This window comes from Hyla sarda, chromosome 4 (assembly GCF_029499605.1).
Source record: "Hyla sarda isolate aHylSar1 chromosome 4, aHylSar1.hap1, whole genome shotgun sequence".
Taxonomy (NCBI): Eukaryota; Metazoa; Chordata; class Amphibia; order Anura; family Hylidae; genus Hyla; species Hyla sarda.
In genome coordinates, this window is record NC_079192.1 from 17,380,480 (window position 1) to 17,452,568 (window position 72,089).

General features: G+C 45.5%; 3 protein-coding genes across 3 annotated transcripts in view; all 3 read right to left on the reverse strand.

Annotated features, from left to right (window-relative positions):
• Positions 1-3,698: 3,698 nt before the first annotated feature.
• On the reverse strand, positions 3,699-17,322 carry LOC130367297 (extracellular calcium-sensing receptor-like). Its single transcript, XM_056569704.1, has 5 exons — positions 17,093-17,322; positions 13,075-13,366; positions 11,706-12,536; positions 8,900-9,127; positions 3,699-4,667 (listed from the first exon to the last, which is right to left on the reverse strand). The coding sequence occupies exons 1-5, from the start codon at positions 17,320-17,322 to the stop codon at positions 3,699-3,701; spliced, it is 2,550 nt and encodes an 849-aa protein (XP_056425679.1).
• Positions 17,323-33,303: 15,981 nt separating this feature from the next.
• LOC130367298 (extracellular calcium-sensing receptor-like) lies at positions 33,304-50,457 on the reverse strand. Its single transcript, XM_056569705.1, has 7 exons — positions 50,350-50,457; positions 47,897-48,144; positions 45,224-45,515; positions 41,809-42,639; positions 37,317-37,544; positions 35,040-35,163; positions 33,304-34,208 (listed from the first exon to the last, which is right to left on the reverse strand). The coding sequence occupies exons 1-7, from the start codon at positions 50,455-50,457 to the stop codon at positions 33,304-33,306; spliced, it is 2,736 nt and encodes a 911-aa protein (XP_056425680.1).
• An 18,731-nt stretch (positions 50,458-69,188) lies between these two features.
• The window catches only part of LOC130367299 (extracellular calcium-sensing receptor-like), an 11,873-nt gene continuing 8,972 nt past the window's right edge, over positions 69,189-72,089 (reverse strand). The window contains exons 5-6 of the mRNA XM_056569707.1: positions 71,026-71,143; positions 69,189-70,093 (exon numbers count right to left, since the gene is read on the reverse strand). Coding sequence (XP_056425682.1) covers positions 69,189-70,093; positions 71,026-71,143 — 1,023 coding nt within the window. The remainder of the gene's footprint in view (positions 70,094-71,025; positions 71,144-72,089) is intronic.

Consider the following 72,089-nt stretch of genomic DNA (forward strand, 5'->3'; position numbering starts at 1 on the left):
GATTCGCACAGCGGGACGCGCCCGCTTGCGAGTCGCATCCCAGGTCACTTACCCGTTCCCGTCTCCTGCGGTCATGTGCTGGCGCGCGCGGCTCCGCTCTCTAGGGCGCGCGCGCGCCAGCTCCCTGAGACTTAAAGGGCCAGTGCACCAATGATTGGTGCCTGGCCCAATTAGCTTAATTGGTTCCCACCTGTTCCCTGCTTATATCTAGTCTCCTCCCTTGCACTCCCTTGCCGGATCTTGTTGCCTTAGTGCCAGTGAAAGCGTTTTGTGTGTTTATACCAGTGTACCAGATCTCCTGCTATCTCCCCTGACTACGAATCTTGCCGCCTGCCCCCGACCTTCTGCTACGTCCGACTTTGCTTCTGCCTACTCCCTTGTACCTCGCCTATCTTCAGTATCTTCAGCAGCCAGAGAGGTGAGCCGTTGCTAGTGGATACGACCTGGTCACTACCGCCGCAGCAAGACCATCCCGCTTTGCGGCGGGCTCTGGTGAAAACCTGTAGTGGCTTAGAACCGGTCCACTAGCGCGGTCCTCGCCATCCCTCTCTGGCACAGAGGATCCACTACCTGCCAGCCGGCATCGTGACAACAATCTGACTTATGTAAAACGACATACACATCACAGCAGCTGTCCATAGGTAGGTTATCTTTATTAATCAACAGACGTAAATGCTAAAACAATGGCCTGCATTTATCATTGTGTTTACCCTTTTTTTCCATCTATATTTGGCGCAAGTGTCCTTTTTTTTGCACCTTTTGGTGTACACATTTCTGCTGATTTTGAGTTGTAATCCACTGATTTTGGCAATACGCATGATATGGATGGGTTTTATGAACGCAAAACCACCAAAAAGTCTCTAAAACTACACCAGCCCAGACTTAGCTTAGCTTTTTGGTGTAGGTGAAGAGTGATGTGAAGACCATTTAATAAATCTGGTTCTCCTACACATTACCAGCACACATAAAAAGTGTAGAAAAATGCTTCACGTACACATACAATGAGGAATGCCCCCCAATGACACCGTCATTTACTTGGTCTTTTTTGTAAGGTCATTTTCAGATAAATTTGTATCCACTTTTTGCATAAAAAAATAAGATATTCAAATTCAGAAACTCAGTCTCCTAAAGGGAATCCATCAGCTGCAATTCACATTCCAAACTGCTGACACTGTTAGATGCTGTAAGGACAGGGAGACACATGGTGCCTTTCATATATCTGTCTGTGCTTATGTAATGTCGAAAAATGTATTTATTCTCTGGTGCAAAATAATTCCTAGGCCCCTGAATATTGAGGGCTAAAACTCCTCCTCGTTCCTCCTCCAATAATGGATTGAAAGTCAGCTGGAAGCCAAGCCCTGTTTTTGAATCTTGCACCCGCAAATTTACAGCACAGGAAGTAAATATGGAAACAGAGCTCGGCTTCTACCTGGCTGTACTTCTGTAATGTAGAAAAATGGTTTTATTCTCTGGTGCAAGAGGTATTCCTAAGCCCCTGAATTGCTGAGGGCTGAAACGCCATTTCATTCCTCCTCCAATCACTGATGAACAGTAAGCTGGAAGCCGAGCCCTGTTTCCAAATCTTGCACCTGCACAAACTTTGTATGTACAGCACAGGAAGTAGATATAGAAACAGGGCTTGGCTTCCAGCTGGCTGTCAATCAGAAATAGGAAGAGGAACGAGGAGGCGTTTCAGACCTCAGAAATTCAGGGGCCTATGAGACTCTTTGCAGCAGAGAATAAAAGCATTATACAGATATATGAAAGGCACCATGCGTGTCCTTGTCCTAGCAGCATCTAAGGCTAGGGTCACATGGCCATTTGCATCCAATCCGTTAAGGGTCCGATCTGCTTTTTCTTTTTTTTCTCTTTTTTTTGGAGCCGATTGGACCCTGAAACGGGTCGGATTCAAATGGATACTGACGGGTCCTGATGACCCCCATTAACTTGCATGGGGTCAGTTGGTGAATTGGTAATTTTACAGGATTTTAGCGGAGAAAAAAATAAAGCTTGTACTATTTTTTTCTCTGCTAAACTTTCATCCTTCTGGACGGATTGCGACGGAGTCTGACGGCAATGTGAACGAGGCCTATCAGTGTCAGCAGTTTGGACCATGAAGTGCATGCTAATCTGCCCATACACCTTCATGCTTGTTTTCCGACAGCTTTTCTTCTCATCGCCACCATGCACATGCATGCTTGACCTGTCTGAGCATGTATACGGACTGCAATAGATTTCTCCATTATATGAAGTGTTGGAACTGTATTTCATTTATTATTGGACTACCCCTCATATAGAAACATGGAGGCAAACGAAAGAGGCAAAAGCAGGGTCTTGGTAGAACGCTACTGTTCATGCAAGAATACTCGAAAGGTCACAAGTGCACAGGACAATTTATTCACAAACAGTTACTGGACAACGCGTTTTGGTGCTAACTCATGTCTTCCTCAGGTCCACAAGGGGTTAAGGCTTGGGCGTCCTAATATGGTTCCCTGTGCAGCAGCGGCATGCCGCTGCCGCACAGGGAACCATATCAGGACACCCAAGCCTTAAAGGAGTAATCCAGTATTGGAAAAATTATCCCCTATCCCAAGGATAGGGGATACATTTCCGATAACGGGGTCCGACTGCTGGGACTCCCCGCGATCCCCCATGCGGGGCCCCGGCTCTCTGGCCAGATAGCACATGTAAACCACCGCATGAAGCGACGGCCAACACGCCCCCTCATTACAGTGCCATGACAGAGCAAGAGATTGCTGAAGGCAGCACTCCGGCTCTCCCATAGAGTTGTATTGAGGGGGCGTGTCAGCCACACCTTCGTGTGGTGGTTAACACGCCCCCTTCCTGCGAACTGCCGGGGCACCGTTTGGGAGATCGAGGGGGGTCCCATCAGTCGGACCCCCCGCAATCTGAAACGTATCCCCTATCCTTAGGATAGGGGATACGTTTTCAAATACTGGAGTACTCCTTTAATCGAAACGAGTCCTGTGCACCTGTGATGTTTTGAGTATTCTTGCATAAACAGGGGATAAGGTATAGCTCACTGGGGTCTGAGAGCTGGGACCCCCCCTCGTTCTCCCAAACAGGGCCCCGGTACTCTGTCGGAAGCGGCCGTTCCGACCCCTGCAGGAAGCCACGGCCAACACACCCTCTCCATGTATCTCTATGGGATACATAGAGGGGGTGTGTTGGCCAGCGCTCCATGTGGGGTCAGCATGCCCCCCTCCAGCAGACTGCAAGGGCCCTGTTCAGGAGATCGTGGGGGGCCCCAGCGCTCAGACCCCCCCCCCCCCCCGTGATCTATAACTTATCCCCTATGATTTGGATAGGGGATAGTTTATTATTCACTACAGAACTCATTTAATGTTCGAAAACACTCTCTGCGGAACAATTTACCCCTCTATTCTTTTAAGCTAGTCACCTCCAATCCTGTAGACAGGAGATAAAATTGATCTTGGAAAAGCCTCTTTAAATCTTTCCTCATAAGCTTTATGCTTGAGATCTTTATGCCAGTTTGGATAGTTCTTCTGATTAGAGGTACGAGAGTGATTGATTTTATTCCCCTCTTGTGTGATAGTACACATTGTGGTATCACAGAACATCATACCAAAAGGAAAACAAAGTCAACTCTTGGCACCTGTGGTGCCTGTATCATCATAGATTTTGCATACTGTATACAATGGAAAACAAAGCCAAAATTACACAGCTTTTAGAACAAATTTTGACTTCATTAGATATTCTCTGGTATTCTTCTGAGGCTTGAACAATAATATGAAACATTTAGGAACAAACATGCAGATGACCAAAGCCCAACTGGAGGCCAGGATAGCAAATATTTCCGTAGCCACTGTATATTTCCCTTGGGCACTCAGAGAGGCCGGGATATAAGATATCCAGACAGTGAGGAAGGCCGTCATGCTAAACGTAATATACTGGGCTTCATTGAAGGCATCAGGAAGTTTCCGAGCCAAGAAGGCCATAATGAAACTTATAGTGGCCAGAAGAAATAGATAACCCAACATGGTCCAGAAGGCGATGGGTGACCCCTCGTTGCACTCAACAATGAGAACGGATTGAACTTGAAAATTGTATTGTGGGAATGGCGGAGCGAGAGAGAGCCAAGCAATGCAAAAGATCAGCTGAATTACAAAACACATAAAAATAATCAGGTAGGATGCTTGAGGACTTGTCCATTTTTTCAGACCGGTGCCTGGTCTGGTAGCCATGAATGCAAAGACAACCAAAATGGTTTTAGCCAAAATGCAGGAGATGCAAAGGGTAAACACTAAGCCAAATGTAACTTGGCGGAAGAGACACTGGGCGAGCTGAGGGTAGCCAATAAAAACTAAGGAACAGAGGAAACACAAGGACACAGATGTGAGAAGAAGACAACTCAAAGATAAATTGTTGGCTTTGACTATGGGGCTGTTTTTATATTGGAGGAATAGTCTCAAAATGAAACTCGGGATCAAAGATGACACAATGCTGGTGGTCGTCAAGGTGATACCCAATGGCTCTTCATAGGACAGATAATCGATAGGCTTCTGAACGCACTTGGATTTCTGAGGATTTGGCCACTGATCACTTGGGCACTTGAAGCAATCGAGGGCATCTGAAAGATACAACCAACATTGTGGAAGTAAAGGATAAATCATCAGAAGGATCATCTGAAAGAAGTAGATTAAAGTGTTAAAATTAAAAAGTCTATTAAACTATATTATTATTATTATTATTATGGTCCATATTCAATGTCTAGAAATCATCACATGCCAAATTTTTTTTTTTTACTTTTTATTTTTCATTTTATATAATTACAATACATTAGTACATTGGTCTGTAGTCGCATTTAGGAGAAATTTACCATTCCTCCTTTAAAGGTGTATAACATTTATTCACTCAATCAAAGGAAAAGAAGATAAATGAAAGAAAGAGCAAAAGAAAGTACTCATAAAAGAGAAGAGAGAAAAAAAAGAAAAAAAAACAATTTTAAGGAAAAGCGGCCCAAAAGGGAGAAGAGTAACAAAAAAAGAAAGGGAAAAAAAGCGCAAAAAAAAAAAAAAGAAATAAGAATTATTTGGGCATAGCTTATTTTATGCCCACTGGGGCTCAGCAGGGAACTATCCCTGCATGTTACAGTGGCTAAACCGGTGACTGTCTTGCGAAAGGGGAATGGTAATGAGGGGGAGGAGAGAGGGGGAAGGAGAAAGGGAGAAAGAAAAAAAAGAAAAAAAAAAGGAAAAAAAAAGAGGGAAGTCATAATCAAACTAATCCAGAGTATACAGAACTTATATTAAACATTTATGACCGCTTCTGTATATAATTGTCCTGTATATTTTATCTACTATGATTTTTAAGCAATGACTTACCTACAATACCATAAGTAGTTTATGAAGGCATTTTGGAGATGAATAGGGAAATGAAATGAATTTTGGAAATGAATAGGAAATTCCTAGCAAATAACTCAAATGAGGGTTTAAAGGGGTACTCCAGTGGAATTTTATTTTTTTTTTTAATAAACTGGTGCAAGAAAGTTAAACAAATATGTAAATTACTTATATTAAAAAATCTTAATCCTTTCAGTACTTTTCAGCTGCTGTGTGCACCACAGGAAGTTCTTTTCTTTTTCAATTTCTTTTTTTATCTGACCACAGTGCTCTCTGCTGACATCTCTGTCCATGTCAGGAACTTTCCAGAGCAGGAGCAAATCCCCATAGCAAACCTATCCTGCTCTGGACAGTTCCTGACATGGACAGAGGTGTCAGCAGAAAGCACTGTGGTCAGACAGAAAAGAACTACACAACTTCCTGTGGAGCATAAAGCAGCTGATAAGTACTGTAAGTATTAAGATTTTTATAAAGAAGTCATTCACAAATATGTTTAACTTTCTGGCACCAGTTGATTTGAAGTAAAAAAAATTTTTTTTTCCACCGGAGTACCCCTTTAATGCAAATTCAACCAATAGTGAGAGCATCAAGGTTCAAATGCTAAATATATAATGTATAAAAGTTAATCCTAGGCCATTCATCCTCTAAACACATACAATGTCCTATTCTACAAGACCCCAGGGGACTTATACCCAGTACTTCAAATTAACAAGTATTTGTTCACTTTAGTGATCCTGTCACGCCCCCTCCCATAGACTTGCATTGAGGGGGCTTGGCTGTCACGTCACGAGCGGGTCTTAGCCAAGATAGTGGGGGTCTCCAGTGGTGGGACCCCCCACAATTAGACATCTTATTCCCTATCCTTTGGATAGGGGATAAGATGTCTAAGGGCGGAGTACCCCTTTAACTATGTGAGCCCATGCATGACTTGCCATTATTTTGACGCACTATTTGTCACCCATAATTAAAAAAATTGTTGTCACTTTATGCAGCAATTTGTTCCCAGGTATGTGATAAAGAGAGGGTATTAGCATTATTTTGATAATGGACACACATCACAGCGCCTCTCAAAGTCTCAACGCTATCCTTACAAACAACACTGTATATGCCAGCTAAAAGGCAAATACTGGGATTTCTTTTGGTGTGAATATGTTATTGTGGTAGCCCTTGGGGGGTACAGTGTAGTCAGGGTGCTGCTGTGTTGGAATATGAGGGGTTAATTTAACCCTTGTCACTCATGACGCCAGGGTGAGGGTTAATACGCTGAGGTAGTTGCTAGGCCTATCGCCACCCTTTCCAGAAACGATAGGTGCGTGCAGAAATAAACGATTGTCCACGGCAGTGCTGAACTTGAACTTGCAGGAACTTTACTAATGAATTGGGGTACATTCAGTAACGGTAACAGTCTTAGTAACAGTCTATTATCAGCATGGCAGTGACTGACAGTTGCTTAGGACCGATAGGTTATCCTGAGATTAGTAGAATTAGGTTTTGCAGAGATCCGCTGGATTTAGGGGTCTGTTTAGGTCCAGTGATCTTGCAGAGTATTATGGTATTGAAGTAACTCACAGTTTTGGAATAATGGCCGATGCCTCAAGTCTTTGGCCCAGTGGTTGCCGATGACAGCTGCGCAGATCCGTCCTCATCAGCAACCCACGAGGAAAGAGCAAGATTAATGGCCGCCGCTCCCTTATATGGGCAGGGGCAGGGCCGTTTTGGATTGGTCCATGTCAGCTGTCACTCACCGTTACGAAGCATGGTGGGTGATCACCTAACTACCTCCAAAGGTCCTTGAGTAAAAACCATAGAGTTCTGGAATGCATCCTGCGACACTACAACAAGGTAAGTACACTTTATATACATATAGACAATTAGAATTTGAATAATTTTAATTATTAAAGGGGTGACTAGGGGCTAACTATAGATGAGGATCCCACTGGTACCTAAGGACTCTGACTTTGGTCACGCTGCTTGGACCCCCTTCAATCTCTACTGCGGCACTGAAGTCATCAGGTGCACCATGCCCCCTTCAATAGACTTGCATTAAGAGGGCACGGTTGTGACGTCTAGAGGGGCATGGTCGTGAAGTCTTGCACCTACGATGCAGCAGCCGACGTTGAGGGCCGCCACGCCACCTCCCATAGACTTGCATTAAGGGGGTGGGGCATCACATCACGAGGAGATGGGGCTGTGACATCACGATCCTCCGGCCCCTGCATTGCCAGTCATCAGGCACAGAGCAAAGCTCGCTCCGTGCACCAGATGACAGGGGTGCAGCGGCACCAAGCACACTTAGCAGAAAGCAGGAAAAACATAGAAGATCAGTGGACCGGAGAGACCTTAGGTAGGTAAGCATGTTTTTTTATTTCGTTTTTTTATTTTTATAGGGCACAAGCAACAAATTATTTTTATAAACTCTGGAATACCCCTTTAAGCTTTCTTTTACTCAAAGAATGGTTCAGTTCACTGTTCTAGCTCTGTATCTTAATTAATAGGTCAAAGTAAAGTGGCTTGTTGGCACCCACTCTTGGGGGACGCCGTCTTTGCTCTAAAAAGGGTACTCCATCCCTAGACATCTTATCCCCTATCCAAAGGATAGGGGATAAGATGTCTGATCGCGGGGGTCCAGCTGATGGGGATCCTGGCAATCTTGGCTGCGGCACCCCAGACATCCAGTGCACAGAGTGAACTTTGCTCCTTGCCGGATGACTGGCGATGCATGGTGGAGGCTCATGACATCATGGTCACGGCCTCGTGAAGTCACGGGCACATCATTCAATGCTAGTCTATGGGAGAGGGTGTGACACCCCCTCCCATAGATTTGCATTGAGGGGGTTGGTTGTGACGTCAGGAACAGGCATGACCGTGATGTCACGAGCCTCTACCCTGCATCGCCAGTCATCTGGCACAGAGCAAAGTTCAGACATCTTACCTGACGCTTAAACAAACGCTGTGTGCAGCAGGGAGCCCCAGGGATCAGACATCTTATCCTCTATGATTTGGATAAGATGTCTAGGGGCAGAGTACCACTTTAAGCAGCCAGCTATTCTATGCCCAGAATGTTGGTATATAAACCAGCCTAAAAAGGAGAATACATTTTTTAAATATTTTCATTATGAGGCTTTTCAAAACTATTTGTGACAGTACATGGGTTAACAAAGCTAGGTGACAATAATACCCATGTACATATGTTACAATATTGACTGCAATGAAGGTATTGTTCTCCTATAAGAGGAAAGCATCCGCTTGTTTAAAGGGATACTCCACTGCTGTTCTAAACAAACACTGGGTCCTGTGGTAGTGGTTGTGATGTTACGGCCACACCCCATCATGACATCACGCCAAGTCCCCTCCATTCATGTCTATAGACATGAATGGAGGTGGCGTGGCGTGACATAATGAGGGGCGTGGTCATGACGGCCTCCGCAGAATGCTGAAGCACCGGAGTACCCCTTTTAACTACCAGTAATTTTCCAGTATTGCTTCAGAAGTAAACAAAACCTTTAAGTCCATACCTGGTGGTCTCCCGTGACCCATAATAGGGCACTTGAGTTGATGGTAAACACAAGACCCTCTGGGGTCGACATGTCATAACTCCCAAATTTGACCTGCTGTAAGGTTCCTTCAGGGCTCAGTTGCCAGTTCACAATGTCATAGACGGCTGGAGGGTCCCCATTCTCATCGAAGTAGAATTCTCTCCCACCGTTCAGCGTCAATCTCACCCTCTTCATATAATACAGAAGCTGCATGGAGGTGGGGGGGATTTCATATTAGAATATTTACTTTCTTTTGCTATTTATTTGCTATAACCAACATAATGGGGGTCATATTCAAAACTCTTCATATTAAAAAACTTCGCGTTTCAGCACAAAAAAGTTTGGGCGCAAAAAGTTCACATCAGATATTCAAAGTGTTTAAACTAGTCACACCAGTTTTGCAAAAGTGGGCGTGGCTATGTAAATGTCATGTTTTCTATGATATTTTCAATGGGGTGAAAGTCCATTTTACCAATTTCACTCCAGCTTTTTGCTAGTTTAGAAATTACAGAAATGGTGGTAGTTTTTTTTTTTTTTTCTTAATTTTTGGGGGTAAAATATGCTATTTAATGAATTATTCAAAAATAAATAATTATTATTGGAAAATGTTATTAAAAAAATATTTTTTTTTCATGGTCTCTGCCCCTGAACTCACATTTAAGCCCTAGAAATGTTTTATTTATACAATTATCGCTTGTCTGGGCACTAGCCATCAGGGAATATTATTTCCGCCAGAATGTTCCACGTTGTAAAATGTGGCGACAAAATTGCCGATTTTGGCCCCAACCTCGGCAATTTTGGTGCAATTTTCAAAGGAGCACAAGAGACTTTTGAAAATGTGAGGAGAAAAAAAAAGTGTCATTAATATCGCTGGAACAGAAATTACAGTAATTTTTGAATATCTGTAGTTCTAGCATTCATGATGGTCATCATAAAAAAAAACTCAATTACATGAAATCCAATTATGGTTGGATTAATTCTTCTTTTTCCTCTACTTTAGTTCTACCTTGTGTGTATATCAGGTCTCCCATGCAGGAGTTCATAGATCAGTATTCAAAAACGTTTAAAGGGGTCACCGTTACGTGATTTTAGTATGTACCTGGCAGACAGTAATGGACATGCTTAGGAAGGATCTGCGCTTGTCTTGGGGCTAAATGGCTATGTTGTGAGATTACCATAATGCTGTGGCTATGAACTTGGCATTTCCTGTTGGATTTTGTTCGCTCAAACTACACATCCCATAGTTCCGTGCTTGTAAGTGTGAGGTCACTTTCCTCCCTCCCACACATCAGCCACCCCACCCATTGAATTACAAATGAGTTGCATTCCATTCAAAAGACCAGTGTTTTCTAATCAGGGTGCCTATAGGTGTTGCAAAATTATCTCTATCCCACTCAGCGGTCGCTCCACCCATTGAAGCCGACAGGCTCCCTGCCACCACTTGACTAGTGATGTAATGTCTCGACGGACTGTAACCTGGGAAAGCCTGAGACAACAGTCATTTTGTATGCTGTTAAAAATAAATATTGGGGCGAAAATCACAGAAGAATTGCAAGAAAATCGTCACACACAGGTACAGACACTATATTATGAATTACACTAACTTTACAGCCCCTGTAACATAGTCAATTAAAATAAATCCTGGAATACCCTTTTTAAGTTATGTCCACTGCAGAATACTGAACATTACGCTACCTATTAGACATTAGAGCTTGTATGTAGAAAAGGTATATGGACCGCTAAGGCTTTGTGCACGAATACAATGTCAAAGCATAGGTGGAAGTTCAAACAAAGGACAATTGTTGACTTGACTCTGTGCCATGTATAGCAGCTCTTGACAAATCGGAATTGTGCCTTGTAGATATAGAATACACTGTTTAATCTTTCAACATCTAAGCCCAACTCTATTGTAGACAACATCTGTGTTATCTATAGTGTCTTTGGAGCCACATGTGGCACTTGGGCCCGCTGCTGGTGGCTCTATAGATGTTGGCAGCTGCAGAAACAATTGTACACTAGTGATTGACGTCAGGCCAAAATCATTTTACTCGCTGACACACTGGGGTAGGAGTTATCAATAAGTCAGACAGATTGGGGACCATTGTGCTATACAAACCTAACACAAAAAAAAATCATAAAAATTGAACAAACATTGCACTTAAAGGGGTACTCAACCCCTAGACATCTTATCCCCTATCTAAAGGATAGGGGATAAGATGTCTGATCACGGGGTCCCCAGCATCGATCTCCCTGCTGCACCTGATGTTCGTTAAGAGTGCCGGGTGCAGCGCCGGAGGCTTGTGAGGTCACGGCCACGTCCCCTCAATGCAAGTCTATGGGAAGGGGCGTGATGGCCATCACACCCCCTCCCGTATACTTGCATTGAGGGGGCGTGGCTGCGACATCACGAGCCCCCACCCCACATCGCCAGTCATCTGGCACAGAGCAAAGTTCGCTCCATGCACCAGATGTCTGGGGTGCCACAGATTTATTTATTGATGGTCTTTAAAGGAGTATTCCGCCCCTAGACATCTAATCCCCTATCCAAAGGATAGAGGATAAGATGTCTGATCGTGGGGGTCCCGCCGATGGGGCTCCCCCATGATCAGACATCGTATCCCCTATCCTTTGGATAGGGTATAAGATGTCTAGGGGCAGAGTGCCCCTTTAAAGACGGAGACGATGGTCTTTATTGAACCAAGAGAAATTAAAAAATATCAAACTAGATTTTTTTTTGCGTTTTTGAATTTTGTTTATATTATTTGCTCATTGTGTGTAACATTACCTGCCATGGTGTGAAATTCCAAATGTCTGTACAAAAGCCTTGGTGCAATAGATATTTATTGTCTCTGCACATTCTAAGATCTTCCAGAGCTTTGGCTAAAGCAGATACTGCAATGTAAACTTTGTTGGTGGTCCTTAGGTTGGAGACATCAGTGTAGCTGTTCTGGACACTACGTAGAGTTTCTTTCCCATTGCATTGTTTTTCTACAGTCTCCAAATAACTTATTTTTGTTCTATTGTCTATGACTGTGCAGCCGAATGTGTCTCTCCAAAATAGTCTTGCCCAGTTTTGACCTAAAGACATGAATGGTGTGACGTTATATATAAAATCTTCAAATCCCGGAACAATGCCACTGAAGAAAGTCAGACCGATGGTACCAGGCAGAAGCTGTGAAAATTTCTCATCGGAATATATGGTTGATGTAGACCACCCTTCACTAGCCAAAAATGTTTTTCCTGTTATGTTCTGCTTTATCATCTCTTCCAAAATGGGAACCAGATCAAGATCAGTCGAAAATAGGATCACCACCTTTGCTGTCGATTGCTTGATGGTCTTCACTACACGTGGAGCATTGCGGTCTGCTTGACTTATTAAAATATTTTCGGTGAAGGCCACACAAGCTCCAGATTTGGTGATCTCATGTTTGACCATCTGTATTCCCTGCTGCCCATAGTCATTGTCGACAGCCACAAGGCCCACCCAGGTCCATCCAAAATACAGCACAAGTTCGGACAGTCCTTGGGACTGAAAGACGTCATTGGGAACCGTCCTGAAGAAGGATGGAAATTTTTTTCTGTCACTCAGAAGACGACTCGTAGAGAAATGACTGATCTGAAAAAGAAGAGTTAAAGGGGTTTTACAATAAAAAAATTTTTTTTGGTTTTTCTTCATATCAACTGTTTCAAGAAAGTTAAACAGATTTGTAAATTACTTCTATAAACAAAAATCTTAATCCTTCCAGTACTTATCAGCTGTTGTATGCTCCACAGGAAGTTCTTTTCTGTTTGAATTTATTTTCTGTCTGACCACAGTGCTGACCACACTTTTGTCCATGTCAGGAACTGTCCAGAGCAGGAGAGGTTGCTATGGGGATTTGCTCCTACTCTGGACAGTTCCTAAAATGGACATAGGTGTCAGCAGAGAGCACCGTGGTCAGACAGAAAGGAAATTCAACTTCCTGTGGAGCATATAGCAGCTGATAATATTTGGAAGGATTAAGATTTTTTAATAGAAGTAATTTACAAATCTGTTTAACATTCAGAAGCCAGATGATATGAAATTTTTTTTTTCACTGGAGTATCCCTGTAAATTGATGTCAAATCACCCTTTTCAAAATACAGTTTAAGCAAAAATACAATTTTGGTCTTACCTGAGGATATTTATAGAGTCCCAAGATGTGAGCTTGAACAATGGAGTGAGTGGAAAAGGCTGGTCCAATGAAACCAGAGAGGAGGTGATCCTGGGCACATCGGTAGTTGGGGATAGCTGTGCTGGATCCAGTCAGTACTTGTAAGGCACCCCTCAAGTCAAAATGAAGAACATTACAAGAGTCATAAACCTGGAACCCCAGAGTTATATTGGGCAGGATATTGATGTTACTGTTTATCTCTTGTGTCGCAAATGTCAGAACTTGGATCTGTTGATAAGTTTCAAGGTGAAACCTTCCAAAAAAGTGGAAACATAAATCATACAGATGTAGCAGACCAGAGTGCGTCATGTTATCTACATCATGTTAGTTGTTCATGTGAAACCTATTTGTACCATAGTTGGAGAAAGAACCCAAACTAGAATGAAGGAATTTAAAAAGTTCAACCGAGAGCCAATCCGGAGATCACGGAGGGATAGGGGACAAGTTAGTTTTAGCTGGACAACCAACTATATCTCAGCAAACCAAAGTCTAATTTTTATATCTCAACTATGCTTGGTTGCATGGGATATAGGAGGAATTTCTGGAACAAAATATTTCCTTGGTATTTTCCTGACCTCATCTCAATACCCTGGTGGACCGCAACTTATTGGGATGTCACATACAGTGCTTTATATTAGGCCTGGTTCTGTCTTTAGACACAACCCATTGTGAGATCATGGCATATTCACTGTGGCTTTTCATATTTAAATAGAGTTATTTAGGTGGACAAGCATTGTAAGTAAATTTGGATGGTACCATGAAACGCTTCCATGCTAGCTACAATAGTGGCAACAAAGTGGTAGAGCCAGAGTAAAGGAGATCTAAGAGTAAATAATGACATTGTATCTACCAATAGCAACACAAAACTTAAATTCCGAAAACATAATTTACATTTTAAATAGAGAATGGAAAGAACGCACTCACCCGTAAATAACTTGCTTGAAAAACTTTATTCCTTAAAAGCCAAACATGGTACAGCATGTTTGGCTTTCAAGGAATACAGTTCTTCAAGCAAGTTATTCATGGGAGAGTGCGTTCTTTTTATTCTCTATACGCTATTGGACATTCACACTGTTACATGGAACTGCACCCCCGTGCTAGTCCACTTATCAGGTTAAGCCGCATTCTTCCACTGATACGTGTTCACACAGGAGCGGTGCCGGACATACTCTATGCAGCCTGTTCCAAATTATTATGCAAATGAGATTTAAGTGTCACAAAAATTAAAGATTTAGTTTCTCTGTGTAACTCATGGATGGCATTGTGTCTCAGGGCTCTCGCACACCTGTGATAATTAGATTGCCAGGTGAGCCCAATTTAAGGAAAAACTACTAAAGGTGGGTGTTCCACATTATTAGGCAGACACCATTTTCAAGCAAAATGGGGGGAAAAGGATGGGGAATAAATATGGGGACGAAAAGAGGGAAATAGTTCAATGCCTTGGAAGAGGTATGAAAACATTAGATATTTTAACCCCTTAAGGACCAAGGACGTACCGGTACGTCCTTGGTTCTGCTCTTCTGATATAACGCGGGGTTACACAGTAACCCCGCGTCATATCATGGCGGGCCCGGCGTCATAGTGAAGCCGGGACCCGCCTCTAATAGCGCGCAGCGCCGATCGCGGCTAAAAGTGAAAGTGAAAGTTCCAGGCTAGCTCAGTCGGGCTGTTCGGGATAGCCGCGGCTAATCGCGGCATCCCGAACAGCTGACAGGACAGCGGGAGGGCCCCTTCCTGCCTCCTCGCTGTCCGATCGCCGAATGACTGCTCAGTGCCTGAGATCCAGGCATGAGCAGTCATGCGGCAGAATCGTTGATCACTGGTTTTTTATGAGAAACCAGTGATCAGCATAGGAGATCAGTGTGTGCAGTGTTATAGGTCCCTATGGGACCTATAACACTGCAAAAAAAAAGTGGAAAAAAAAGTGAATAAAGAACATTTAACTCCTCCCCTATTAAAAGTTTGAATCACCCCCCTTTTCCAATAAAAAAAAAACACAGTGTAAATAAAAATAAATATAAACATATATTGTATCACCGCGTGCGGAAATGTCCGAATTATAAAAATATAACATTAATTAAACCAATCGGTCAATGGCGTGCGCGCAAAAAACTTCCAAAGTTCAAAATAGTGCATTTTTGGTCACTTTTTATATCATTTAAAAATGAATAAAAAGCGATCAATAAGTCCTATCAATGCAAAAATGGTACCCTTAAAAACTTCAGATCACGGCGCAAAAAATTAGCCCTCATACCGCCCCATACACGGAAAAATAAAAAAGTTATAGGGGTCAGAAGATGACAATTTTAAACGTATTAATTTTCCTGCATGTAGTTATGATTTTTTCCAGAAGTCCGACAAAATCAAACCTATATAAGTAGGGTATAATTTTAATTGTATGGACCTACAGAATAAATATCAGGTGTCATTTTTACCGAAAAATGTACTACGTAGAAACAGAAGCCCCCAAAAGTTACAAAACAGCGTTTTTTTTTTTCAATTTTGTCGCACAATGATTTTTTTTCCCGTTTCACCGTAGATTTTTGGGCAAAATGACTGACGTCATTACAAAGTAGAATTGGTGGCACAAAAAATAAGCCATCATATGGATTTTTAGGTGCAAAATTGAAAGAGTTATGATTTTTTAAAGGCAAGGAGCAAAAAACGAAAATGCAAAAACGGAAAAAACCCCAGCCCTTAAGGGGTTAAGCGTGATCATCGCACTATTAAGGGATTTTTGGCTGATTCAGAGCACAGACGGGTTCATGCAGATAAAGGCACATTGAGGAAGATTTCTGCCAGATACATTCATCTGATCAAGAGAGCAGCTGCTAAAATACCATTACATAGTAGCAAACAGATATTTGAAGCTACTGGTGCCTCTGGAGTCCCACGGACATCAAGGTGTAGAGTCCTCCAGAGTCTTGCAACTGCACAGAAACCTTCTATTTGGCCACCACTAACCAATGCTCACAAGCAGAAATGGCTGGAATGGGCAGAAAAAATACATGAAAACTAATTTTCAAACAGTCCTGTTCACTGATGAGTGCTGTGCAACCCTGGATGGTCCAGATGGATTGAATAGTGAATGGTTGGTACGGGACGGCCACCCTGTTCCAACAAGGCTGCGATGTCAGCCAGGCGGTGGCGGAGTCAGGTTTTAGGCCGGAATCATGGGAAGAGAGCTGGTTGGCCCCTTTAGGGTCCCCAAGGGTGTAAAGATGACCTCTGCACGGTATGTGGAGTTTCTGACTGACCACTCTTTTCCCTGGTACAGAAGGAAGAACTATGCTTTCTGTAATAAAATCATCTTCATGCATGACAATTCACCATCTCATGCTGAAAAGAATACATCTGTATCAATGGCTGCTATGGGGATAAAAGGAGAGAAAGTCAAGGTGTGGCCTCCATCCTCCCCTGACCTCAATCCTATTGAGAACCTTTGGAGCATCCTCAAGCAAAAGATCTATGAGGGCGGGAGGCCGTTTACATCCAAACAGCAGCTCTGGGAGGCTATTCTGACATCTTGCAAACAAATTCAAGCAGAAACTTTCCAAAAACTCACAAGTTCAATGGATACAAGACTTGTGGAGCTGCTATGAAATAAGGGGTCCTATGATAAAATTTTACGTGACCTGTTAAAATGTTTAAAAAGTTAAAATGTTGTTAAAAGTTTGTTTGAAATAGCTTTTGATTTCAGTAAATGCTGCAAACATAACAAATTACAATTTTCTGTTCTTTACAACCTATAAAGTGTTTTGAAACTTAACTGTGCGTAATAATTTGGAACAGGGCTGTAAGTTTTTTATGTTTAAAAAAAAATCCTGATATCATTAGGAGGCTTGTTCAATAAAATTTGAATTGTACTCTTAATAGATGATAACATGAGAATTATGGGGACTGTTATTTACATCAATTATTTAGGTAAATGAGAAAAATAATAATTTGGAACAGGGTGTATATTGATTGGATAATTTACATTTTACAGGTAGTCATAGGTGGTCTCTCTCGAAAAGAAATTTGTTGGTAAACTTTATCTAAATGAAGAGGCAACATGGCTCCGAATAGAATATCTCCGGCTTGTGATAAACCTTCCATCTTCTCAACTTCCAGAACCTCCAAACTGCAACGATAGTTATCAGAATGGAAAACAGGAATGAGCTGGAAAATGACAAGGGTCCATATGGTTCTTGGTAATGTGATCGTCATCCTTTCAAGGCCCATGAAGATTCCTGTGAACATAATCATTCAGTGAAAGATTGGTAAGGTCGATGGATGGAAGAGTGATATCTGTGGGGCATGTCTGGTACTTACAATGTCAGGGATCTTTATCATATTACTGGTGCCTGTTACGTCCAATGAATATTTCAGTATTACCTACACAATCTCTACAGACTTCTTTATATATCTTCTCTTTAATTGCTTAGTTCTAGCCATTCAATTGGAATAATCTTAGGGGAATTTTCCAAAGCTTCCCAGGAGAAAACTTTGAGCAGATGGGTCCTCCATTATAACTATTTTTATGCTTTTATTATGTGTGTTTATGGCAGCAGTAGACCCATCTAGTACATCCATTACATTGTGAATATGTATGTGCATTTGCTCACTAGTCAAAAATGTGTATATACACTTATATTTTATGTTGTTTATTCATGCTGTATTGTAAAGAGTCTTGTTTCACCATGATGCTTACACCCACATGAGCTGGTGAATTTGGTGAAATTGGTTGTGTTAGCTTCTGTATTGATTTATGACAGCAAAGGCTATACTCCTGTTGTCCTCCACATACGAGAGAGTCTCATTGGGAAGAGATGGAATGCTTGTACTTGCATCATGTTGGACACTGCATCGTAGCATCCACTTGATGGAGTTAGGTTGACATTTTAGGTTATGTTCACATGTCGGAATGGCCGCACAAAAAATCTCAGTGCAGACATTCCTCAGACTACGGGCTCCAGCATAACATGCCGGTGCTAGGGCCGCACAGGACGGCTATGCATTTTGTGCGGAGTCCGCAGAAAAAATAGACGGGTTCATTCTTTCAGTGGACACCGAAATTGGAATTTACGAGCTAGAAACATCTGGCACGAAAATTCTGCTGTGTGAACAGTGCAGCAGAATCCCATTAAATACAATGGATTCCAAAACCACACCACACTCCACAAAGGATCAAAGGGCGCTGCCAATGAGGTAGTCCAATGAATATATAAAAACGGTTTATTAAAACTTTCTACGCATATTTTTATATATTTTATATATCCATTGGACTACCTCATTGGCAGCGCCCTGTGATCTCCGGGGAGTGTGGTGTAGTTTTGGAACCTTTTGTTCACGCTTGGATCGTGTGGAGGAAGGTGCAGCAAACTTACTTGACTTAGTTTTCAGACGTGTTGTGCCGGTACAACCATTATAGGTGAGTTGGTCCTCGGCCCACTTGTTTTAGTTCCCTACCTTGAAGGTGTCTGTTACGCCGAGCGCTCCGGGTCCCCGCTCCTCCCCGGAGCGCTCGCAGCGTTCTCTCATTCGCAGCGCCCCGGTCAGACCTGCTGACCAGGTGCGCTGCGATACTACTCCCAGCCGGGATGCGATTCGCGATGCGGGACGCGCCCGCTCGCGATGCGCATCTCGGCTCCCGTACCTGACCCGTTCCCCGTCTGTGTTGTCCCGGCGCGCGCGGCCCCGCTCCTTAGGGCGCGCGCGCGCCGGGTCTCTGCCATTTAAAGGGCCGCTGCGCCACTGATTGGCGCAGCAGGCCTAATCAGTATTCTCACCTGTGCACTCCCTACTTATACCTCACTTCCCCTGCACTCCCTCGCCGGATCTTGTTGCCATTGTGCCAGTGAAAGCGTTCCCTTGTGTGTTCCTAGCCTGTGTTCCAGACCTCCTGCCGTTGCCCCTGACTACGATCCTTGCTGCCTGCCCTGACCTTCTGCTACGTCCGACCTTGCTCTTGTCTACTCCCTTGTACCGCGCCTATCTTCAGCAGTCAGAGAGGTTGAGCCGTTGCTGGTGGATACGACCTGGTTGTTACCGCCGCTGCAAGACCATCCCGCTTTGCGGCGGGCTCTGGTGAATACCAGTAGCAACTTAGAACCGGTCCACCAGCACGGTCCACGCCAATCCCTCTCTGGCACAGAGGATCCACCTCCAGCCAGCCGAATCGTGACAGTAGATCCGGCCATGGATCCCGCTGAAGTCCCACTGCCAGTTGTCGCCGACCTCACCACGGTGGTCGCCCAGCAGTCGCAACAGATAGCGCAACAAGGTCACCAGCTGTCTCAACTGACCGTGATGCTACAGCAGCTATTACCACAGCTCCAGCAACAATCTCCTCCGCCAGCTCATGCACCTCCTCCGCAGCGAGTGGCCGCTTCCGGCTTACGATTATCCTTGCCGGATAAATTTGATGGGGACTCTAAGTTTTGCCGTGGCTTTCTTTCGCAATGTTCCCTGCACTTGGAGATGATGTCGGACCAGTTTACAACTGAAAGGTCTAAGGTGGCTTTCGTAGTCAGCCTTCTGTCTGGGAAAGCTCTGTCATGGGCCACACCGTTCTGGGACCGCAATGACCCCGTCACTGACTCTGTACACTCCTTCTTCACGGAGATCCGAAGTGTCTTTGAGGAACCTGCCCGAGCCTCTTCTGCTGAGACTGCCCTGCTGAACCTGGTCCAGGGTAATTCTTCTGTTGGCGAGTACGCCATCCAATTCCGTACTCTTGCCTCCGAATTATCCTGGAATAATGAGGCCCTCTGCGCGACCTTTAAAAAAGGCCTATCCAGCAACATTAAAGATGTGCTGGCCGCACGAGAAATTCCTGCTAACCTGCATGAACTTATTCATCTTGCCACTCGCATTGACATGCGTTTTTCCGAAAGGCGTCAGGAGCTCCGCCAGGATATGGACTTTGTTCGCACGAGGCGGTTTCTCTCCCCGACTCCTCTCTCCTCTGGTCCTCTGCAATCCGTTTCTGTGCCTCCCGCCGTGGAGGCTATGCAACTTGACCGGTCTCGCTTGACACCTCAAGAGAGGACACGACGCCGCATGGAGAACCTATGCCTGTACTGTGCCGGTACCGAACACTTCTTGAAAGATTGTCCTATCCGTCCTCCCCGCCTGGAAAGACGTATGCTGACTCCGCACAAAGATGAGACAGTTCTTGATGTCTACTCTGCTTCTCCACGCCTTACTGTGCCTGTGCGGATATCTTCCTCCACCTTCTCCTTCTCTGCTACGGCCTTCTTGGATTCCGGATCTGCAGGAAATTTTATTTTGGCCTCTCTCATCAACAGGTTCAACATCCCGGTGACCAGTCTCGCCAGACCCCTCTACATCAATTCTGTTAACAATGAAAGATTGGACTGTATCGTGCGTTACCGCACGGAACCTATCCTAATGTGCATCGGACCTCATCACGAAAAAATTGAATTTTTGGTCCTCTCCAACTGCACTTCTGAAATTCTTCTTGGATTACCGTGGCTTCAACGCCATTCCCCAACCCTTGATTGGTCCACAGGAGAAATCAAGAACTGGGGTACTTCTTGTCACAAGGACTGTCTTAAATCGGTGCCCAGTACTCCTTGCCGTGACCCTGTGGTTCCCCCTGTATCCGGTCTTCCCAAGGCTTATATGGACTATTCTGACGTTTTTTGCAAAAAGAAAGCTGAGACTTTGCCTCCTCACAGGCATTATGACTGTCCTATTGACCTCCTCCCGGATACTACCCCACCCCGGGGCAGAATCTATCCTCTGTCTGCTCCAGAGACTCTTGCCATGTCGAAGTACATCCAGGAGAATTAAAAAAAGGGGTTTATCCGCAAGTCCTCCTCTCCTGCCGGAGCTGGATTTTTTTTTGTGTCCAAAAAAGATGGCTCCCTACGTCCTTGTATTGATTACCGCGGACTTAATAAAATCACGGTAAAAAACCGCTACCCCTTACCTCTTATCTCGGAACTCTTTGATCGCTTACAAGGTGCCCACATCTTTACCAAACTGGACTTAAGAGGTGCTTATAATCTCATCCGCATCAGGGAGGGGGACGAATGGAAGACCGCATTTAACACCAAAGATGGACACTTTGAGTATCTGGTCATGCCCTTTGGCCTATGCAACGCCCCTGCCGTCTTCCAAGACTTTGTTAATGAAATTTTTCGTGATCTCCTATATTCCTGTGTTGTGGTTTATCTGGACGATATTCTGATTTGTTCTGCCAACTTAGAAGAACACCGCCAGCATGTCCGCATGGTTCTTCAGAGACTTCGTGACAATCAACTTTATGCCAAAATGGAGAAATGTCTCTTTGAATGTCAATCTCTTCCTTTCTTAGGATACTTGGTCTCTGGCCAGGGACTACAAATGGACCCAGATAAACTCGCTGCCGTCTTAGATTGGCCACGCCCCTCCGGACTCCGTGCTATCCAACGTTTTTTGGGGTTCGCCAATTATTACAGACAGTTTATTCCACACTTTTCCACTATTGTGGCTCCTATCGTGGCTTTAACCAAGAAAAATGCCAATCCCAAGTCCTGGACCCCCCAAGCGGAAGACGCATTTAAACATCTCAAGTCTGCCTTTTCTTCTGCTCCCGTGCTCTCCAGACCTGACCCATCTAAACCCTTCCTATTGGAGGTAGATGCCTCCTCAGTGGGAGCTGGAGCTGTCCTTCTACAAAAAAATTCTTCCGGGCATGCTGTGACTTGTGTTTTTTTTTCTAGGACCTTCTCCCCGGCGGAGAGAAACTATTCCATCGGGGATCAAGAACTACTGGCCATTAAATTGGCGCTTGAGGAATGGAGGCACCTGCTGGAGGGATCAAAATTTCCAGTTATCATATACACTGATCACAAGAATCTCTCCTACCTCCAGTCTGCCCAACGACTGAACCCTCGCCAGGCTAGGTGGTCGTTTTTCTTTGCCCGTTTTAACTTTGAAATCCATTTTCGCCCTGCTGACAAGAACATTAGGGCCGATGCCCTCTCTCGTTCCTCGGATGCCTCGGAAGTAGAGGTCTCTCCGCAACACATCATTCCTCCGGACTGTCTGATCTCCACTTCTCCAGCTTCCATCAGGCAAACTCCTCCAGGGAAGACCTTCGTTTCTCCACGCCAGCGTCTCGGGATTCTCAAATGGGGACACTCCTCCCACCTCGCAGGCCATGTGGGCATCAAAAAATCCTTGCAACTCATCTCTCGATTTTATTGGTGGCCGACTCTGGAGACTGATGTTATTGATTTCGTGCGGGCCTGTACTGTCTGTGCCCGGGATAAGACTCCTCGCCAGAAGCCTGCTGATCTCCTTCATCCTCTGCCTGTTCCTGAACAGCCTTGGTCACAGATTGGTATGGACTTTATTACGGACTTGCCCTCATCCCGTGGCAACACAGTTGTTTGGGTGGTCGTTGATCGATTTTCCAAGATGGCACATTTTATTCCTCTTCCTGGTCTTCCTTCAGCGCCTCAGTTGGCAAAGCAATTTTTTATACACATTTTTCGCCTACACGGTTTGCCCACGCATATCGTCTCAGATAGAGGCGTCCAATTCGTGTCTAAATTCTGGAGGGCCCTCTGTAAACAGCTTAAGATCAAATTAAACTTCTCTTCTTCTTATCATCCCCAATCCAATGGGCAAGTAGAAAGAGTTAATCAGGTCCTTGGTGACTATTTACGGCATTTTGTTTCCTCCCGCCAGGATGACTGGGCAGATCTTCTACCATGGGCCGAATTCTCATACAACTTCAGAGTCTCCGAATCTTCTGCTAAATTCCCATTTTTCGTGGTGTACGGCCGTCACCCTCTTCCTCCCCTCCCTACTCCCTTGCCCTCTGGTTTGCCCGCTGTGGATGAAGTGACTCGTGATCTTTCCACCATATGGAAAGAGACCCAAAATTCTCTTTTACAGGCTTCATCCCGGATGAAAAGATTTGCTGATAAAAAAAGAAGAACTCCCCCCATTTTTGCTCCCGGAGACAAGGTATGTGTTACGCCGAGCGCTCCGGGTCCCCGCTCCTCCCCGGAGCGCTCGCAGCGTTCTCTCATTCGCAGCGCCCCGGTCAGACCTGCTGACCGGGTGCGCTGCGATATTACTCCCAGCCGGGATGCGATTCGCGATGCGGGACGCGCCCGCTCGCGATTGCGCATCTCGGCTCCCGTACCTGACCCGTTCCCCGTCTGTGTTGTCCCGGCACGCGCGGCCCCGCTCCTTAGGGCGCGCGCGCGCCGGGTCTCTGCCATTTAAAGGGCCGCTGTGCCACTGATTGGCGCAGCAGGCCGAATCAGTATTCTCACCTGTGCACTCCCTACTTATACCTCACTTCCCCTGCACTCCCTCGCCGGATCTTGTTGCCATTGTGCCACTGAAAGCGTTCCCTTGTGTGTTCCTAGCCTGTGTTCCAGACCTCCTGCCGTTGCCCCTGACTACGATCCTTGCTACCTGCCCTGACCTTCTGCTACGTCCGACCTTGCTCTTGTCTACTCCCTTGTACCGCGCCTATCTTCAGCAGTCAGAGAGGTTGAGCCGTTGCTGGTGGATACGACCTGGTTGCTACCGCCGCTGCAAGACCATCCCGCTTTGCGGCGGGCTCTGGTGAATACCAGTAGCAACTTAGAACCAGTCCACCAGCACGGTCCACGCCAATCCCTCTCTGGCACAGAGGATCCACCTCCAGCCAGCCGAATCGTGACAGTATGGCTCTCCGCTAAATATGTCCGCTTTCGTGTCCCCAGTTACAAACTGGGACCACGCTATCTTGGTCCTTTCAAAATCAAGTGCCAGATCAACCCTGTCTCTTACAAACTCCTTCTTCCTCCTTCTCTCCGTATTCCCAATGCCTTCCATGTCTCTCTCCTTAAACCACTCATCCTTAACCGCTTCTCTCCCAAAGTTGTTTCTCCCACTCCAGTTTCCGGATCTTCTGACGTCTTTTCTGTGAAGGAGATTCTAGCATCCAAAACGGTCAGAGGTAAAAGATTCTTCTTGGTCGACTGGGAGAATTGCGGCCCTGAGGAGAGATCCTGGGAACCTGAGGACAACATCCTGGACAAAAGTCTTATCCTCAGGTTCTCAGGCTCCAAAAAGAGGGGGAGACCCAAGGGGGGGGGGGTACTGTTACGCTGAGCGCTCCGGGTCCCCGCTCCTCCCCGGAGCGCTCGCAGCGTTCTCTCATTCGCAGCGCCCCCGTCAGACCTGCTGACCGGGTGCGCTGCGATATTACTCCCAGCCGGGATCCGATTCGCGATGCGGGACGCGCCCGCTCGCGTTGCGCATCTCGGCTCCCGTACCTGACCCATTCCCCGTCTGTGTTGTCCCGGCGCGCAGGCCTGTGATTGGCGCAGCAGGCCTAATCAGTATTCTCACCTGTGCACTTCCTACTTATACCTCACTTCCCCTGCACTCCCTCGCCGGATCTTGTTGCCATTGTGCCAGTGAAAGCGTTCCCTTGTGTGTTCCTAGCCTGTGTTCCAGACCTCCTGCCGTTGCCCCTGACTACGATCCTTGCTGCCTGCCCTGACCTTCTGCTACGTCCGACCTTGCTCTTGTCTACTCCCTTGTACCGCGCCTATCTTCAGCAGTCAGAGAGGTTGAGCCGTTGCTGGTGGATACGACCTGGTTGCTACCGCCGCTGCAAGACCATCCCGCTTTGCGGCGGGCTCTGGTGAATACCAGTAGCAACTTAGAACCGGTCCACCAGCACGGTCCACGCCAATCCCTCTCTGGCACAGAGGATCCACCTCCAGCAAGCCGAATCGTGACAGTGTCACACCAGGGAAGGCTCTTGTTCTTTATTGTTTCAATTAAATACAATGGGGCTCAGCTGCTGCAGAATCTCTATGCGGAATTCCAATGCGGAATGCCGTACGGAAATTTCTGACATGGAAACATAGCTTTATATGCATAGGTTTGGCGCCATTCCTAGATCTGTAGTGTGCACTGAGATTCAGAGGAAGAGCACATAACCTAAGGCATTTAACAGGGGTGTACATACAAATCATGGGGTCCCATAGCAAAAAGCCCCAGGGACCCTAGTAAAAAATCTTGGGCCCTTTTTGTCCTACCCACCCGGAAAACATGAGGGCTCCTGGCTCTGTACACAATTTCATGCTCGACCAGGCCGGTTGGTTGGAGCTGTGATCATGGCAAACTACAAGATCCTGAGGCAGAGGTTGCAGATCGGGAGGTGGGGGCAGTGGTATTGGTATGCCACTGCCTACATGTTGGGAACGAGAAAGGTGGCCCACCTGGCCCTTGCCCAGTATCCCCAGGTGAGCAAGTGCCACTTTCAACTGTATGAGCACATTTGCATACATTTGAAAGCTTCCTGTTAGTGTAAGCTGCAGGATCTTCGGCCTACACTGACAGGAGATTGTGATCTCTGCCCTCATGCAGTATAGGCGGGGAGAGTGGACCCCCTCAAGTATTTGGTGCTGAAAAGCTGTGGCAATCTGGCATAGCTTCTCCCTATGAAAATGCAATTTATACTCTGCCTTGGAAGTAGAGATGGTGTCTGTCAGAAAAGGGGCAGCTTGTGGTTGCAGAGAATAGTACAGCCCTTGTGGCCTGGTTGATTGGGTCGATGTCTTCTCAGGAGGTCTTCTCCCACCAGTCCGCTATCTCCTGCTGTATGCTGGTTATTACAACTCCCACCAGTTTGCCACCTCCTGCTTTACCCTGGATACTAGATCCCACCAGTCCACCACCTCCTGCTTTACACTGGATACTACAACACCCACCTGTCCACCACCTCCTGCTGTACCCTAGTTACTACAAATCCCAACAATGATCCCTTTGTTACCTAGTCCTCAAAATTTTCTCTCCATTGATTTGGGTTCTGCCCAGTGAGTAATGTCCACACTCTTGTTTACGGGTGTGGAGGGTACATCTAGTGTTTTTACATGTTTCTAAACATGTTTTGTGATATTTGCACTTTAATATGTTTAGTGTGTCCATGCCCATTCATATGTGAATTGAATAAAGATTGAAAATGTAGGGGATGTGAGTTGTTTTTTGTATGGTGTTTTATTGATTTATTGGTCTAAACAGACTAGTACTTTGTTTATAAGGGAAGCCAACTCTTCTTTTGTTAGTTGATGGCCAGTTTTTCATAGTGGCACACAGATAGGTGGTGAAAATGTTATCCCTTTATCCCACTCCAGATGTGGAAGCTGGTCTTTGCTACAGGGGGATACCAGGTTGCTGCAACAAGAGAGGTCTTGGTAAAGTGGCAGCTGGCCAAGCAGACCAGAAGAGTCTAGTGCAAAACACTAGAGAATACAGGCTGGGGGAGCTGGCTGAGGCTGGGTGAAGTGGCACAGTAGCAGAGTCTTTAGAGATTAGACAAGCTAGTTGTAGCTGAGTTGGAGCTTGGAACAGCAGAGCTGAGTAGCACAGGTGCAGATGGTGTTTATCTCAATAGCAGGCAGAGGTGTAGTCCAGCAGGCCGAAGTCAGTACCAGGAGAGTCAGGTAATTACCAGGGGTCAGATAATATATGGCATCACAAAACAGGCAGAGGTCAGGATACACAGGATACAGCAGAACAGCAGAACCAACAGAACCTTCACATTGAAAACCACTTGTAGCTCAGGCGAGAAGGTGTGGGCGGAGTGCCTTTTAATAGGAGATGGCAGTCAGGGATTGGAGGGGGAATAGATTCAGAGGTGCGTATGAACCCTTAAAGAGACAGGCCTCATGCGGCTCCTGCTAAATGCACCAAACACTGTTGCTGCAGTGCAGAGGGAACAGTCCGGAACCTGCAGCGAGAAGGAGGATCTGTGTGAGCTGTTCGACCAAGATAGGCAGCGGTATGTGGTACACACTGGCGTCGGCTGACCGACAGCATTATAAGTTGCACATGGATAGGTGGGGAAAAACAGTGGAAAAAGGATTGTGTCATTTTTTTAAATTATAAAAAAATTATAAATATTTGGTGAGGGAAAAGTCGGGCAAGGGTGTGGCACAAGAAAGCATACCCCTGACATGTCCTCAATACCAGCCCTGTCGGCACCAGTCATGTCCACTGTACAAGTAGCAGCAGCAATGTGCTCAGGCCTAGTACAAGTAGTAGCAGCCATGTTCCCAGGTCTAGTATTAGTAGTAGCAGAAGTGATATGGTAGTAGTCACAGCATCAGCAAGCCAGAGTTGTCTATCTCTAGTAGATGTGTTTTTTTTTTAGAGGATTTGGACATTTTGGACTGCTTGACTCATTCTCTGTCATCTCAGGAGGAAAAAAACTCTGACACTATTAAGATGAGCCAGATGTCAGTGGGTTTCTATACCTCTACAGTTACTTGGCACAGTGAAAGAAGCATATCTGCCCTTTTCTTTCCATGATATGTGTCTTACCTGCCCATTCTTAGTGGGGCACCACTGTTTCTCCGAGGAGACGGCACCCCAGGTGCTAAGTACAAGAATAGTAAAGAGAAGGAGTTATGTACGGACAGTCAGATTTTGGAATGTGTTGTAGAGGCGGTGGAGGTGAAAACAGTAACCGAGCATAGCTGTGGTCATGGGACAGGTAGTGATAGTGTCAGTCATGGAGGTAGATGTGCTGAGGGGGCAAGGAGCCCATGAGACATCACATCAACCTAAAAGGAGTGGCAGGGATGATTAGGAGAACTATGAGGATGGGCTTTTGGACAGGGAGTGGGAACCGGGTGATGATGAGATGAGGTAGTCAGAGCAGGAGGGTAGTGGTGCCACTGCCAGCGATAAAGAGCAGAGCCTAGGTAGGGCAGAACATTTGCAAAACATTCCAGATGTGGACCTGCTGCTATGGTCAATTCAGGTTCAGATGACAGTGATGCTGCTGTTGCATTTGTAGGCACCAGAAAACTGGCCTTACAGAGAAAAGGCAAGGTTGGCTAATGATGCACCTAGCTCTTTATGGTATTCTGTCATGTGGCAATTCTTCTGTACCTCTCAAGATGAAGAAAACCAGGCACAGTGCCGGTTCTGCAAGCCCGGCCTCATCCACAGGCACTACAGTCTCTGTGTTTTCATCTTCACTGTCCTCTTGTGTTCCACCTCCTCTATCACATCAGTTATTTATAATCATTCCGAGATAGTTTTTTCATGTATATTCTACTTTAACTTAGTGGTAAATTCTCTTCAAAACTTGCATCATTTCTAGGTTAAAAATTCAAAAATGTCATGAAAAATTTTACATTTTTCACTAAACTTTCAAAATCGGAATTTTTCAGGGACAAGTTCAGTTTTGAAGTGGATTTGAGGGGCCTTCATATTAGAAATACCCCATAATTGACCCAATCATAAAAACTGCACCCCTCAAAGTATTCAAAATGACATTCAGAAAGTGTGTTAACCCTTTAGGTGTTTCACAGGAATAGCAGCAAAGTGAAGAAGAAAAAAAAAATTCCCATTTTTCACACTAACATGTTCTTGTAGACCCAGTTTACCCAGGGTTAATAGGAGAAAAAGTCCCCCAAAATGTGTAACCCAATTTCTCTCGAGTTAAGAAATACCTCATATGTGAATGTAAATTGCTCTGTGAGTGCACTAGGGGGCTCAGAAGGGAAGGAGCGACAATGGGATTTTGGAGTGAGAGTTTTTCTGAAATTGTTTTTGGGGGGCATGTCACATTTAGGAAGCCCCTATGATGCCATAACAGCAACAAAAAAAAAAAACACATGGCATACTATTTTGGAAACTACACGCATCAAGGAACGTAACAAGGGGTCCAGTGAGCCTTTACACCCCATAGGTGTTTGATGACTTTTCATTAAAGTCGGATGTGTAAATGCATTTTTTTCACTAAAATGCATTTCCCCCCCCCCAAATTCACCCTTTTTACAAGAGGTAAATGGAGAAAATGCCCCCCAAAATGTGTTACCCCATCTCTTCTGAGTATGGAAATACCTCATGTGTGAACGTCAAGGGCACCGCGGGCGCACTATAATGCTCAGATGAGAAGGAGCCACATTTGGCTTTTTGAAAGCAAATTTTGCTGAAATTGTTTTTGGGGTGCATACCGCATTTAGGAGGCCCCTATGGTGCCAGAACAGCAAAAAAAAAAAAATACTACATGGCACACTATTTAGGAAACCCCACCCCTCAAGGCATTTAAAAAGGGGTACAGTGTGCCTTAACACCCCACAGGTGTTAACCCATTTCTTCTGAGTATAGAAATACCCAATATGTGGCTGTAAAGTGCTCTGCGGGCGAACTACAATGCTCAGAAGAGAAGGAGCGCCAAAAAACTAAAAACAAAAATGTAGCCAGCACCTATACCCAATACACGGGTGTTTTTTTTTTTTGTTTGTTTTGTTTTTGCTGTGCAAATTGAGGGGAGTGGCTCCCTCTGTAGCCGTGCATCCCCTCCCCTATTTCACAGGAGGTGGTTTTGATTGATAGTGGATCCAACATGTCACCCAGTCAGAGGCTATATGCCCAGCAGAGGTGAGTGTTATGAATTTTAGGCTCAGTTTTTGTATTAGGGTCCCATCCTATATGAGGCCACCTCCCCGTGGTGGATGGGGGGGACACGGTTTGATTAAAAAGTGCGCTAAGAGCCTCCATTTTGTTGACGAAGTGTGCTGCTGCTCTTTTCTTTTTTTACACATTTACAAAGCCCCCATGGTGCTAGAACAATGGACACCCCACATGTGACCCTATGTCGGAAACTACACCCCTCGTGGAATTTAATAAGGGTTGGAGTGAGCATTTACACCCCACTGGCTTTTGACAGATCTTTGGAACAGTGGGCTGTGCAAGTGAAAACATTTTCATTTTCATGGACCACTGTTCAAAAAATGTGGGGTGTAAATGCTCACTGTACCCCTTATTACATTCTGTGAGGGGTGTAGTTTCCAAAATGGGGTCACATGTGGGGGGGTCCACTGTTCTGGTACCATGGGGGCTTTGTAAATGCACATGGCCTTCAATTCCAGCCAAATTCTCTCTCCAAAAGCCCAATGGTGCTCCTTCTCTTCTGAGCATTGTAGTGCGTCAGCAGAGCACTTTACGTCCACACATGGGGTATTTATATACTCAGAAGAAATGGTGTTACAAATTTTGTGGGGCATTTTTCATATTACCCCTATCACCAGCACTTTGGTGAAAAAATACAGATTTTTCATTTTCACGTCCAACTTTAATGAAAATTCTTCGATTACCTGTGGGGTGTTAAGGCTCACTTTACCCCTTGTTACGTTCTGTGAGGGGTGTAGTTTCCAAAATGGGGTCACATGTCGGTATTTATTTTTTTGGCGTTTATGTCATAACCGCTGTAATGTAATGTGCAAATCACCTCAAATGTACATGGTGCGTTCTCACTCCTGAGCATTTTACATCCACATATGGGGTATTTCCATACTCAGAAGAATTTGTCTTACAAATTTTGGGGGCCTTTTTTTTCCTTTTACCTCTTGTGAAAATGAAAAGTATGCTGCAACACCAGGATGTTAGTGAAAAAAATTATTATTTTTTTTACAATAACATGCTGGAGTAGACCCCAACTTTACCTTTTCATAAGGGGTAAAAGGAGAAAAAGCCCCCCATAATTTGTTAGGCAATTTCTCCCGAGTTTGAAAATAGCCCATATGTGACCCTAAACTGCTGCCTTGAAATACGACAGGGCTCCGAAGTGAGAGAGCGCCATGCGCATTTGAGGCCTGAATTAGGGATTTGTATAGGGATGGACCCGGAAGCAAGAATTACACTTACACTGCAGTGTTTCCCAAACAGGGTGCCTCCAGCAGTCAATGGCTGTCCAGCCATACTGGGAGTTGTTGTTTTTGCAACAGCTGGAAACACTGCCGTACAAGATGTTTTTCATTTTTATTGTTTTTTTTATAGTTTTTTTTACCCATAATTTTGTGTAGTGTAGTATAGTGTAGTGTTTTTAGGGTACATTCACATGGGAAGGGTTCACAGCAAATTTCCCACTGGGAGTTTGAGCTGCAGTGGAAAATTTGCTGCAACTCAAACTTGCAGCGAGAAGCTCTCTGTAAACCCTATACATTCACATGGGGGGGGGGGGGGGGGCAAACCTTAAGCTGTTGCAAAACTACATGCCCTTTGCTGGGGGTTGTAGTTATGCAACGGCTGGAGGCACACTGGTTTCAAAACACTGAGAGTTTGAGTGTTTTGCAACCAGTGTGCCTTCAGCTGAAACTACAACCCTCAGCATGTACGGTCTATCAGTGCATGCTGGGAGTTGTAGTTTACAACAGCTGGAGGCACACTGGTTGCGAAACACTGTGTTAGGTAACAAATTCTGTGTTTTGTACCCAGTGTGCCTTCAGCTGTTGCAAAACTACAGCTTTCAGCATGCACTGACAGTTGAAGGTCATGCTGGGACTTGTAGTTATGCAACAGGTGTAGCCACACTTTTTCATAGAAAAAATTTGGCTCCAGCTGTTGCATAACTACAATCCCCAGTATGCACAAACTACGAAAGGGCATGCTGGGAGTTTTAGTTGTGCCTTCTGCTGTTGCATAACAACAACTCCCAGCATGCCCTTTTGTGCATGATAGGAGTTGTTGCAACAGCAGGAGGCCAGTCTTACCTCCTGCTTCTGCTCCAGGATCATCCTGCCTGTCACCGCCGCCGCTGACTCCGCTCCTGGGGCCCCGATCCCATCGCCGATGCCGGGGATAGGGGGCCCCCGCTACAGGTACCGACTCCCGACACCCACTCTCGCCCTCCGGAACGGGGCAGAGCGGTTGCCGCTAGGGACACCCCCTCCCTCCTGCTGCTAAAGGGCGATAAGTGATGTCTCGGGCGGCTCCTAATTCCCACGGGGCGTACAGGTGCACCCTTGGTCCTTAAGTACCATGACGTCAGGACGTACCTGTACGTCCTTGGTCCTTAAGGGGTTAATGAAGAATAATAAAAGCTTTAGAGCAAAAGTTTTAGAGCAATATCGATAAGGGGATTTTGTGCCCCGGGCCTTTGGTCCCTGGGTTTTGTGTGAATTATAATTGGGAATCCCTGACTCCTCTTTGGGGAGCCATGTTTTTTTTTTTTCAGGCATGAGTGACACCTCCACAGTTGTGCCAATCCAGTTCAATTCGAACATCTTCTGCCTATCCTCTACCCCATCCATGTCCTCTTCAATGCTTATCTTTCAGTCTTCTACAGTGCAGTAGGGAAGGCATGTGGGAAGGCGTCTGTGCTCTGTCACTGGGTCACAGTTTAGAGAGGAAGCCAGGAAGTTATTCATAGGGGAGAAGCATGGTACAGGGATGGCGGTCATTTTACCTTTATACATAGGTATGTGGTAAACATTAGTGTTGAGCGGCATAGACCATATTCAAATTTGCGATATTTCGCGAATATATGGACGAATATTCGTCATATATTCCCTAAATTTGCATATTCGTAATATTCACGGTTTATTTTCGCGTATATGCGCACATTCGCGTATGCGAAAATTAGCACATGTGAAAATTAACATAAACCAAATTTTGCATAGGCGAAAATTCGCATATGCGAAAATTAACACGCCAGTCTCACACAGTAGTATTAGAGACTTGTTTACACCACACAAGCTGGAAGCAGAGAGACTGTGATGTTTACTGTGAAAAAAAAATGAAAAAAAAAAAAAAAAAGAATATTCGTAATTACGAATATATAGTGCTATATTCGCGAATATTCGCGAATTCGCAAATATGCGATATTCGCGAATAAAATTCGCATTGCGAATATTCGCGAGCAACACTAGTAAACATCTGATTTTATCACGTTTGCCTGTAGGGTAAATCTCTTTAATGTTATCCCGACAGACAACCCCTTTGACTTCTTAACAAGAGATCAAGGACAAAAAGAGATCCCAGCTTGAGGAACACAGCAGAAAGTATCAGCAATATGATGCAATTCTGTGAAATATGAAATGTAATTATTTATTTTTTTCTTAAAAAAGGGACAAAAATGACAAAGATGTTAAAAAGTTCTCTTTTAAAGGGGTACTCCACTGGCCAGCGTTCAGAACATTTAGTTCTTAACGCTGTGCTCGAACTGCGGGGGTCGGCCACACCCCTCGTGATATCACACCCCACCCCCTAAATGCAAGTCTATGGGAGGGGGCGTGGTGGCCACCATTCCCCCTCCCATAGACTTGCATTGAGGGGGTGGAGTGTGACATCAGAAGGGGGCTTAGCCGAACCCTGCACCGCGAGCACAACATTAGGAACTAAATGTTGTGAATGCTGGCCAGTGGAGTACCCCTTTAAGTCTTAATCTATGTCTTTTCTCATAATATTAGCTTTAGAGTTCAAACTTGGTCTGAACAATAAGACAAAACACTTGGGGAAAAACATACAGATCACCAGAGCCCAACTAGATGCCAATATGGCAAAGATCTCCATAGCTACTGTGTACCGGCCCTGGGCACTGAGGGAGGCCGGGATATAAGATATCCAGACACTGAGGAAGGCCAACATGCTGAATGTAATATACTGGGCTTCATTGAAGCTGTTGGGAAGTCTTCGGGCCAGGAATGCCACAATGAAGCTTATGGTGGCCAGAAGGAAGAGATAACTTAACATGGTCCAGAAGGCGATGGAAGAACCCTCATTACATTCAAGGAGAATGACTACAGATTGGGAATGGGTGCTGTACTGGGGGAATGGAGGTGCAGTTATCAACCAAATGATACACAAGACAAATTGTAACAGGAATCCAGCAGAAACGATCATGTAGGACACATGACGTGTTGCCCATTTCTGTAGACTGCTGCCTGGTTTTGTGGCCATAAATGCAAGGACCACCATGATAGTTTTGGCTAAAATACAAGAGATGCACAGCGCAAAGACCATGCCAAAGGTAGCCTGACGGAGCAAGCATTTCTCATACTGCGGGTACCCCATGAAAGCCAAAGAGCAGAGGAAACAGAAGGACAAGGACATCAGAATGAGACAACTCAGGGAGTAGTTGTTGGCTCTAACCATCGGGCTGGATTTATGTTGAACAAAAAGTCTCAAAATGAAATCAGGGACCAGAGAAGATAGCACACTGATAGCAGTCAAGGATGCCCCAAGTGGATCTTCATAAGAGAGGTATTCTAGCTGCTTGGGAAAGCATCCGGATTTTTCAATATTCGGCCACTGGTCCAATGGGCACTTAATACAATCAACAGAATCTGTAAAATAAGCAACATTATCTGTGAGAGCAACTAAAGGGCAAAAAACTATTTGCTGTATATGTTTTGAATTTTGTTTGAATTTGCTCATGTAAAAGGGTACTCCGCCTCTAGACATGTTCTCCCCTATTCATAGGATGGGGATAAGATGTCTGATTGCGGTTTTCTGGCCACTGGGACCCCCGCAATCCCCTACCTGGCACCCCGACGTTCTGAACATTTATTTTTAGAATGGTGGCTGTACAAGGCGTTGGGCACCAGTGGTCACCATACACCCTCAAATGTTGTCTATTGGAGATATATATCGAGGGGGCGTGATGGCTGCGCTCCGTGTATGCGGATTACTGGGGTGCCCTTTGGATATGGGATAAGATGTCTAGGGGCAGAGTACCCCTTTAACAATATTATAGTAATAAAAGATTAGGAAGCACATTTCCAAAGGGATGTCAATGGTTAATGAGGTTAAAGGGTACTCCACTGACCCAGCATTCTGAATGCTGGGTGCGTGCTGCGGGGTCATGTCATCACAGCCACACCCCTTGTTATGCCATGCCCCCTCAATGCAAGTCTATGTGAGGGGGCGTGGCAGCTGCCACGCCCCCTCCCATAGAATTGCATTGAGGAGGTGTGATGTCTTGAGGGACGTGGCCATGACATCACGACCCCCAACAAAATGTTCTGGACACTGGGGCAGTGGAGTACCCCTTTAAGTTTTTTTGTAAGGTACAATGGAAGAACCAATTTACCGGGGTGAATAAGAGTGATTTGCAGTTTAGAAAAGTGAATTTGTAGACATTCTATCACCAATAGTTACCCAAACAAGAGACATACCTGTTTTATTAGTAATCTCTCCATGAGGACAAGGGACACATTCATAGCAGCACACAGGTTCTCCTCTTCTAACAGCCTTCCAAAATCCATATGGACAACTCTGACTACATAATGAAAGAGGGGCCTAGAAAACAGAAATGGAAAGACTCACACCAAATTGTTGGTTTACCGAAATTCAGCAAATAGTTTGACTCGCACCAAACTAGTTCAGTTTGCACCAATAGTTCTTAAACTTAAAGGGGTACTCTGGTGGACAACAATTTTTTTTTATTAACTGGTGCCAGAAAGTTAAATAGAGTTGTAGATTACTTCTATTAAAAATCTTAATCCTTCCAGTACTTATCAGCTGCTGTACGCTCCAGAGGAAGTTGAGTTGTTCTTTTCTGTCTGACCACAGTGCTCTCTGCTGCCACCTCTGTCCATGTCAGGAACTGTCCAGAGCAGGATAGGTTTGCTATGGGGATTTGCTCCTACTCTGGACAGTTCCTGACACAGACAGAGAGTACTGTGGTCAGACAGAAAAGAACTACACAACTTCCTCTGGAGCATACAGCAGCTAAGTACTGGAATGATTAAGATTTTTATATAGAAGTAATTTACAAATCTTAAGTAAGTGGAGAAATGATAAAGGGAGGCACATAACAAAACCAAGTGTAGTAATCTAGGGGTGGAAGTCCATATGTGAACAAACAAGACTAAAGTCCACGTATCAGAGGTAATGAACAATGCAATCCATCCAATATAATTAAACTGTAGTCCAGTAGTGGTGCCAGGATCAAAGAAATAGAAAAGCAAATATACGATAATCAAGAAAATGGATCCAGCAACTCACCGCCGAAATGACCGAACAGATGGAGGCACAACGAGGAAGCAGGTGGACAGGTGGATGTTACGGGAGGCTCAAAGGAGACTAACCGGTTTGTTTCGTACAGGTGTACTTCATCCGGCCTCATGAAGGACGGATGAAGTACACCTGTACGAAACAAACTGCTTAGTTGCCTCTGACCCTCCCGTAACATCCCCCTGTCCACCTGCTTCCTCGTTGTGCCTCCATCTGTTCGGTCATCTCGGCGGTGAGTTGCTGGATCCATTTTCTTGTTTATCATATAATTTACAAATCTGTTTAACTTTCTGTAGCCAGTTAATATGAAAAAAATAGTTTTCAACCAGAATCCCCTTTAAGGTATACCAGTGTCTAAGAGCCCTTAACGCCCTGTATAACTCTAGGATAGAATTTTTTTTTTTCTTTTTTTGGCGGCAGATGTGTTTATACGCACAAAGAAGTATTGGAAGAAGTAGACACTTTCACACTTAACGTGCGATAGAACAGATTATGCTGACAGAACAGATGTAGAATGCTCTGCAAGCCTACGGGAGGACAGCTATCATGCCCCCTCCCGTGGGCTTGCATTGAGGGGCGGAGCGTGACGTCACACACCGCCGGCCTTGTGGTTGTCCGTAATCAGACGTGGAGCGAACACGCTCCGGGGACTGATTACAAATGGGGTGCCGCATGCAAGATCCCGGGGGTCCCCTGTGGCGGGACTCCTGCGATCAGGCATCTTATCCCCTATCCTTTGGAGAAGATGTCTAAGCACTGGAGAACCCCCTTTAAAGGGTTGTTTTCACCTTTGAAAAAACATGGCTCCTGCTCCCTGCAAGTTATTCTGTTTATGTATTCTGTTACGTAATGCCTTTTGCAAAACTCCCACTAAGGTCAAAGGGATTTATGAAAATTGCGCAACTTTCCAGCATTGGCTGCTTTCAGCTTCCCAACCACATCTGATGACTGTATGCCACTTTTATTTAATTTTCGCAAATTAACATGACATGTATGTAAATTTTGTAGCCTTAGAGAAAACCAGAAAGCCGTCAATCTCAGCATAGGTGTGAATCCCAGCATTAGGGCCCACAACTACAGGACATTTATGGACAGATGAAAATACCCTTTTAACTACAGTTATTGCGTGGTCCTACTCCCATCTATGTTGTTCACTGCTCCCTGTCCTTCACAGAGATCTTCATCTAAAACCGTCTGTCTCTAAAATGGCTGCTGAAGCTATGTGCATAGGCTTTTATAGTGGCCATAACATCACCACTATCCTGCCTCCTGATTGGCTTGACTATGAGCTCATGTGATCCTTCTGTCTTATCTTTTCAGAAACGTGGCTGACACTATTTAAGCAGGTTTGGCCAAAACAAAGCACCAAAAGTATGAGTTCGAGACAAACCAAACTTTTAGCAAATTTAGACTAAAGCCAGGTATAGTTATCTTACCTGATTATCCTCAGTTGCCCACATCAACAAGCTTGTGTTTATAGTAAAGAATTGACCGGTGGATGCAGCAATGTCAAAACTTCCAACCTTGACCTGTTGTATGGCTCCTTCCGGGCTTAGCTGCCAGTTTACAATGTCATAGACTGCTGGAGGGTCTCCATTCTCATTAAATGAAAGTTCCTGCCCACCACTTAGTTTCAACCGCACTTTCTTCATATAATAGAGAAGCTTTGAGGATAAAATGATGAATAGACTTAAAAGAGCCCCAAGAAAACGTTTGTCTAAATATGCACCTATTGTGACTATATAATCACTAGCTAAGCAGATAAGTTACCCAGTTTTCCTACCTAAACCTTGTGGGAGAGGAAGAGTAATAAGGACACTGGCATCCTTATATCCCAACCTCAAATCCCGTCCTTATATCCTGTCCTGATATCCCATCTTCATATCCCGCCCTCATGTCCCATCCTTATTTCCATTCACATGTCCCGACCTCATGTCATGACCTTATATCCCATCCTTATGTCCTCACCTCATATCCATACCTTATATACTGTCCTCATTGTCACGATTCGGCTTACGGGTTGTGGATCCGCTGTGTCAGCGAGGGATTGGCGTGGACCGTGCTAGTGGACCGGTTCTAAGAGGCTACTGGTTTTCACCAGAGCCCGCCGCAAAGCGGGATGGTCTTGCTGCGGCAGTAGCAACCAGGTCGTATCCACTAGCAACGGCTCAACCTCGCTGACTGCTGAGAAGGCGTGGGACAGAAGGACTAGGCAGAGGCAAGGTCAGACGTAGCAGAAGGTCGGGGGCAGGCGGCAAGGTTCGTAGTCAGGATGGATAGCAGAAGTTCAGGTACACAGGCTTTGGACACACTAAACGCTTTCACTGGCACAAGGCAACAAGATCCAGCAAGGGAGTGCAAGGGAGGAGATCAGATATAGCCAGGGAACAGGTGGAAGCCAATAAGCTAATTGGGCCAGGCACCAATCATTGGTGCACTGGCCCTTTAAGTCTCAGAGAGCTGGCGCGCGCGCGCCCTAGAGAGCGGAGCCGCGCGCGCCAGCACAAGACAGCAGGGGACCGGGACAGGTAAGTGACCTGGGATGCGATTCGCGAGCGGGCGCGTCCCGCTGTGCGAATCGCATCCCCGACGGCCATGACAGTGCAGCGCTCCCGGTCAGCGGGACTGACCGGGGCACTGCAGGGAGAAAGACGCCGTGAGCGCTCCGGGGAGGAGCGGGGACCCGGAGCGCTAGGCGTAACAGTACCCCCCCCCTTAGGTCTCCCCTTTTTTTTGTCCGGTAACTGCCTCCCCTGGGATGAGGACACCGGGAAAGAATGGAGGGTTTCCTCAACGGCAGGCAGTACAGCAGGGGTTGGAATGGGGAGGGAGGGCAGAGGGTGAAGCTTGGCACGGGGCAGGGTGACACAAGGACGGGAGCCATGAGGAGGCACAGAGGCTTGTCTGACGGGACTGGGAGGGGGGAGAGGCACTTCCTATGGCAGGCAGAGTCCCAGTTCTTGATCTCCCCGGTGGTCCAATCAAGGGTGGGGGAATGAAGCCGGAGCCATGGCAGACCGAGGAGGACCTCAGAGGTACAGTTGGGTAGGACGAAGAGCTCAATCACTTCGCGATGGGGTCCGATACACATCAGGAGGGGTTCTGTGCGGTAACGCACAGTGCAATCCAGTCTGGCTCCATTGACCGCGGAAATGTAGAGCGGCTTGACGAGACGGGTCACCGGGATGCGGAATTTATTCACAAAAGACTCCAAAATAAAATTCCCGGAGGCACCAGAGTCCAAGCAGGCCAGGGCTGAGAGGGAGGAGTTGGCTGAAGGAGAAATCCGCACGGGCACCGTGAGACGTGGAGAAGCAGACTTAGAACCAAGAGACGCCACACCCACGTGAGCTGGGTGCGTGCGTGCGTTTCCCAGACGTGGAGGACGGATAGGGCAATCCACCAAGAAGTGCTCGGTACTGGCACAGTACAGACAGAGATTTTCTTCCCTACGGCGATTCCTCTCTTCCTGGGTCAGGCGAGACCGATCCACTTGCATGGCCTCCTCGGCGGGAGGCCCAGGCGTAGACTGCAAAGGATGCTGTGGGAGAGGTGCCCAGAGATCTAAGTCTTTTTCCAGGCGGAGCTCTTGGTGTCGCTCAGAAAAACGCATGTCAATGCGGGTAGCCAAATGGATGAGTTCTTGGAGGTTGGCAGGAATCTCTCGTGCGGCCAGCACATCCTTGATGCGACTGGATAGGCCTTTTTTAAAGGTCGCGCAGAGAGCCTCGTTATTCCATGATAACTCGGAAGCAAGAGTACGAAATTGGATGGCGTACTCGCCCACTGAAGAATTACCCTGGACCAGGTTCAACAGGGCAGTCTCGGCAGAAGAAGCTCGGGCTGGCTCCTCGAAGACACTCCGGACTTCAGCGAAGAAGGCCTGGACTGTGGCTGTGGCAGGATCATTGCGGTCCCAGAGCGGTGTGGCCCAAGACAAGGCCTTTCCTGAAAGAAGGCTTACTACGAACGCCACCTTAGACCGTTCTGTAGGAAACAAGTCCGACAACATCTCCATATGCAGGGAACACTGAGACAAAAATCCACGGCAGAGTTTAGAGTCCCCATCAAATTTGTCCGGCAGGGACAAGCGGAGGCTAGGAGCGGCCACTCGCTGCGGAGGAGGTGCAGGAGCTGGCGGGGGAGATGGTTGCTGCTGTAGCAGAGGCAGAAGTTGCTGTAACGTGGCGGTCAACTGCGACAGCTGCTGTCCTTGTTGGGCAATTTGCTGCGATTGCTGAGCGACCACCGTGGTAAGGTCAGCGAGACTTGGCAGCAGCACCTCAGCAGGATCCATGGCCGGATCTACTGTCACGATTCGGCTTACGGGTTGTGGATCCGCTGTGTCAGCGAGGGATTGGCGTGGACCGTGCTAGTGGACCGGTTCTAAGAGGCTACTGGTTTTCACCAGAGCCCGCCGCAAAGCGGGATGGTCTTGCTGCGGCAGTAGCAACCAGGTTGTATCCACTAGCAACGGCTCATTCTCGCTGACTGCTGAGAAGGCGTGAGACAGAAGGACTAGGCAGAGGCAAGGTCAGACGTAGCAGAAGGTCGGGGGCAGGCGGCAAGGTTCGTAGTCAGGATGGATAGCAGAAGTTCAGGTACACAGGCTTTGGACACACTAAACGCTTTCACTGGCACAAGGCAACAAGATCCGGCAAGGGAGTGCAAGGGAGGAGATCAGATATAGCCAGGGAACAGGTGGAAGCCAATAAGCTAATTGGGCCAGGCACCAATCATTGGTGCACTGGCCCTTTAAGTCTCAGAGAGCTGGCGCGCGCGCGCCCTAGAGAGCGGAGCCGCGCGCGCCAGCACAAGACAGCAGGGGACCGGGACAGGTAAGTGACCTGGGATGCGATTCGCGAGCGGGCGCGTCCCGCTGTGCGAATCGCATCCCCGACGGCCATGACAGTGCAGCGCTCCCGGTCAGCGGGACTGACCGGGGCGCTGCAGGGAGAAAGACGCCGTGAGCGCTCCGGGGAGGAGCGGGGACCCGGAGCGCTAGGCGTAACACTCATATCCTGACTTCATATTCCCACCTCCTATTCCATCCTCCACACCAATCATTATCTGCACCTGCCTGCCAGTCGGCAAGATGTTTTAATGTTGTGGGCAATCTAGACTTGCATGGGACTTCAGACAAAAACTTGTACCCTCGCAGGTGGGGGTGGGATAGGGTTGATTTAAAAAGTACCTGTCACCAAATAAACTTTTCTAAACTACCTCAGGCTATGTTCCCTAACTACTCCTAACACCCCTCCCACCCTTAAAAAAATTCAGAGCTTTAAAAAGCTGTGTATCATACCATTCTTCTTGCTCACATAGTGAAATCTCCCAGCAGGAGAAAGTGGGCGCTTCCCAGCAGGCATGATATTACTGAAGCCTGCTGGGGGACCACTTCCACCCTCACATCGTTGCAGTGCTGTGATGAATAGAAGACCTCAGGCTCTGTGCAGCTTTCATTGAGGCTCCATGCAGCTTTCAGTGAGGGTCTGTGCAGCTGTCAATCAAGCTCAGTGCAGAGAAACACTTCCGGAGTTTGGTCTCCTGCCAGGCTGGGAGACCGAACTCACTGTATAATTGTGGCAAGTAACAGAACATTTTTTCTATTACATTTTAAACATATTTATGTTGATAATTTTAAAAGCAAGTGGATAGGAACACTATATTAATTTAATATAGTTTCACAAGGAACACTATATTAAAAGTTTCTAATAGTTTTTGGAAATGCAGAGGAAGCAGTCATGCCCAGACCTTCCCAATAGGCTAGCTTGCCACATAAAGAAACACCAGTATTATAAATGACACATGGCAGATGGACGCCCTGTTTACAGATTTTGCATTAGGGCCCAAAAGCTTAGTGTCATACCTCTCATAAGAAATAGAAGGTGTAATGATGCTGGGAGATATGTAGAGTATGATATTTACCTGCCAAGGATTGAGCCGATAAATGTCTGCACACTTGTATTGTGACAATGAACCTTGGGTCATTCTACAATTATTCAGATCTTCCAAGGCTTTGGTCACAACATGAACTGCCGTGTACACATTGTATGTTGTCCTTAAGTTGGAGACATCAGTGAAGCTATTCTTGATGTTTTTCAGGTTCTCTTGGCCTGTACATTCATTGAAAATGGTGCCTGAGACTTTTGTTGAGTTCCCTTCCATGAGGAACTTGCAATTAAATGTCTGTTCCCAAAATATCTTTATCCAATACTGTTCCAAGGATGAGTTTGGTTGAACTGTATTTAGGAACCTGCTAAGTCCTGGAATATTTCCACTGTAGAAAGCTAGACCAATGGTTCCAGTGAGAAGCCTGGAAAATCGTCCGATGGAGCGGAGACTGGAGGTAGACCAAGCTTCGCTTGCTACAAAGATTTTGTTTGTGATGTTATGTCTCAGAATTTCTTGTAGAATTGGAACAAGGTCAACATCTGTGGAGAAGACAATGATGACGCTGACAGTAGACTCCCGTATCACCTTCACGATGTGGGGAGCGTTGCGATCTGGCCTATTCATCAAAATGTTCTCGGTAAAGGCCACGCAGGCTCCCCCTTTTATTATCTCCTGTCTGACCATCTGAATCCCTTGTTGACCATAATCATTATTTATAGCCAGCAACCCGACCCAGCTCCAACCAAAATGCAAGATCAGTTTGGCCAGTCCCAGAGACTGGAAGGCGTCGCTTGGAACAGTCCTGAAGAAAGAAGGAAACTTTTTGCGGTCACTTAGTAGATGACTTGTCGAGTAATGACTGATCTGTAAAAAAAAAAAATAGACAAAGCTATGTACTGCAAGATATACTGTATTACGATCCTATTCCACTCTTAATAATGTTTAGTACTACAGGTAAAACAATAACATCTCCCCAAAGTTCAAAAAGCCCATATGGCACCATTTCTGAGATGACCTTCTGTCCTCTATTACAGTGGTCCCCAACCCAGTCCTCAAGGCCCGCCAACATTTCAGTTTTTTATTTTATTTACTCAATTGGAATAGGGTGGGTATGAGGACTAGGTTGGGGACCTCTTCTCTAGACTTCTTGGTAGGCATCATAGGAAATAATGTAGTATTTCCTAGCAAACTAAGTATTTTTTATATTTCCTACTGGATCATCGTTTGTTGAAACCATCGTATGTTTAGGGATCCGTGCAATGTACAGTATAGGACAGTGGTCTACAACCTGCGGACCTCTAGATATTGCAAAACTACAACACCCAGCGTACCCGGACAGCCAACGGCTGTCCGGGCGTGCTGGGAGTTGTAGTTTTGCAACATCTGGAGGTCCGCAGGTTGTAGACCACTGGTATTGGAGGTTATACTCACGTGTCTCCGCCGCTCTGGACCACCACCGCTTGTCACCGCTGCCCTGAATGTTGCCCTCCATCGCTGTCTCCGCATCCCCGGGGTGTCCCCGACGCTCCGGCAAGGCCTCTGCTTCCCCGCATCCTCGCTCTCCGTCGCCGCCATCACGTCGCTACGCACGCCGCTCCTATTGGATGATGGGACGGCATGCACAGCGACGTGATGACAACGATGGAGAGCGCCAACTATGCAGGGGATCCCGAAGAGGACGCGCCGGAGCCCCGTGGACAGGTAAGTGATCATCAGCGGACCACACGGGGCACCGTAAACAGCTATCCGGTGGCAGCTGAAGCAGTCTGCGCTGCCGGATAGCCGTTTATGCGATGGCCCCGACATACAAAAGCATTGTATGTTGATGCTGCCTTCAACATGCGATGGCCTCTGAGAATATGTTGAAATGATCATATGTCGGGGCCATCGTAGGTCGGGGGGGGGGGGGGGGGGTCACAGTACTTATAAGAATAAAACTACTAGAATGGCTCCCCAGACTTAAAGGGGTACTCCGGTGGAAAACTTTTTTTTAATCAACTGGTGCCAGAAAGTTAAACAGATTTGTAAATTATTTCTATAAAAAAATCTTAGTCCTTCCAGTACTTTTTTGGGGCTGTATACTACAGAAAAAAAATGATTTTCTTTTTGGATTTCTCTTCTGTCACGACCACAGTGCTCTCTGCTGACGCCTCTATCCATTTTAGGAACTGTCCAGAGCAGCCTATGTTTGCTATGGGGATTTTCTCCTGATCTGGACAGTTCTAAAATGGACAGCAGAGGTCAGCAGAGAGCACTGCGGTCGTGACAGAAGAGAAACCCCCCAAAAAAGCATTTCCTCTGTAGTATACAGCTGCTAATAAGTACTGGAAGGATACATATTTTTTTTAATAGAAGTAATAAAAAAATCTGTTTAACTTTCTGGCACCAGTTGATTTAAAAAAAAAAATATTCCACTGGAGTACCCCTTTAAAGGGGTTCTCCCTTGTTTATACTGTTTTTTGTTATTATGTTTGTGTGTTATGTGTGTATAAGTATGTGTTTTTTTATGTGTGTTGTGATTATGTATATATGTATTTTCTTACCTTTTGTGAAGATCTGGAAGCTGGCCCCTTTTTCTTCCAGTGGCATGCAGTGCACCTCGGCCTCCGCCATGTTGTGTTCGGTAAGTGTGATGTCGGGGGGTGTGTTCTTGCTTCTGTTCTACCTATCTTCTGACGTCCGAGGCGAATCTCTTCTTCCTGTTTCTTCCGTGGCTCAGCGATGAATCTGCGACCTCTTCCGGCGCATGCGCAGGTAGTTTTTTTTTTTTTTTTACCAATAAAGTTTTTTTGTCTAATTGACAAACTGTCTGCGCATGCGCAAGTACGCAAGTGCTACGCTAAAAGCGTAGCGTATGTTAGGTCTACACTAATAGCGTAGCATCGCGCAAGCGCAGACAGTTTGTCAATTAGACAATAAGGTTTTTTTTGTCTAATTGACAAACTGTCTGCTATTAGCGTAGACCTAACGTACGCTACGCTGTTAGCGTACAACTTGCGTACTCGCTCATGCGCAGACAGTTTGTCAATTAGACAAAATAAACTTTATGGGTAAAAATAACAAACTACCTGCGCATGCGCCGGAAGAGGTAGCAGGTTCGTCGCTGAGCCACGGAAGAAACAGAAAGAAAAGATTTGCCTCGGACGTCAGAAGATAGGAAGGACAGAAGCAAGAACACACCCCCCGACATCCCACTTTCCGAACACAACATGGCGGAGGACGAGGTGCACTGCAAGCCACTGGAAAAAAAAGGGGCCAGCTTCCGGATCTTCACAAAAGGTAAGAAAATACATATATACATAATCACAACACACATAAAAAAACACATACTTATACACACATAACACACAAACATAATAACAAAAAAAAAACAGTATTAACAAGGGAGAACCCTTTTAAATAAAATATGATATCTAAAAGAAGAAGAGTGAAAAAATGAAGGCGTTACCTGAGGATACCTGTAGAGCCCCAGAATATGTGCCAGGAGAATTGAGTGAGTGGAGACTGCCGGTCCAATAACTGCAGAGAGGGGGACTTCTGGAGTACACCGGTAATTGGGAATGGCTGAGTTTGTTCCCGTTAATATTTGTAATGAGCTTCCTAAGTCCAGATGGAGATCATCACATGAATCGTAAGCTTGGAAGCCCAGTGTGACATTGGGCAGAATATTGAGGTCTTTGTTTATTTCCTCTATGGCAAATATCATTGCTTGGAGCTGTTGATAGCTCTCGAAGTGGAACCTAAAATAAATATATTAATACAATAAAGCATTGAAATTCACAGTTCAGCAAAGTCTATGTGATTTGATGCATTAATGTTAACACTAAAACATTTTTTATAAAATTTTATAATATCAGTATATTAGAATTTTACATACATCACCCCATTTTTTAAATAGTGAAAAAAAATATATATACTTATTTTTTTGTGCTGAAAAATGTAGAGGCCCAGTACATTTTACCCTTTGGGGGACAGTTACTGTTACAGTGTCTCTGTCGTTTAGAGAGAAAAAACTTTTGACACGTCACAGTGAAATGTCAAACAAATGGGATCTAGATTGTGAACCCCCATGAACACTGGAGAACAAGTCTGGAGAAGGACTCAGCTAAGCACTTCTCTGCCTGTATCTCTATTTTCTGAACGAGATGAATTCTATAGAAAGTCTATGAACCTTCTTCTTACAGCAAGGAGATGGAGAGAGAAGCTCTTAGCTGAGTGCTTCTCCCTGATCATTCTAGAGATCAGTGGGGTCTCATCGCCCAGACTCCAACAGATCAAACTTTGGACATTTCTTTATTACAGTGGCATTTTGTCAAAATTGTATATGACCATGGTACCTATTTGCATGCACTGACACTACAATGAATAAAGAATTAATACATTCTTGTTTTCTGGTAAAATCACAAAAATGTCAGCCCCTTGGATCATACGTCAGGGTAAGGTCATAAGAATATCTACATGCAAAGCTTAGTTAACCTTGCTGATGAGGTTTAAATGCATGATCCAGGGCCACCATCATGCACTTCAGGTGGTAGTATTGTTGTAATGTGTATAATAAGCTACTACATGATGTATAGATGATGTAGGGTGGAACTTGTAGCTTTTACAACTGGTGGCCCTGGAACGATACCCATTGATTTGGAACAGTACACAAACTTCCAGCACCCCAACCCTCCATAATCTTACTTTACCATCCAAATTTTACTATATTACTAATCTAGTTATATAATTGTAAATGATAGTTTACCAACTACAGTAGAATCTCCCAATAGTGGACACTCACGGGGAATAAAAAAGTGTCCGCTAATGAGAGATGTCCCCTATTGGGAAAAAGGCTTAAAAACCTTTCTAAATGTCTGAATACTGTCCTGTACTCACTCCAGAGTGTAATTACCCATAAAACATGATAAAAAGCCATATTACAGTATAATCTCCCAGTGACATTTAATCTCCTTTATCCCCACTTTATACCCTGTGCCACCTTATGCCTTGTGTCAAATTACCCCCCCTTACCCCCCGGTGCCAAATCATTTCCCCTTGATCCCCCCTGTGCCATTTCATTCCCCCTTTATTACCCTCTGTTTAAATTTATCACCCCCCTCTTTATGAAGTTGCAAAGGGGGATAACAGGGGAATGAAATAGCACAGGGGGGGGGGGGATCAAGAGCAAATGATGTGGCACAGGGGGTTAAAAGGGGGGTGATTTGACACAGAGGGGAATAAAGTGGCACGGGGGATCAGGGAAGGAGAGCGGTGTATGATGTGGCTGGCGGACGTACAGAAGCATGAGGCCACTGAGGTCTTCTGGGGCTGCTGCAGGGGGCTACAATGGAGGCCTGGACCCCCTGGAACCCTAACTGGGGTGTTGGCTGTACACCCTGAAGGCAACCCTGTGTACAAGGTAGGGCCGGCCTTGTTTTGCTGTATTGGGAGTGTTTTGTCCCCTAATATTCCCTATTGGGAGTGTTTTGTCCTCTATTGGGAGTGTTTTGTGCTCTATTGGGAGTGTTTTGGCCCCTATTGAGAGAATTTTTTCTCCTATTGTCCCCTATTAGGTGTGTCCGCATCCACTATTGGGAATGTCCCCTATTCGGAGGGTCCAAATACATTAAGTCTTCTGGGAATCTGCTGGGGAATTACAAACTGTCCACTATTGGGAGGTGTCCACTAAGGGCGATTTCACTGTATAACTTTTTTAAATTCTTTCCAGTCTGACCACAGTGCTCTCTGCTGACACCTCTGTCCATATCGGAAACTGTTCAGAGCAGGAGCAAATTCCCATAGCAAACCTATCCACAGAGGTGTCACAGAGAGCACTGTGGTCAGATGGAAAGGGAATTCAAAAAGAAAAGAACTTCCTGTGGAGCATACAGCAGCTGATAAGTACTGGAAGCGTTAAGATTTATAAATAGAAGTAATTTACAAATCTGTTTAGCTTTCTGGCACCAGTTGATTTAAAAAAAAATGTTTTTCATCAGAGTACCTCTTTAACATTTTCTTCAATTTCCCAGAAAAAAAGTAAATTTTGCATATTAAAGCAACACAATTTAACAAAACTGGTAAATCCATGAAATCATTCATAAAGTCCCAAAAGTTACATGTGCACATAGTTCTTACTTACATTGAGCAGGTAGTCCTGGGAGGTCTCTCCGTGAAGGACATTGGGCGATAGTTTGTGGCAAGATGAAGGGGAAGCACCACTCCTAACATGATATCTCCTGGCTGAGTGACCCCTTGAAGCTCCGAGAAGCCCAGTCTGCATTTCTGCCCATTGCAGTAGAGAATTAGAATAAGATAGGACATGGTCATGTGACATACTGCTTTGCAGACCCTGACCACCATTTTCTCATTAGTCCATTTACTGCATCTCTAGGTGACATAAGAAAGGGATAAGTGACAAATGGGTCCTAAAAATAGTTTCCACCTAACTGAATGGCCTTCTGCCCTTTTAGATATGTACACTTCTAGCTTTTTGGACTACTAATGTCATAGATCAAGAAGTAAAATGTTTCAGCAATAATAGAAAAAGACACAGAGGGCACTGTCAAAGCTAGTCCCAATAGCATACGTGGTCCGGAGCAACCGGAGCGTTGACAAGGACAACAACCGGATACTACTATGGAATCACTTCTGAACGGGGTGCAACGCTTATGATAAATAGACACTAGCGCAATAGATCCAATGAACAGATAAAAGCTTTTGCACTCACCGTTCCTGTAGTGTAGATTTATACGGACATACCGTTCCAGCAGGGAGACTCCATTGATGACGGGTGCTCAGAGGCAAACAGCCGTTTTCGCACAATAGGTGTGTGCTTCTTCCGGCCGGCATCAATGGAGTCTCCCTGCTGGAACGGTATGTCAGTATAAATTTACACTACAGGAACGGTGAGTGCAAAAGCTTTTATCTGTTCATTGGATCTATCAAGAAGTAAAATGTAATTCTGGTCTATATAACAATTTATTATAATTTTTTTATGTCTTCTGACCTGTACTAGAAACACTTCAGAAGAACATCACCAGGTAACCCTTGAGTTGAGGCCTCCTCAGATTCATATATTTAGTGGCAGGTTTCCATAGATTTGACCCAACACTAGTATAAGAATTCTGGAAGTTTCCAAAAAGTTGTTGATGACGTCATGGCAGGACATACCCCAGCAACAAGGCCCCTTCATCCTATCTTCTATCATGTTCTCCTAAAGTCAACTTTATATATATATATATATATATATATATATATATATATATATATATATATATATGTCTGCTTATTTATTTGTTTTTCAAAAAGAAAATAACATTCACATTTTAACATAAATGTGGAATAAAAAAAGAATAAGAGAAAAACAAAAATATAGAAGGAAAACAAAAGCAAAACACTAATCCCAATAGGTGTCTATAACTTATATGGAGAAAAACATTACAAGAAGGAAAGCAGAATTATAAGTCAAGTATCTGTAACTAGTCCAAATAAAGTCAGGACAGATTGAGTAGTAGCATGAGGAACTAGAATGTAGGAAAGCCCTGTTATAATATTAAAGGGGTACTCTACTGGAAAACATTATCTTTTAATTCAAATGGCTCCAGAAAGTTAAAGGGGTATTCCAGGAAAAAACTTTTTTTTATACATATATATCAACTGGCCCCAGAAAGTTAAACAGATTTGTAAATGACTTCTATTAAAAAATCTTAATCTTTTCAATAATTATCAGCTGCTGAAGTTGAGTTGTTGTTTCTGTCTGGCAACAGTGCTCTCTGCTGACATCTCTGCTTGTCTCGGGAACTGCACAGAGTAGAAGAGGTTTGCTATGGGGATTTGCTTCTAAACTGGGCGGTTCCCGAGACACGTGTCATCAGAGAGCACTTAGACAGAAAAGAACAACTAATTTTCAGCAGCTCATAAGTACTGAAAGGATTAAGATTTTGTAATAGAAGTAATTTACAAATCTGTTTAACTTTCTAGAGCCAGCTGATATATAAATAAAAGTTTTTTTCCTGCATAACCCCTTTAAACAGATTTGTAAATTACTTCTATAAAAAAATCTTAATCCTTTCAGTACTTATCAGCTGCTATATACTCCACAGGAAGTTGTATAGTTATTTTTTAGTCTGACCATAGTGCTCTCTGCTGACACATGCTGGTACTGCGGTCAGACATGAAATTCAAAAAGTAAAGAACTTCCTCTGTAGTATACATAAGCTGATAAGTACTGGAATGATTAAAGTTTTTAAATTGAAGTAATTAACAAATCTGTTTAACTTTCTGGCACCACTTGATAAAAAAAAATAAAATAAAAAAATAAAAGGTTTTCCAGCGGAGTACCCCTTTAAAGTATTCTATTTCATAATAGGAGAACATAGGTCTGGGCGTGTCCTATGATATGGGTTTAAATTGTCCATAGGAGGTAAAGAAAATGGAATCCCCAAGGTCAGACCAGCTGCCTTGATGGTTTCAAGAGCAAGTGGGGATAGGAAAAGAGGATTAAAGCAATAAATAGAATAAGAAGTGAAAAGTCCTCATTTTCATCAATATGACTATAACAACATACCGTAATACAGATGTGTCCGGCCTTACCTTCCCTCTTTGCTTGACAAATCCCAAGATTTGTGTCATGAGAAACCACTTTTGATTAATAAAAAATAGTATTTCACATCCAGTCTCGATAATCTGTAGATGGCACATGCGTCTACGTGTGGTCAGCCATTGGCCGGGCTGTCAGTTGGAGCCTGTTGTGGGTTTGCTGGCATGTCCAAAACAAATATTGACTTTATGTATCATGAGAAAATGGGAGTTCATAACAAAAAAGGGAAAGGTAAGAGTCAACACACCAGTACCATCAGACTAGACAAGTACTATGGATCACATCTGAGGTTTTTTGGTCTTCAGATAGTCTGGTAGGATGGCACTAAGGCACGTGGACGACTTTTTGATACATTTTCAGAAAAGAAATGCTTTATATTGTTCAGTATATGAATGTACGAGGCAGTATAATGACATTAACCGAGGTGTGTGGTCAATAAAGTTGGTCTAGGGAAGTGCACCTGGAAAGTTGCCTATAGCATATGGTATAAGTTGGAATGGTCTGACCAAAAGAGGAGGACTTTCTTTCCGTCTTGCTAATACCCCTCTGTATTACCTCTTGGCTTCTTGTTTACAGCCTCTTTTTTTATGGAAGAAGCTCGTTGCACTTCAAGGTTATGTATTAACCCTTTAGTTCTGCCCTGATCTTGTCATGCATCTTTTATAGTGACATTTGTGGATGCTTCATCTTAAGCCAGAATGGTTAAGGATTCATTCACTCTCCAAGGAACATTTTATATAAGACGAAGGTCCCTGGAAATCAAATTACACAAATAGTCACGTCTTGGGATTTCGCAGCTGCGGTGTCTCGGTGGAAAAACCTCAGGCAGTGAAATGACTTAGTGCATGGGAATTCTCCGATTATTTGACAACGTCATTGAGCTTTCAGTTAATCCAGGCAATTGTCCTATGGAAGGAAACAATATAAAGTCATATCATTGTCCTATTAATATCAAAGAAAAAAAGTCCATCAAAAAATAAAATTGTCTGCTTCCCATTTTTGGATTTGCCTTTTTTCCTGTACATTGTAAGACCTGTAGTGAGATGTTCCCTGCAGTTAAAATCAGGTCTTAATTACTTAATACATCATTTAGGAAAGGCATAAATATGGTCAAAGCCCATGAGAAAGGTTATCATGCTAAATATAATAAACTGGGCTTCACTGAAGATTTTATGACGTCCCCATAGGAGGACACACTGAGGTCAATGGTGGAGTTTTTGCAACTCTTGTGTCCAAGTTCCATAATGCTTAAAGTTACATTGCGACCACATTGACAATCATTAGATCCAACATTTTCATAAACAGGAAAAAGTACATTTGGACTTCTCTATCTGGTTCAGAGCGCCATGAAGTCTTCTAAGAACCATGACTCGTCACTGTAGAACATTCCAGAAAAACATGTTAAAGGAAATCTGTTATCAGTTTCATCTGCACTAACCTGTCAGAACAGACAGGTAGTGCAGGTGACACTGATGACAACCATACTTACCTGTCCCTGATCCGTGCTCCAGCTCTCCTGCTATCTTCCTCCGTATCTTTTGTTCCGGGGCCGAATCGGAGCATGGGCGGAGCTTTCTGACATCACAGCTGCTGTTTGCTAGCAGTGGGATCAAGCAGAGAAGCAGGAGCAGTGTCCATACAAAGCTCCGTCCATGCTCTAAGTTGACCCCGGAATGGAAGATAATGGGAGAACCGGAGTGTGGAATGGGATCAGGTAAGTATGGTTGTCATCAGTGTCACCTGCAGGTGAAACTGATGACAGATTTCCTTTAAGCTCTGCACTTTTCCAGAACATTCCTAACCTTTTCCCCACCCATAGTGTCCCATATAATAATGCCCTCATGGTGCCCTGTTTTGTATGAGGGTGTAGGTAGGTAGGTAGATGATATGTAGGGAATAACCCAGTAGGTAGGAAGGTAGGTAATTCCATTTGGTAGATGCCCCACCCAGTACTTAGATAAATACGGAATCCTCCAGGTAGATAGATAGGGAATGTACCAGGTAGGAAGTTAGGGAAATCCTCTATACTCCCCCCCCCCCCCCCATTTGGTTGATGCCCCCAATAGTTAGATAGGTAGGGAAGCCCACAGGTTGATAAGTAGGGAATCCCTCAGTGCTAGCCCTGTTGTCATCTTCATGTCGAGTGACCAAAGTCCCCTTTTTGCCCAAGTCTAAAAATAGCCAAATCATAGAGAAGTTGCCAATGGGTCCTAGACACATGCCACTTGCATTGAAGTCATTAATAACAAAGTCACGTGCGATCAAGATGGAGTTTTGCAACTGTCACATCGCAGTTGTGCTATGTTGCATGTCATAATGCTACATCATTAACAATACATGCAAGATTGCAGTGCGACACTTCGAACTCTATGTCCTGTGGCCAAACTTGTCATGTAGCCTAAGACCAACATGCTAAATGTAATAAACAGGGAAGGGGCAGAATATGATGTAGGGGTCTGGGACATGATTTTTCAGGGTTTTAGGGTCTGAATTTATTCAGGGCTCTGTGATATGAATTTATTTAGAGGTTTCGGGTATAAATTTATTTAAGGGTCTGGGGTAGAGATGAGCGAATCGAAGCTGACGAACCCAAATTTGTTTCGAATTTCATGAAAAATTTGATTCGCAATGAATGCGAATATCGCCGTGAATCGCTTCCTTAAACTTCATTTTACAGTGTTCCAGGCTATTGGAGACCTAAGATGGCGGATCCACATGTGAGTACATGGGGCAGGGGATTATGGGAGGGTGGGAAACAGCGGCGGGAATAAAGGTAGGCGGGATGACCCTGAATCACATGTGAGATGCAGCCTATCAGCATTCATTGACCCCTGTGATGTCACAGCCCTATATAATCGGCGGCCATCTTGCCTCTCTTCATTTCATCTATGCACTCAGATGGAGAGGACGGGACTGCGTGTGTGTGAATAGCTTATACCACAGTGTTACACTGCAACTGCTAGTCACATCAGCATTGGGGAAAGGCAGGATTGCACAGTGCTGTGCTGTTGTTACTGAGAAGGATCATTGATATCATACAGATCAACAAGCTGCCTGAACTTTATCAACCATCTTATCTCCTCATTTTTCAGCGCAATTCAGTGTTTTTTTTTTTTGCTCCACAAATCATCTGCTACTCTGAATTGTGTGCAATTTAGGGTTTAATCCCTATATTTTTTTTTATTGTGGTACTGCACTGTTGGGTCCTGCTGCTGTTCACAAATGCATTATTTTTCAGCAGACTGTAGTGCATTTGTCTGCCCTCATACGTGCAAAACACATGTCTACATCAAAGCAGTCTACTATTCTGTATCTGCAACAAGTCTAGATACAGGGAAAGTCCTGACTCCTGGCAAAAGTAATCACCTGCTGGTGTTTTTAAAAAATACTTATTTTTTCTGCGTATTGTTGTGCACATTATGGCCGTCATCAGTGCATACCGCATACGTACATCCAAGTATTGTACCATTTTGTACCTGTTAATCTGTCAAGGGGCTACATACTGTGAAAGTCCAAACAATAGTACTCACCTGCTGGTGTTTTACAAAAATACTGATTTTTTTTTTCTGTGTATAGTTGCTCATATTACTGCCCTCATCAGTGCATACCGTATACGTACATCCAAGTAGTGTACCATTTTGTACCTGTTAATCTGTCAAGGGCCAACATAGTGTGAGAGTCCAAACAATAGTACTCACCGGCTGGTGTTTTACAAAAAAAAAAATGTTTTTTTCTGCGTATTGTCATATTTTTACTCTCATCAGTGCATACCGCATACGTACATCCAAGTAGTGTACCATTTTGTACCTGTTAATCTGTCAAGGGACAACATACTGTAAAAGTCCAAACAATAGTATTCACCGGCTGGTGTTTTTAAAAAATACAGATTTTCTTCTGCGTATTGTTGCACATATTTCTGCCCTCATAAGTGCATACTGCATACGTACATCCAAGTAGTGTAACATTTTGTACCTATTAATCTGTCAAGGGACTACATGCTGTGAAAGTCCAAACAAAAGTATTCAACGGCCGGTGTTTTACAAAAATACAGATTTTTTTCTACGTATTGTTGCACATATTTCTGCCCTCATCAGTGCATACCGCATATGTACATCCAAGTAGTGTACCCTTTTGTACCTGTTAATCTGTCAAGGGCCTACATACTGTGAAAGTCCAAACAATAGTACTCACCGGCTGGTGTTTTACAAAAAAAATGATTTTTTTCTGCGTATTGTTGCGCATATTTCTGCCCTCATCAGTGCATACCGCATACATACATCCAAGTAGTGTACCATTTTGTACCTGTTAATCTGTCAAGGGCCTACATAATGTGAAAGTCCAAAAAATAGTATCCACCGGCTGGTGTTTAACAAAAAAACTGATTTTCTTCTGCGTATTGTTGCCCATATTTCTGCCCTCACCAGTGCCTACCGCATACGTACCTCCAAGTAGTGTACCATTTTGTACCTGTTAATCTGTCAAGGGCCTACATATTGTGAAAGTCCAAAAAATAGTACTCACCAGCTGGTGTTTTACAAAAAAAACTGATTTTCTTTTGCGTATTGTTGCGCATATTTCTGCCCTCATCAGTGCATACCGCATACGTACATCTAATTAGTGTACCATTTTGTACCTGTTAATCTGTCAAGGGCCTACATACTGTGAAAGGACAGCCATAAGTAATCACCTCCTTCTGTTCCAGACAAATACTGTTTAAAGAGTAGTGTAGCGTATTGTAATACCCTCATATAAGCACTAAGTATGTCAGGCAGAGAAGTGGCAGAATGTGCACAGAGTAGTGGCAGAGGCCTTAATACTTCAGGCAGATTTGGCAGCAGACTAGGGGCGAGTGGCAGCAGGAGCCTGTCGATTTGTACAAAAGTGCACGGCAGCGCCGACGTGTGGAGCTGTAACTACGGGCAGGGGCAATACTTTTACGGCCCACTGGGTAAATGTAGTTCCTGCACAGCCACAACAGCAACTTGGACAGGTCACACCACTTCCTCCTCCACGCTCTCGCTCTCAGGCATTTGGTCCTGTGTCAGTGTGCGACTCATCCTCCACCGTCTCCTCGGCCTCCACTGCACGTAGGGTGGCCCTTCATCGTACCATGTGTGTAGGGCACGGAGGTGTCAAGCTGTTCTTCACATGGTTTGCCTTGGCGAGCGGAGTCACACGGGGGAGGAACTGCTAAAATTAATTCGTAAAGAAATCTGAGTATGGCTTACTCCACGAAATCTGGAAATGGGAACCATGGTGACCGACAACGGGAAGAACATTGTGTCCGCGCTGCGACAAGGAAGTATGAAACATGCGCCCTGCATGGCACATGTGTTAAATCTGGTTGTCAAGCACTTCCTCAAGTCTTCACCCCATTTGCATAACATCCTGAAAATGGCAAGGAAACTGTGCATGCACTTCAGCCACTCGTACACCGCCAAGCAAACCTTCCTTGAGCTGCAGCGTCAGAACAGTATCCCACAATATAGTCTTATTTGTGACGTTGCCACACGTTGGAATTCCACCCTCCATATGTTGGACAGACTATACGAACAAAGAAAAGCCATCACCGATTTCTTGATGATCCAAGTAGATAGGAGTACTCCCCTGTGTAACTTCAATGTGAACCAGTACCAGTGGCAGCTCATACGTGACACCTGCTGTTTGCTGAGGCCCATTGAGGAAGCCACATTATTTGTAAGTCGCCTGGATTACGCCATGAACGACGTAATTCCACTCCTACATTTCCTACAACAAATGATTGAAACAATGGCTGGTCACAGCAATGGAGACGTTGCGCCTACATCTCAAGGCTACATGAGCCCTGTGCGGGCTGAACTGGAGGAGGAGGATGAGGGGCAGATTGGAGCACAGTTTAGGTTGGATGAGATGGCCGGTGTTTCTAGTCATCGGACAGGAGAGGAGGAGCAGGAGCAGCCAGAGGAGCTGGAGGGTTATGAGGAAGGCGAGACAGAGGACCCAGACTCACCGTGGCAGTATGCAGTGGAGATGGAGGCAGGTAGTCCCTCTGAGTTACTGGTGCAAATGGCACGATGCATGCTCAGTTGTTTGCGTAGTGACCCCCAAATTGTCAAAATTCTGGATCTCCACCTTATTGGACCCTCGCTACCGTCCCAGAATGGGGGCCTTTTTTTTCACCCACTGAGAGGAAGGACAAACTGGCCTATTACAGAGAGATCCTACGTAGTTAGTTGGCCAATGCCTATCGGTGACATGGTCCATCCACTTGCAGGTCTAACTCGGGGGGCCCTCTGCGCTCACCTTCCACTGCCATGGCTGCTGGGGAGGGGAGGGGTGGCAGGAGCAGTACCAGCTCAATCAGCAGCAGCCTGAGTCTACAGTCGCTGATGAGTAGCTTTCTTCACCTGCATAGTGAAGCAACTCATCAGCAGCAGGTAGACATGGAGCAGGACCTGAACCAGCAGGTGGTGGTATACCTTGACATGACCATGCCAACAAACATTGAAGATCCGCTGGACTTCTGGGCAGCCAAACTTGATTTACGGCCACAACTAGCAGAGTTTGCCCTGGAAAAGCTGTCCTGCCCGGCCAGTAGTGTGCCATCAGAGCGGGTGTTTAGTGCAGCCCGGGCCATAGTCACCCCAAGGTGAACCCGTCTGTCCGCGAAAAATGTGGAGAGACTGACGTTTGTCAAGATGAATCAGGGATGGATCAGCCAGGATTTCCAGCCACCAATGCCAGATGCCTCAGAGTAGATTGACCATGCTGCTTCACTAACACTTCACAATCATGGTTATGAAACCCTCTTTGGTACTGCGAATGCCTGCTCCTGACTCATCCTGTGTCTTTCAGGAACTACTTGCCTCACTGTCGCTTCTGGCCTTGGGCCTTTCATTTTTGGATGTTTAGCAGTAGCTAAATACATGCTTAATGCAAATTTCAACATTGATCTTTAAATTTAAGTGGTTATGAAACCCTCTTGGGTACAGCGAATGCCTTCTCCTGACTCATCTTGTGTCTTTCAGGAACTACTTGCCTCACTGATGCTTCTGGCCTTGGCCCTTTATTTTCGGATGTTTAGCAGTAGCTAAATACATGCTTAATGCAAATTTCAACATTGATCTTTAAATATAAGGGGTTATGAAACCCTCTTGGGCAATGCGAATGCCTGCTCCTGGCTCATCCTGTGTCTTTCAGGAACTACTTGCCTCACTGACGCTTCTGGCATTGGGCCTTTAATTTTTGGATGGTTAGCAGTAGCTAAATACATGCTTAATGCAAATTTCAACATTGATCTTTAGTGAAGGGGTTATGAAAACCTCTTGGGTACTGCGAATGCTTGCTCCTGACTAATCCTGTGTCTTTCAGGAACTTCTTGCCTCACTGATGCTTCTGGCCTTGGGCCTTAAATTTTTGGAAGTTTAGCAGTAGCTAATACATGCTTAATGCTAGGTATTAGAGACAGGCGGTGTGTACAAAGGGCAGGAACTTAATGAACCCGAGCTTATGACCTGCACTTAGTTGGAATTCTTCTTTCATGGCAAATAATTGCAATCTCCGATCCCTATCACGAACGGGGTTGAGCAGGTTAGCCGCACTTGTCGGTGAAGGATAGACACAGGCTGGTCCGTTCAGTGTAGCGCGCGTGCAGCCCCGGACATCTGAGGGCATCACACACCTGTTATTGCTCAATCTCACGATTGATCGTGCAATGTAAGGGGTTATGAAAACCTCTTGGGTACTGCTGATGCCTACTCCTGACTGCTCCTGTGTCTTTGAGGAACTACTTGCCTTCATGATGCTTCTGAGCTTGTGCCTTTAATGTTAGGATTTGTGAAATAGATACTTACATGCTTAATTAAAATGTCAACATTTATGGTGCAATGTATGGGGTTTTAAACCCTCTTGGGTACAGTTTTTTTTTCACATTTTCTGATAATTTTTTCAGTAATAAATTAGAATTTTCCAGAATAATAACCATTACACCATTGAACACTTGTTGTGTGTGAATTTTTTATTAAAATTTTCAAAAATAATACGGAGATGGATGAACTCTGCTTCTTTATTTTAGAAAACATTACTTTAGAGAAGAATGTCTTTTGGTGGTCCACCATCCTGCATTATAGAGTCTTCTGGACTCTTGGATATGCGCTTGTTCTTAAACAAAGGTACAAAATTCAGGGCAATAGAGACGTTGCGCCTACATCTCAAGGCCACATGAGCCCTGTGGAGGCTTGTTGGATTTGGTCCTTCGTACTCACAAGCTGGGGTCCGGGACACTCAAAGTTTGATTTAAATTTCAAATAAAAAAATCAGACATTTCAATGGTCTCCTCATGCATCAGCCAAATCCAGGCTGTGTTATTCAGGCAATATTTGGTTTACTGATGCCGCTGCTGGGCCTCGGTCTGGGAATTTCAAATTTTCTCATGGGTAGCACCCGCTATCCAAAATCTTTTTCAAAAATTTTGAAAGTTGTTGTTGTTTTTGGGGGGATTGTGAATCCCTGGTGTGTACTCATGCATCAGCCAACTCCAGTCTGTGTCATTCAGGCAATATATGGTTTACTGATGGTGCTGCTGGGCCTGGGTCTGGGAATTTCAAATTTTCTCATAGGTAGCACCCGCTATCCAAAATCTTCTTCAAAAATGCTAAAATTGTTGTGTTTTTTGGGGGGATTGTGAAGCCCTTGTTTATACTCATGCATCAGCCAACTCCAGGCTGTGTCATTCAGGCAATATATGGTTTACTGATGCCGCTGATGGGTCTGGGAATTTTAAATTTTCTCATAGGTAGCAGCCGCTATGCAAAACCTTTGGTTTAAATTTCTAAATTCCTCTTTTAATCTTAGGGATTGTGAAGACCTAGTGCCTGCTCATGCTGCTGGCAACTCCGGTCTGTGCCATTCATCCACTATATTGTCTCCTCATGCTGCCAACACCTCCAAGCTGTGTCATTCAGCCACTATATGGTGTCCTCATGCTTCAGCCTCATCCAAGCTGTGTCATTCTGCCACTATATGGTCTCCTCATGCTGCCAACGCCTTCACGCTATGTTATTCAGTCACTATATGGTCTCCTCACACTGATGCCACCACCAGGCTCTGTCATTGTGCTGCTGTGCGGCAGTGATTCTAAAAGCGATGCCGGTAATCTGCATGCTATTCTGAATAACAGTATTATTTCACTACCTCAGCACACTCCATATGCGTTTTAGAACACAGCAAAGTGTTCTATACCCCTATAGAGGCTGTATGTTAGCTAGAAATAGCCTTTTTTTAATATAGATTTGCCACAAAAAAATTTGGATCGAAACTAACTTTTTCAGAAAATTCGGCGAATCGGCCGAATTGAATTTTTGAAAAGTTCACTCATCTCGAATTATTCCGACCAGCATTTGAAGAGAAAAAAATGTATGCAGAATATTGTGCAATTCAATAGGGTAGCTGTTACGCCTAGCGCTCCGGGTCCCCGCTCCTCCCCGGAGCGCTCACGGCGTCTTTCTCCCTGCAGCGCCCCGGTCAGTCCCGCTGACCGGGAGCGCTGCACTGTCTTGGCCGTTGGGGATGCGATTCGCACAGCGGGACGCGCCCGCTCGCGAATCGCATCCCAGGTCACTTACCCGTCCCGGTCCCCTGCTGTCATGTGCTGGCGCGCGCGGCTCCGCTCTCTAGGGCGCGCGCGCGCCAGCTCTCTGAGACTTAAAGGGCCAGTGCACCAATGATTGGTGCCTGGCCCAATTAGCTTAATTGGCTTCCACCTGCTCCCTGGCTATATCTGATCTCCTCCCATGCACTCCCTTGCCGGATCTTGTTGCCTTGTGCCAGTGAAAGCGTTTAGTGTGTCCAAAGCCTGTGTACCTGAACTTCTGCTACCCATCCTGACTACGAACCTTGCCGCCTGCCCCCGACCTTCTGCTACGTCTGACCTTGCCTCTGCCTAGTCCTTCTGTCCCACGCCTTCTCAGCAGTCAGCGAGGTAGAGCCGTTGCTAGTGGATACGACCTGGTTGCTACTGCCGCAGCAAGACCATCCCGCTTTGCGGCGGGCTCTGGTGAAAACCAGTAGCCTCTTAGAACCGGTCCACTAGCACGGTCCACGCCAATCCCTCGCTGACACAGAGGATCCACTACCTGGAAGCCGAATCGTGACAGTAGATCCGGCCATGGATCCCGCTGAGGTGCCGCTGCCAAGTCTCGCTGACCTTACCACGGTGGTCGCTCAGCAATCGCAGCAAATTGCCACACAAGGACAGCAGCTGTCGCAGTTGACCGCCACGTTACAGCAACTTCTGCCTCTGCTACAGCAACAACCATCTCCTCCGCCAGCTCCTGCACCTCCTCCGCAGCGAGTGGCCGCTCCTAGCCTCCGCTTGTCCCTGCCGGACAAATTTGATGGGGACTCTAAACTCTGCCGTGGATTTTTGTCTCAGTGTTCCCTGCATATGGAGATGTTGTCGGACTTGTTTCCTTCAGAACGGTCTAAGGTGGCGTTCGTAGTAAGCCTTCTTTCAGGAAAGGCCTTGTCTTGGGCCACACCGCTCTGGGACCGCAATGATCCTGCCACAGCCACAGTCCAGGCCTTCTTCACTGAACTCCGGAGTGTCTTCGAGGAGCCAGCCCGAGCATCTTCTGCCGAGACTGCCCTGTTGAACCTGGTCCAGGGTAATTCTTCAGTGGGCGAGTACGCCATCCAATTTCGTACTCTTGCTTCCGAGTTATCATGGAATAACGAGGCTCTCTGCGCGACCTTTAAAAAAGGCCTATCCAGTCGCATCAAGGATGTGCTGGCCGCACGAGAGATTCCTGCCAATCTGCAAGAACTCATCCATCTAGCTACCCGCATTGACATGCGTTTTTCTGAGCGACACCAAGAGCTCCGCCAGGAAAAAGACTTAGATCTCTGGGCACCTCTCCCTCAGTATCCGTTGCAATCTACGCCTGGGCCTCCCGCCGAGGAGGCCATGCAAGTGGATAAGTCTCGCCTGACCCAGGAAGAGAGGAATCGCCGTAGGGAAGAAAATCTCTGTCTTTACTGTGCCAGTACCGAGCATTTCTTGGCGGATTGCCCTATCCGTCCTCCACGCCTGGGAAACGCACGCTCGCACCCAGCTCACGTGGGTGTGGCGTCTCTTGGTTCCAAGTCTGCTCCTCCACGTCTCACGGTACCCGTGCGGATTTCTTCTTCAGCCAACTCCTCCCTCTCAGCCGTGGCCTGCTTGGACTCCGGTGCCTCTGGAAATTTTATTTTGGAGTCGTTTGTTAATAAATTCAGCATCCCGGTGACCCGTCTCGTCAAGCCGCTCTACATTTCCGCGGTCAACGGAGCCAGATTGGACTGCACCGTGCGTTACCGCACAGAGCCCCTCCTCATGTCTATTGGACCCCACCTTGAGAGGATTGAGTTCTTTATTCTCCCCAACTGTACCTCTGAGGTCCTCCTCGGTCTGCCTTGGCTCCGGCTTCATTCCCCCACCATTGATTGGACCACCGGGGAGATCAGGAACTGGGACTCTGCCTGCCACAGGAAGTGCCTCTCCCCCCCTCCCAGTCCCGTCAGGCAAGCCTCTGTGCCTCCCCATGGTCCCCGTCCTGGTGTCACACTGCCCCGTGCCAGGCCTCGCCCTCTGCCCTCCCTCCCCATTCCCACTCCTGCTGTACTGCCTGCCGTTGAGGAAACCCTCCATTCTTTCCCGGTGTCCTCATCCCAGGGGAGGCAGTTACCGGACAAAGAGAAGGGGAGACCTAAGGGGGGGGGTACTGTTACGCCTAGCGCTCCGGGTCCCCGCTCCTCCCCGGAGCGCTCACGGCGTCTTTCTCCCTGCAGCGCCCCGGTCAGTCCCGCTGACCGGGAGCGCTGCACTGTCTTGGCCGTTGGGGATGCGATTCGCACAGCGGGACGCGCCCGCTCGCGAATCGCATCCCAGGTCACTTACCCGTCCCGGTCCCCTGCTGTCATGTGCTGGCGCGCGCGGCTCCGCTCTCTAGGGCGCGCGCGCGCCAGCTCTCTGAGACTTAAAGGGCCAGTGCACCAATGATTGGTGCCTGGCCCAATTAGCTTAATTGGCTTCCACCTGCTCCCTGGCTATATCTGATCTCCTCCCATGCACTCCCTTGCCGGATCTTGTTGCCTTGTGCCAGTGAAAGCGTTTAGTGTGTCCAAAGCCTGTGTACCTGAACTTCTGCTACCCATCCTGACTACGAACCTTGCCGCCTGCCCCCGACCTTCTGCTACGTCTGACCTTGCCTCTGCCTAGTCCTTCTGTCCCACGCCTTCTCAGCAGTCAGCGAGGTAGAGCCGTTGCTAGTGGATACGACCTGGTTGCTACTGCCGCAGCAAGACCATCCCGCTTTGCGGCGGGCTCTGGTGAAAACCAGTAGCCTCTTAGAACCGGTCCACTAGCACGGTCCACGCCAATCCCTCGCTGACACAGAGGATCCACTACCTGGAAGCCGAATCGTGACAGTAGCCAAACGTGACTAATTGTTGTACAGAATGAAATCTCGAAGATGTGTGGTAACATTGTTCAGACCAACATTTACTGAAGAAACAATGCATGGAGAATATTGTGCAATCCAATATGGCTGCCAAACTAGGTCATCATTTGTGGTACAGAACTTGTGCCCTAATTTTCACATTGTTTTTAACAGCAATTTAAGAGAAATATATTTATGCAGAATATTGTGCAATCCAATATGGCTATGAAATCTGGTGATCAATTGTGGTACAGAAAGTCATGACAAACGTGGGGTAATTTTCACACGGCTCTGACCAGTGATTTTAGAGAAAACTATGTATGCAGAATATTGCACAATCCAATATGGCTGCCAAATCTTGTGATCAATAGTGGTACAGAAAGTGATCACAAACATGTGCGCTAATTTTCACATTGTTCTGACCAGTAATTTCACAGAAAGCTATGTATGCAGACTATGGCGGCCAAATCTGGTGATCAGTTGTGTTACAGAAAAATGAGTAATCTACTATTGTGCAAAGAAATATAACTTTTAGATTAACAGTCTACATATTACACACATATAAGAACATTTCATATCATTATTACTGCTATCTAAATGTTATTAGCGAGCGGTGGCCATATTGAATATGCAAATGAACCAGCTTTAACAACCTTGATACAGGAAGTAACCGTGAACATATCTGCCAAATTATACGTTATTCTAACTAACGGTTTGTTTGAAGTTTGTATAATATTGCACAATTTAACATGGCAGCTAAACCATGTGATCAATAGACTTGTAATTAAAAAGTCCTAATTGAGATGACAATGTAACCAAATATAACAATTCTTAAATCTGTAACTTTAGTAATTGCAGAAATGCAGAGGTTTCAATACTATGCAACAATGTGCCACAGAAACCAATATGGCGGCCTGACCATGTGACCTATGACCTTTATGTTACTACAGATTGTGCTTAGTACTGGGCTTTACCTTTGTGTAAAATTTAATGAGTTTTGAAGTAATATTGAGGCAATTACAGGCATATAACAAAAAGCCCCATAGAAATAATAAGAATAATTGACGATATTTACATTATTCAATATGGCCGCCGAACCATATGGTTGAATGACGTCAAACAAACATTTATGAGTCCAGGTCACAGTGTAACCAAACATGGCTATTTCTACATCTGTATCTTTGTATCCTGGTTTCAGAAAGACATGTCTTTGCATATAGCACTGAATATTGTCACCTAAAACAAAATGGCTGCCTGCTCATGTGACCTATGACCTTTATGTTATAAAAAATCCTAAGCGCAATAGAGAACTGTACTATTTTGCAAAGAAACATACGTTTTTAATTAAGAGTGTAGATATTACACACATTTAAAACAAATTGTGCATTAATATTAAAGGGGTAGTCCAGTGGTGAAAAACGTATCCCCTATCCTAAGGAGAGGGGATAAGTTTGAGATCGCAGGGGGTCCGACCGCTGGGGCCCCCTGCAATCTCTCTGTACGGGGACCAGGCTCTCCGGCCTGATAGTGGGTGTCAACCCCTGCACGAAGCGGCGGCTGACACGCCCCCTCAATACATAGCTATGGCAGAGCCGGAGATTGCCGAAAGCAGCACTTCGACTCTGCCATAGAGTTGTATTGAGGGGGCGTGTCGGCCGCCACTTCGTGCGGGGGGTCGACACGCCCCCTTCGCGCGGGCTGTCGGGGCCTTGTACAGGAGATCGCAGGGGGCCCCAGCGGTCGGACCCCCGCAATCTGCAACTTATCCCCTATCCTTAGGATAGGGGATAAGTTGTTCACCACTTGTTCACTACTGGACTACTCCTTTAATGCTTTCTAAATGTTATTGGCGAGCGGTGGCCATATTGATTATGCAAATGAACCAGCTTTAACAACCTTGAACATGTCTGCCAAATTATACGTTATTGTAACAAACAGTTTCAGGGAAGAAGATGTTTGTAAAATATTGTGCAATTCAATATGGCGGCCACACCATGTGACCAAAAGTCTTATAATGAACAAATCTGACTCTGCACAACAGTGTCACTACATACAGCGATAAACGTATCTGTTACGCCGAGCGCTCCGGGTCCCCGTTCCTCCCCGGAGCGCTCGCCTCATCCTCGTTGCTGCAGCGCCCCGGTCAGATCCACTGACCGGGTGCGCTGCGGTACCGCCTCCAGCCGGGATGCGATTCGCGATGCGGGTGGCGCCCGCTCGCGATGCGCACCCCGGTCCCCGTACCTGACTCGCTCTCCGTCGGTCCTGTCCCGGCGCGCGCGGCCCCGCTCCCTAGGGCGCGCGCACGCCGGGTCTCTGCGATTTAAAGGGCCAGTGCACCAATGATGGTGCCTGGCCCAATCTTCCCAATTACCTTGATTAGTTTCCTCCTGTGCACTCCCTACTTATACCTCACTTCCCTTGCACTCCCTTGCCGGATCTTGTTGCACTTGTGCCTAGTGAAAGCGTTCCCTTGTTTGTTCCTAGCCCGTGTTCCAGACCTCCTGCCGTTGCCCCTGACTACGAACCTTGCCGCCTGCCCCCGACCTTCTGCTACGTCCGACCTTGCTTCTGTCTACTCCCTTGTACCGCGCCTATCTTCAGCAGTCAGAGAGGTGAGCCGTTGCTAGTGGATACGACCTGGTCACTACCGCCGCAGCAAGACCATCCCGCTTTGCGGCGGGCTCTGGTGAAAACCTGTAGTGACTTAGAACCGGTCCACTAGCACGGTCCTCGCCAATCCCTCTCTGGCACAGAGGATCCACTACCTGCCAGCCGGCATCGTGACAGTATCTGTGGCTTTAGCGGTTGTAGAGAGAAAAGTTTTTGGAATATTGTGTAAAATTGCCACAAAAACCAAGATGGCGGCCTTACCATGTGACCTCTGACCTTTATTTTACATAAGATTATGCACAGCTCACGGGTCTACCACAATGCCAAGTCACATGGAGTAACAGTGCAGAAGATATAAGCATTTAAAGGCTCAGCATTTGGAACAAACTGTTCCAAACACTGGAGCCAACGCCGGGAGCTTGTGACGTCATACCCCCGCCTCCTCGTGACTTCACGCCCCACCCCCTCAATGCAAGTCTATGGGAGGGGGCATGACGGCTGTCACTCCCCTCCCCTAGACTTGCATTGAGAGGGCAAGGCATGACGTCATGAGGGGGAGTGACTATGACGTCACGAGCTGACATCATGACTACAGTGCTCTCTTGCTGACACCTCTGTCCAGAGCAGTATATGTTTGCTATGGGGATTTTTTCCTACTCTGGACAGTTCCTAAAATGGACAGAGATATCAGCAGAGAGCACTGTGGTCATGATGTCAGCAGAGAGCTCTGTGTTCCAAAAAGAAAATAATTTCTTCTGTAGTATTCAGCAGCTAAGAAGTACTGGAAGGATTAAGTTTTTTTAATAGAAGTCATTTACAAATCTAATATAATAAATGTATCACTCGTGCTGGTAGAGACTGTGGGCTAATAAACCCTGCTGCGTTTACTCCGACGAAGGAAACCCGAGTGTTTTCGAAACGCGTCGATATCTTTGTGGACTCTTTGTGCCCCCTTAGTGACGTCACTACTAGCCGCTTACATCACCGAGCTATTTGCCACGAGGACAGAAACCGGTTGAGACGCTATCGGCCGGAGCGTTCTCCCGCTATACCTGTTCTAAAGATCTCTACCCTAGAAGGTGACTGTTCTGACCATCTACAGACTCCAGGTATTCAAGCACACCAGGAAGCTATATCGTATCTCTGTTAAGGAAGTGTAGATACCATTGTATTACATGTTGCAGCGCTGGAGCAACCCATTAACGGGCCCACTAGGGAAGGATCTATTCATTTCTTTGCCGCCATATTATTATTTTTATACCATTTTCCTGGTACTTAACTAGTATATACAACATCATTCACTTACTGTACCATTTCACTACCATTGTCCTCTATTCATTTTATAAACCTCATCCATATTTCAGAAATCTATACACATTGTTCCAGTATGATGAAGCACTACTAATCATAAGGTAGGACATCACCTCTGTTTTTTATCTATTGTCATTCTACACAGCTATTTCCCAGCGCGTGCTCCTATTATATTTATAAATTACAAATCTGTTTAACTTTCTGGCACCAGTTGATAAAAAAAAAAAAAAAGTTTTCCACCGGAGTATCCCTTTAAAGGGTTTATCAAGGAATTGAAAAACAGAGCTAATTTCTTTCAAAAACATCTCTTTGTCTGTCTCCAGGTTGGGTGTGGTATTACAACTTGTCACGCCCCCTCCCATAGACTTGCATTGAGGGGGCAGGGCATGACATCATGAGGGGGCGTGGCTATGTCGTCACAAGCTCCCGGCACCGGCTCCAGCGTTCGGAACAGTTTGTTTCAAACGCTGAGCGGCTCAATAATAATAAAAATTATAATAATAATCTGAGCAAAAACAATAGGTGTCCAGTGCAACTTTGTTGCTTGGCCACCTAATTAGTCAGGATAATAACTTGGCATCATGGGCTCAAGGAAAAGAGAAAAAAATCCTGAAATGCTCCTTTTAATTGGAACTTTTGTTAAAATATCAAAAGAATTAGAAATACATTGTTACGCCGAGCGCTCCGGGTCCATGCTCCTCCCCGGAGCGCTCGCGGCGTTCTCCTCTCTGCAGCGCCCCGGTCAGACCCGCTGACCGGGAGCGCTGCCCTGACACTGCGACGGGGATGCGCTTCGCATAGCGGGACGCGCCCGCCCACGGGTCGCACCCCAATCTACTCACCTGTCCCGTTTCCCGGCTGTCAGGTCCTGGCGCGCGCGGCTCCGCTCTCTAGGGCGCGCGCACGCTGGCTCTCTAAGATTTAAAGGGCCAGTGCACCACTAATTGGTGCCTGGCCCAATCAGTGTCAATTAGCTTCCCTGCACCAGATGTATATAAACCCACTTCCCCTTCCTGTCCTTGCCGGATCTTGTTGCCTCAGTGCCTAGTGAAAGCGTTTTGTGAGCGCCCTTACCAGTGTTACTTAAGACCTTCTGCCGTTGCCCTTGACTACGAACCTTGCCGCCTGCCCAGACCTTCTGCTACGTCTGACCTCGCCTCTGTCTAGTCCTCCTGTACCATGCCAGTCTCAGCAGTCAGTGAGGTTGAGCCGTTACCGGTGGATACGACCTGGTTGCTACTGCCGCAGCAAGACCATCCCGCTTTGAGGCGGGCTCTGGTGAAAACCAGTAGCAACTTAGAACCGGTCCACCGGTACGGTCCACGCCAATCCCTCTCTGACACAGAGGATCCACCATCAGCCTGCCGAATCCTGACATACATTGTACATTCCAATAATATAATTAATGAAATATGTTAATGCATTGTAGATAAACCTCCACGAGGTGACACTAAAACACAATAAACGACTGCACACACCATATGGTTGCATTAAACTCACTGGGGTCCTCTGGAGGGTTTTCTAATTGTTTAATACGCTTCGGAAATCCCTTGATGTTGTCTCGTGTGTCTCAGCTGTTCCTTTAGAAATATAATACATTAAGAAAGTTTACAGACCACCGTATGGTGGCACCCACGTCTCTATGGCTATGGAAGTATATTGTTGTGTCAGATTTTGCAAATAGTGCAAAGTATTATGGAAACATTTTACCTTCAGATTCTTCTAATATGTCTTAAATGGGTTATCAAGGAATTGCAAAAACAGAGCTAATTTCTTTCAAAAACCTCTCCTTGTCTGTCTTCAGGTTGGGTGTGGTAGTAAAACTTGGCTCCATTCACTTCAATGGAACTGAGATGCAATACCACACCCAACCTGGAGACAGACGGAGAGCGCTTTTATGGAAATCCATGACCACGCCTACCATAACAGACTGGCTTAAGGAAGTGAATCGTGTTCACAGGATGGAGGAACTCACTGCCACCTTACACGATGACCCGTCCCGCTACATCGCGACCTGACACCCCTGGAATGCTTTCCAGACCTCACCAGATTACACCTCATGGAGGGACTTTCTATCTTACCTAACCCTCAGAACACCTGGCCATTCTACTGTACACACACGCCACACATATCTCGATCTGACTTGCCTTTTCCTCTCAAAGACCAAGGGCTTTGTCTAGGTGTCGTGGCGGATTGGAGCCTCACCTGCTTGCGACGTAAGCTGGTCTTCCCTCCTAGGGTCCCTGCCGTGCTCTCTGTACTCTCTTCTTTACTACCTCTCTCCCCCCTTTTTTTCTCTTTTTCTTTTCTACTTCTCTAAAAATTCTTCATTGAAAGTTGTCTTTCCCCAAATACATTGATCACCTGTTTAGTATTTCAAAAGTTTTATTCCATTAATACATATGTATTACAATATATACAATCAACAATAACAATCTATGTCTGTAATAAAGTTATTTTTTTAGAATAGAACTTCTTACTAAATATTTTCTGGAATTCATTTTGGGTCTGAACAATATGAGAAAACATTTTGGAAAAAACATGCAGATGATCAAAGCCCAACTGGAGGCCAAGATGGCAAAGATCTCCATGGCCACTGTGTACCTGCCCTGGGCACTGAGGGAGGCCGGGATATAAGATATCCAGACACTGAGGAAAGCCAACATGCTGAATGTAATATATTGGGCTTCATTGAAGCGGTCGGGAAGTCTTCGGGCCAGGAAGGCCACAATGAAACTTATGGTGGCCAGAAGAAAGAGATAACCCAACATAGTCCAAAAAGTAATTGGTGATCCCTCATTACATTCTACAATGATGATTCCTGGCTTAGAGAATATGTTCTTTTGGGGGAATGGGGGAGTAAGAGACAGCCAAAAAAGACACAAAGTAAGTTGCAAAAAGGAACAACACAGTATCACCACATATGAGACCATGGGATTGCTCCATTTCCACAAATGTGGCTTAGTGGCCATAAAAGCAAAAACCACAGCGATGGTTTTGACCAGAACACAAGAAATGCAAAGAGCAAAAGTCATCCCAAATGCCACCTGTCTGAGGAGACATGTCTCAGGCTTAGGGTAACCAATGAACATCAGAGGACAAAGGAAGCACAGTGATAGTGATATCAGGAGAAGACAGCTGATATAGTAATTATTAGCCTTGACTAAAGGGGTGTTTCTGTGCTCCATAAACAACTTCATAATGGCAATGGGTACTAAGAAGGACCAAAGGCTGATGGCAGTAAGTGTGGCTCCCAGTGGGTCTTCATATGAAAGAAATTCTATGGTTTTCGGAAGACATTCAGATTTTTCTGGATTCGGCCATTCATCCCATGGACACATGAAGCAAGTAACAGAATCTGCAAAAATTATTTGAAGACACCATTACCGACTAAAAACACACAAAACAACATAAAAATATACACATAAAATGTTGTTCATGGTTAAGAATTAGATCAAAATGATAGGTTGCCAGAAGCAACTACTACTCTTCATCCGTTCCATCAGTTCATTTCTCCGGAGTATTGCCGTATTCACCACACCTGCAGGCACAGTATTGTGTACATTGCTACTCACTGTACAATGGAGCGGCTGGTCTGACAAATGTCGTGAGTATACAGTACATTGTATGCATTGCCGCTCACTTACATTGGTTTGTACTGAGAGGCATCAGGTAGGTGTGAGGGCCTTAGTATGATGTAACTACATCTGTATGGTACCCATGGATTGATATTATGGAACCATCAAGTTGGTTTTGCTGTCAGCCTGAGGCTGTAGACCAGTCCAGGGCTTAAAGGGGAATTCTGGCCATAGGCATCTTATCCCGTATCCAAAGGATAGGGGATAAAATGTCTGATCGTGGGGGCCCACAGCGATCTCTGTGCAGCACCCGGCATTCTGTGCCGGGCTTCTGCTCCAATCTCGGAGGAAACCTCTGAGTTTTCAGGATTGGAGACTTGACGTCATGCCACCCTCCCTCCATTTATGATGGCGGTCATGCCCCCTCCCATAGAAATGAATGGAGGGGGCATGGTGTGATGTCAAAAGGGGGCGTGGCGTGACACCATGTCTCCAATCACGGAAACTCAGAGGTTTCCAAGATAGGAGCAGCAGCGGGTGCTGTACAGAGATTGGAGCAGAGGGTGCTGCGCAGAGATGGCCCCCACGATCAGACATCTTATCCCTTACCATTTGGATAGGGAAAAAGATGTCTATGGCCAGAATACCCCTTTAACAATATTTGTATTTCCCACCTGGATTTTCTTACATATTTTAGTTCTATAAAGTTAACCTGTTTCATTGGAGATCTCTCCAGGAGCACAAGGGACACATTCATAGCAGCAGATGGGTCGTCCTCTACTAGCGGCTTTCCTGAAACCACGGGCGCAACTTTCACTACATTTTAGGACCTAGAAGACAGGATGGGATTCTTTAGTTACCACCTCTCTAAATTCTTGACTCTATGGTTGACTCTTTAGAGCTAGAATAAAAAAAAGATCGACCTTTCACCTCTCTCAAGACAGCAGTTGTGGTAAAATTAGAACATGTTGAGGGGGTTCCATGAGCTCCACTGAGCTGCCGGCATCTTTTTCTTTGACTTTAGACGCCATGATTGGCATTGATCACGGCGTCTAATGGGTTAAAATTCAGGAAACAGCGGGATCGCCGCTACCCGGCATAAGCTGTGAGGCTACTGAGAGTAGCCACTGCTCTGAAGCGAGTGCAGCTCCTGCACTTGCTTCAAAGTGGCTTAAGGATCCAGGTAGGCCCTTGGTCCTTCAGTACCATGACTCATGGGCGTACCTGTATGCCCTTGATCCTCAACAAGTTAAAGGGGTACTTCAGTCAAAGACAAATGTTTTCAAATCAACTGGTGCCAGAATGTTATACAGATTTGTAAATTATTTCTATATAAAAATCTTAACAATGTATGCTCCAGAGGAAGTTGTGTAGTCTTTTCCTGTCTGACCACAGTGCGCTCTGCTGACACCTCTGTCCGTGTCCAGAACTGTGCAGAGTAGGAGAAAATCCCCATAGCAAATCTCTCCTGCTCTGGACAGTTCCTAGCACGGACAAAGGTGTCAGCAGAGAGCACTGTGGTCAGACAGGAAAAGAATACACAACTTTAGAATATAATTTATTTACAAATCTGTTTAACTTTCTGGCACCAGTTGAATTGAAAACATTTGTTTTCCATTGGAGTACCCCTTTAAATAGTTCAATGCTTGGAAATGTTCAGCCGCCCCATTGAGAATCAATTGATGTGTGATCATGCATGTGTGGTGCCCTCCATTCATTCTAGGGACGATTAGAAGTGTATATGGAGGCCTAGCCTTTGCACCTAACAGATGATGC

Coding starts and splice junctions, on each gene's coding strand:
- LOC130367297 (XM_056569704.1), bottom strand. CDS start 17,322: ATGACGATCACATTACCAAGAACCATATGGACCCTTGTCATTTTCCAG. Junction 13,367..17,092: donor CCTATGACTACCTGTAAAAT/GTAAATTATCCA, acceptor CTTTTTTGGAAG/GTTTCACCTTGAAACTTATC. Junction 4,668..8,899: donor GGGTCACGGGAGACCACCAG/GTATGGACTTAA, acceptor TACTTCTTTCAG/ATGATCCTTCTGATGATTTA.
- LOC130367298 (XM_056569705.1), bottom strand. CDS start 50,457: ATGTGCCATCTACAGATTATCGAGACTGGATGTGAAATACTATTTTTT. Junction 48,145..50,349: donor TTGTCAAGCAAAGAGGGAAG/GTAAGGCCGGAC, acceptor TATGTCACCTAG/AGATGCAGTAAATGGACTAA. Junction 35,164..37,316: donor GGGCAACTGAGGATAATCAG/GTAAGATAACTA, acceptor TCTGTTTTCTAG/GCCCCTCTTTCATTATGTAG.